At 48.5% G+C, this 71,226-nt stretch overlaps 3 protein-coding genes across 5 annotated transcripts; all 3 read left to right on the top strand.

The window, feature by feature from the left end:
• Positions 1-21,144: 21,144 nt before the first annotated feature.
• Positions 21,145-39,337, top strand: LOC136450302 (glutamate synthase 1 [NADH], chloroplastic-like). Of its 3 annotated transcripts, XM_066450694.1 has the most exons (23): positions 21,145-21,531; positions 22,090-22,448; positions 22,560-22,679; positions 22,771-22,884; positions 22,978-23,130; positions 23,213-23,313; positions 23,578-23,674; positions 24,159-24,268; positions 24,407-24,510; positions 24,622-24,801; positions 24,892-25,235; positions 25,327-25,391; positions 25,476-25,945; positions 26,259-27,128; positions 27,973-28,127; positions 28,248-28,409; positions 28,666-30,195; positions 30,432-30,650; positions 37,129-37,403; positions 37,522-37,827; positions 38,009-38,276; positions 38,428-38,682; positions 38,792-39,337. In XM_066450694.1, the coding sequence occupies exons 2-23, from the start codon at positions 22,113-22,115 to the stop codon at positions 39,047-39,049; spliced, it is 6,492 nt and encodes a 2,163-aa protein (XP_066306791.1). In that variant the 5' UTR covers positions 21,145-21,531; positions 22,090-22,112; the 3' UTR covers positions 39,050-39,337. The 3 variants fall into 3 exon arrangements, with proteins under 3 accessions (XP_066306791.1, XP_066306793.1, XP_066306792.1); XM_066450696.1 differs by lacking the exons at positions 21,145-21,531; positions 22,090-22,448; positions 22,560-22,679; ... (2 more) ...; positions 23,213-23,313; positions 23,578-23,674 and adding an exon at positions 23,726-24,003; XM_066450695.1 differs by lacking the exons at positions 21,145-21,531; positions 22,090-22,448; positions 22,560-22,679; ... (2 more) ...; positions 23,213-23,313; positions 23,578-23,674 and adding an exon at positions 24,016-24,063.
• Positions 39,338-40,360: 1,023 nt separating this feature from the next.
• On the top strand, positions 40,361-41,306 carry LOC136452721 (uncharacterized). The gene has a single exon (XM_066453317.1). It carries the CDS (start codon positions 40,497-40,499, stop codon positions 41,055-41,057), a length of 561 nt encoding a protein of 186 aa, XP_066309414.1. The 5' UTR covers positions 40,361-40,496; the 3' UTR covers positions 41,058-41,306.
• A 1,727-nt stretch (positions 41,307-43,033) lies between these two features.
• LOC136452720 (uncharacterized) lies at positions 43,034-43,942 on the top strand. The gene has a single exon (XM_066453316.1). It carries the CDS (start codon positions 43,130-43,132, stop codon positions 43,640-43,642), a length of 513 nt encoding a protein of 170 aa, XP_066309413.1. The 5' UTR covers positions 43,034-43,129; the 3' UTR covers positions 43,643-43,942.
• Positions 43,943-71,226: the final 27,284 nt, after the last annotated feature.

Here is a 71,226-nt window from a genome sequence, read left to right as displayed (position 1 = left end):
AAGTGGATAGAGGCTAAGCCCATCACCAACATTCGCTCGGAAGAGAAGGTCAAATTCTTCCTCCACATCATCTACCGGTTCGGCGTTCCTAACTGTATCATCACTGACCACGAAACTAACTTCACCGAGAAGAAGTTCCTGGACTTCTGTGATGGATACAACATCATGATCGACTGGGCCATGATCGGACATCCATGTACAAACGGTCAGGTCGAACGAGCTAATGGCATGGACCTCCAAAGACTTAAGCCGCGCATCTTTGACCGACTCAACAAGTATGTCGGGCAATGAGTTGTAGAGGTCCCAGCAATCCTCTAGAGCCTAAAAATGACCCTAAACCAATCCATAGGGTTCACACCCTTCATCCTGGCCTACGAAGCTGAAGTAGTGCTGCCCTCCGACCTCGACCACGGCGCCCCAAGAGTGAAGGCCTTCGATCGCGACCGAGCAGCGGAGGCTCAGCAAGACACAGTCGACCTGCTCAATGAGGCCCATGAGACGACTATCATCCACTCTGCTTGCTACCAGCAGACTCTTCGTGGGTACCATGAGAGGAAAATTAGAGGAAGGATCCTTGAGGTCGGAGACCTCGTGCTTCGAAGGACCTAATCAACCAAGGAGAAACTCAAACTCTCTCCACATTGGCAAGGACCCTATATGGTGACCGAGGTGATCTGACCGGGCGCCTACCGACTGAAGGACGACAATGGCCATGTTCTCACCAACACTTGGAACATCGAACAGTTACAATGTTTTTCCCCTAAAATTCGGTCTTACCGCTTTCTTTCATTCAAAGTTCTCTCCTACAAAGCACTCTAGCCCAAACGCTTTCGGCCTGGGTCGCTCAGGGGCTCCACAGAGGTGCAATACCACCTCTTTTTTACTATCATATAGTAAATACCTTTTTTCCTGAATGAAAGGGTAGTCCGTTCCTTTAATTACCTTACATAACTTTGCTTTAAACATTCTGACTGATCACACCCCACCATGACCTACGGTTATTAGCAGCTGAGCCTCGTGGGCCATGCCCGGGTTCTTAAGGTTGCAGCCTATGGTTCAAACAGGCAGGTGCGAAAACGAAAGAATAAAAAACAAAGCTATGCTAGGGTAAAAATAAGGAACGGATGGGACAAACTTCCTCGAACGAAGTGATTGATCACAAAACAAAAATTGATGTATTCATCAAAACAACTATTCACATGGGGGCTTCCCCATGAACTTATCCTTTTATATGCTAAGTACTTCTACTCTAATTTCTACTGTGGCCACCTAGTGGCATCGGCTGATGGCTCGACCAACGAAGATGAGGGCTGCTCGGTCTCTTACAGGACGATGTTTGGCTCGGTCGGAGGCGGGGCGACGTTCACTTCCAACTCAGGCTCTACTCCATCTATAGGCTGGGCGACGTCCTCCTAGAGCGCGCCTTCAGCCGTGTTCTCACGACGAGCCTCCATCACCCATTGCGCGGAGACTTGCTCTGCCACCATTTGTGCGCATGGCAGCAAGCTCTCCCTGAGTGCATGGATGGTGTCCGGGCTCCAGCCGTCGGTGTACCCACTGCAGATGGTGGCGAAGTCCAGGTCGGGGTGGTGTGTCACCACCGAAGTCAGCACCCCCGAGGTCCTATAGAACATCCCGTCGAAGATAAGTGCCCAAACTTCGTCTAGGACCTCCGCTAGTCGGATGGCGGGTGTGCTGGTGCTCGGCGTCGACCCGAATACCTCCGAGATGACCACCTAAACAACATTACGGATCTGGTCAAGCTCCACCTTGGGAGCACGTCGCTCTTCAAGGAACTTAGCCAGCGCCTCCGCACTTCGACCGATCATTGCCTTGGCCATCTCTAAGTCCTGCTCCAGAAACTAACCCTTTTGCCCAGCTCTAGAAGAAGGATGACAAACTTAGAAGCAAGCTAAAGAAAAAAACCAAGACAATCAAAGGTGGAATAGGTACATACCAAGGCAGGTGTTCTCGAGGATGGAGAGTCCCTCCTCCCGCCGAGTCACTTGCTTGCGCAATCGAGTGTTCGACTCCTCCGTCCCCATCACCTAGCCCCGGAGCGCAAGCACTTCCTGGTCGACCTCCGACCGGGCCTTCTGCTATGACTCCAGGGCCTCCAAGGACTTCTAGATCGCCGCCTCGGTCTTCGCCTGGCAGACCTTGGCCGCGTCAAGTCCCCGCTCAGTGATGGTCGCCCGCTCCATTGCAAGCAGTTCCACCGCCCCATGCCTCCGTTGCCTCAGCCGCCCAGTCTTGAGACTCATGGTGGGTAGACTCCAGCTGGTGCTCAAGCTCGGCGACCCACCATGATGCCGTGGCCTCTCGCTCCATCCGAGTGTGCTGCTGCTGGAGAAAACAGGACTTGCGGCTCGACATCTCCTCTAAGCCCTACAAAGCAAGAGGCCAACGCGCTGAAGCAACTAGTGAGAGACCAAGGAGTCAAGGATGAATGTAGAAAACTTACCTCTATGATGTGGGGTAGGTCAACCGTAACCGCCTGATGGACAACCTTGACCTGCTCCAAGGCCTCCTCAGCTTTACCCTAGTTTGGGAGAGATCAGACTCCATGGCGAGTCCTCTCCCCCCAAGTACATCCTAGAGATGCACCTCCTCCTCATCCCAAAGGATGAACTACACCTTCTTCAGGTCGCCGGGGTAGGGCCACACCAGGTCAGTGGTTGCCCCTAACCCGCTAGAAGGCCTAGCTGACGACCGAACCACTGCCAGCTCCTACGATGGCGAGATGGACGGTGGCTCCACCCTGGTGCCTACCTCGCCGTGGAAGTGGGTTAAGGAGCTATGGAATGCCACATGAGGGCTATGCCGACCCTATCACAAACGATGGACCCGAATTCCACTCGAACGTACCCTTTAGCGAGCTCACCGAGCGCGTCACTCAAGCCATCAAGGCATGCGACTTTAGCTCAGCCCCTCCAGTTATGGAAATCGTGGATGGGGTAACACATGGAACTAGACCAACCTCTACCGAGCCCAATGAGGCTCCGGGGCTCAGGTCGCCTGACACCGACTTGGGAAATCAACCAACCGTGTAGGATAGTCTACGGCCCCAGGAAAGAGTACCAAGATGCTCAGCCTCTAACTGACTCATCAGTCGGTCGTAGGCTCGGGGCTATACCCATGGGTGCGCTCGTGCGCACCCGCTATCAAAACAAAAATTCTCCCGATGGCAAAAATGAAAACCCCCCAGACGATTCTACCCGAATCGCCCGGGAGCTACACCCACGGGTGTGCTCGAGCGCACCTGCCGTTAAGATGAAAAATCCCCCAAACAATTCTGCCCAAATCGCCTAGGGCCTCAGTGGCTCCTGTCAGGTTCATAAACCTAGGGTCCCTCGTAGACTTGCATCCCAGCAAAAGCTCAGCCCAGCAGACGACGTTGCGAATGACATGCAACTCCTGGGCCGGCCCAAAAACCTAACGATAGGCTAGAAGGGCAATCCAGTCTCCGACCGAAAGGCCTAGCCAAAGAAGAACGGTGCTCGCTTCTGATTCTGGCCCGCCTCTTTGACCGGAAGGCCTAGCCAAGGAGGAACGGTGCTCGCTTTCGTCGCTTTCCGACTCTGTCCCGCCTCTCCGACCAAAAGACCTGGCCAAGGAGGAACGATGCTTGCTTCCATCACTTTTCGACTCTAGCCCTCCTCTCTAACCGAAAGGCCTGGTCAAGGAGGACCGACGCTCGCCTCCGACTCCGGCCCACCTCTCCGACTGGAAGGCTTGGCCAAAGAGGACCGACGCTCACCTCCGAATCCGGCCTGCTTCTCTGACTAGAAGGTCTAGTCAAGGAGGACTGGTGCTCGCCTCCGACTCTGACTCACCTCTCTAACCGGAAGGCTTGGCCGAGAAGGGACGACGCTCGCCTCCGACTCTGACTCGCTTCTTCGATCGGGAGTACATCGAACCTATGCTTATAGCTCTTCTCCGACCGGGAGGCCAGAGCCGACTAGGGAACGACCGACCAGGGACGCCCGCTCGGTGAAGACCTAGGAAATAGACAGAGCAAGTAAGGCAGGGCGCTCCAGTTAACTGCAATATCAAGGACCGTACCCTGCACACCTATAGGACAGTATTATCAGGTCATGTCAGAAGGGTACTTTATAACCTTTGAGACATGTCAGAACACCAACAGTGTTGTGGGCGTCGACATTTGACCTATAGTATGGTAGGTACCGACATCGACATTTGCCATACCAGAGAACACGGTGGAACCAACCACATGCATCCAACCATCAATAGTATTGTGGGCGCCGACAAACCGCCTTGTATCCGACGACGTGGGCAACAAGACTAGGTAGCACACACATACTCTTTCTCTCACACTCTCTCTTGTAAAGCCGTCCCCTTTATCTATAAAAGGGGATGCGCTCTCTCCAAAAAGAGGGGATCGATTGACATAGATGATTCAAACGAACAACAGACGTTCGAACACTTAGCGCTCGTCAGAGCTCCCGTTACTCTCAGCCCTTCGGTCCGGAGTCCGACCGGACCTCTGATACCCCCATCTTACTCCCTCTCGTTTGTAACCCCACATAAACTTCGAGCACCTGGGCTCGGGAATAAAGTCACCGACCGACTCAAACTGAACGTAGGACACGTTGTCTGAACCAGTATAACTCCTGTATCATTGAGTGCTAGGGCACATCCAATCACAACTTATGGCAAAACTATAAATATTTACGTGTTGGTCACTTTTCGCACCGACAATTTGTATCTCCAAATAAGTTTATCATGAAAGTATATTTAATGCTTAATGTAATGATACTTATAATTTATTATAAATAATAGTGTACTCCCTCTGTCACGGAGTAGTTGACGTTATATCATTCAAATTTGTCTCAAAATACTTAACTTTCTCGCTTTTCAGTGCATATTTCTCTTTTCCCAATACAACTTTCTTGTTTCCTGATGCATCTTTGTTTCTATCTCTCTCTTCTTTTCATAGGGATACTTTGGCCTTTTAGCTACAACATTAGTATCCGTGCACAACCCCAAAACGTCCACTGTTTTGGGACGAAGAGAATATTATTTATATGTTTGGTCAAATTTTATAAAAATTGACTTCTCGGTAAATGAGATGTGTATTTATTTTAGGACGGAAGAAGTAGATACTATGTAAAAAAATACTTGCCAATCTATCTCAAAGTTTATGGCTCTTTCACTATGCGAAGATAATAAATACTCCTCCCAAATAAGTTGTAATTGTAAAAAATAGTTACCATATTTCATAGTATACAAAAATACTATAAAGTAGAAGATATTTATGATACCAAATCAATCTATCTTTAGTTTAACCAAATACAAAAAAAAATATTTATGTTACCAAATAATTTAGTTAAATGATTCACCATAAACTATATTTCGATAGCGTACCTATTTAAAGTTGTAATTATTACAAACGTAGTCAAATTTAAGAATGGTTTGACTTGATCCAAACCTAAAATTGCATCAATTTTTCGACAAAGGCAGTACGTTTACTAGACATAGAGAGTGGAAAAGGATGCATTGCAGTGGTGTCCATGGTATTTTCTTTCCAATAATAGCTCTGTCATTAGTCAAATTATCTAACAATTTGATTAAGCTTATAAAACAGAGTATCAATATCTATGATACCACATAGGTGTATTAAAAACGAATTTCATAGAAATCTAACAATATCTACTTGGTATTATAGATATTGATATTGTTTCGATAATTTTGGTCAATTTAAGACGGTTTGAGTGGACATGCTAGAATTGTATTCTTTTTGTGGCAGATTAACTACATATGAAGAGTGGGTATTTACCTATTTGGGTTCATCGGCTAATGGGTGAGAGGGCCTAGTGTCTGTGCTTATATATTTTGAGGAAATGCTCCACTCAACATGTGTCGCTTGATCCCATTTGGCCGCGTAGCAAAGGCGACGCGCCGACGCCAAAGGGCTCATGGGCATCTCACGTGCACATCACGGGACGTGACAGGTAGAGAATCTCGTCGCCTGGCAAGCAGCGAGCTGCACCACCACCTGTATTGTATTTGTCCCCTCGAAAAGAATTCTATTTCTCTGCGCGTATATATTGCGAAATTAATATCCACAAAGATAATGTGATAATCACGGATGCTTATATAAGCAGGTAGCCTCTCCCCGTCTACCATCCGTAGGGGCAAGTTCGTCTTCGCCTCTTCCTTGCCAACTTGCACAGGTGCAAATGATTGGTCCCCGGGACACGTCTGGGAATTCAAAGTTTTTTTTTTGAACTTTGGGAATTCAAAGTTGGGTTGGGCCCATTCCGTCAAAGGGTTGTATTATTAGTGCCGGTTCTAAAGCAATCGATGGTGGTAGTTCGACAGTAGTTGCCTATTTGTGGTAGTGCCCACTCTATATTTGAATCTCTTACTTTTTATGAAGCATCATATTCTCTTAACCATCTACTCGTAGTACTAGTACTATATATGGAGCTCATGTAAATTGGAAAGTTTTGCATCACATCGAGTAAATCTGCTGTTCAGCAGTTCAGCACACGATGATGCCATGTGAAAGTTAGCGGCAAATTTGCCTTGGAAACGGTGAAATTTTAGAAATAAGCATGGGAATTGGCAACAAATAAAGCAAGTGGGCACTCATATTAGTAGTAGTAGGCCCTGTTTGGATTCCTTGGCTAAAATTTAGCCCAGAGCTAAAGATTAGCCCTTGAATTGAAAGGGCTAAAGACTAAAAGTTAAAAGAGAGAGGAGAGAGAAAGAGATTAAAGTCACATGTTAACATTTTTAGCACCCTTTAGCTTAGCTTGCAAGGGCTAATGGGCTAATGTAGGGCTAAAGATTAGCCCCTCATTTTAGCCCTTCTGTTTGGATCCTAAAATGTTAAAAGGTGGCTAAAAGGGAATGGTTAACCTTTAGCTCTTGATCCAAACATGGCCGTAGTATAGTGCAGCACCCGACGCTGTGGGCTACAGGACAAGGCCTAGGGTGTGTTTAGTTTGCGAAATTTGGGAATTTGGCTACTGTAGCACTTTCGTTTTTATTTGACAATTAGTGTTCAATCATGGACTAATTAGGCTCAAAACGTTCGTCTCGCGATTTCCAATCAAACAATGCAATTAGTTTTTTTTCGTCTACATTTAATGCTCCATGCACGTATCGCAAGATTTGATGTGATGGCTACTGTAGCATTTTTTGGGAAACTTTTTGGGAACTAAACACAGCCCTAGTGAGAGAATAGACTCCAAGAGAGAGAGTGGGGAGAGGGTGTCAGACAAGCCAGGCGGGCCGCGAGCGTCACATGTGAGCGCACCGCCCGATCGCACCGTAGAAATCGCTTCGCTTCCGTGACCAGCACCAGCAGCCAGCTGCTGCCCAGCTCCACCCACAGGTCACGTCACGCCTATAGATGGCCAACGGGCCGGCCCGGTCCGGCCTGGCACGGGCCCGTGCCAGGCACGGCCCAAAGGGAGCCGAGCCGGCATGGCACGCCGCGCCACACGGGCCGTGTCGAGGAGGGCGTCGTGCCTAGCCAACGGCCCAGACACGGCCTGCTGGGCCATTTTTCGGGCCGAGTCGGTCCGAGAAGCACGACCCATCCAACGTGCCGGGCCAGCCCGAGGCCCACAGAAGGAAGGGTAGAGCAGGAGGCAGCCACGGGAGACGGCGGGCGGCGCACTCGCCTTGGAGGTGGGGCTTCACGGGGAGGCATGGAGGAGGGCCAGGAGCCGGTTGCCGGCGCGCTTGAATCTGGCTGTCGCTGCTTGAATCTGGCTAGGGACGCCGCGCGGGAGGAAGACGGCCGCACACGAGGGAGACGCCGCCGCGCGCGGGAAGAGGCGAGGCCACGAAAGGAAAGTGCGAGCTGCGAGCCTACGATTGTGCGTCTGCGAGGTGAGAAGGGGAGGAGCCGAGGAGAGTGGGGCGACCCGCGACCGAGAGGGCGAGAGTGCGGCGCTGCTGGGAGGGGACTGCGTGCCTACGGCCTTGCGCTGGATGGGCGAGAGAGAGAGTGAGAGGGGAGGAGGAGTTAGGGTTAGCGGCCACCGTTAGCCTAGTGGTGGGATACTGAGATATTAGCAGGACGGGCCGCCACCGAGCCGACCCTTGTGGACCGGGCCATGCCGTGCCGCCTGCCGTGCTTGGGCAGCGGCCCTGTGTATCGGGCCAGGCCCGCTGCTCACCAGGCCGTGCCGTGCTCATGTCGGACTAAAATGCCATGCTTCGTGCTGGACCGTCGTGTCCCGGGCTACATGTACGTTTATAATCACGCTGCAGACAGCGCGACAGGCGCAGCCATTCTTTCCCCCAGTACGTTCATGGTCATGGATGATGGTGGTTGATGGAATGCACCAAGTGTCCATGTATCCGTGCCCAACTGCCTGCCCATGGCCATGAGCCAGGGGGAGCACTCGCAGATGGCATCACGGCAATGCTCAGTGCTGCCATGTTGACCGTGCCACCGTGGGGACCCCCGCCTGACCATTGCATGGGGTCCATGGCTCGAACGTGTTCATCGCTTGCATGGCAGCTTGTCAAATGCCACGGGACCCCTTGACCACGGCCCCAATCAGCACCGTCTCTTGCTTGTACTCAAGAGCCAAAGCAATACTTGACCCGTTGAGTTAGGAGTCCGGGACGGGGCAATCGGACAAATAAAAGGAGGAAACAAAGATGGTGACCGCTGAGAGTTGTATGCATGGCAGTTGGCAGGTGTACAGTACAGCACAGGTAGGGTAGTCTTTTTCCGGGACCAAATTTAAAGCATCGATAGCAATTCATCCTTGTGTAAATTTCACTGTAAAAGGTTCCGCAAAAAGTTGGTTTGTTATCATCTTGTTGCAAAAACTGAGCCCTAATCGTCATCATTTCAAAACCCACGACCCACCCAGTGCACGCATCGGCACATGCTTAACCTGATGGATTTTTGGATCCATAAATGTAGCCGTTATCGAGGTTAGATATTAGATATTTCTAGGGATGTAATAATCCCAACACTAGATTCCACTAAAAGAAATAGAGGTAACAACTTAAATATTGTCACGTTGAGATCCTGTTTGGTGCACACTGGCTACGGCTCCACCCATAGCTTTCGCACAGGAGCCGGAGGAGCTGCACCAAACATTTGTGCGAGGAGGAGCACTTCTGGTGATGAATAGAGGAGCATGAATCATTTTAGGGGGTGTTTGGTTCGAGTTACTAAACTTTAGTAGCTACTAAACGGTTTAGTCACTTTTAGTAACTCTAGAGTTACTATAGATGACTAAAGCTCTTTTAGTAGCTTTTAGTCATAGTGTTTGGTTAAAAAGTTATTAAAGTGACTAAAAGCTACTAAATTTAGTAGCTACTAGGCGAACCAAACAGGCCCTAATTCGTATGAATGCAGAGCTGCATTTGCCACTTTGACTTCGGCTTCATCGAAGAAGCAGTCCCTGGAGCCATACCAAACTCGTTCCGAGTGTAACACCCTGAAATTTTGTCAAGTTTTAAAAATCACTAAAAATTTAAACTTTTAATTTTTCTCTATAAATCAATTAATTAAATGCGTAGGATTATTTTGACACGAATAGAATTCACCAAGTTGCACATGTCATGTGTTGTGTTTTGCTTGTTGAACTTATGATGGTACAATTCCGTGAGGAGTTATTTTTGAATTCAGTTTGAAAAGCATTCAAATAGCTTTGAATGGAATCCTGCGAAAAGAAAAGGAAAGCATTTCATAAATAACCATCTCGGGCTCATTCCTTCCCCTCTTCCCTTCTGGCCCGCGGGCACAGCCCACCTCCTCCCCTCCCCTTCTCCTCTTCCCCGCGTGAGCCGGCGCCCTACCCTCGGCCCAGCAAGGCGCAACGGCAGCCTCTCCCCTCCCCCTTTCCCTCTCCTCACTGACGGGTGGGACCCGGTGGTCAGCTTCGTCCTCTCCAACAAAAATCTCGCGTCACGTCTGCGCTCGCCGTACCGGCCCCGCCATGGCCCGTCCTAGCGCTGAGGAAGACGAACATATAGGGCGCCAGCTGTCCACACCTCCAAGTCGTCCCATCGTCACCTCCTTTTCTCCTCCCCTATGCTCCACAGCTTGTCAACGCCAACCGAGCGTCCGGCACGAGAATCCCGTCGGCGCCATTGACAAGACCTTTCACGCTCTGGCCGCGCAAGGGCATGGAGAATCACCACGGTGTCCAGAGCCTTTCCCCTCGAGCTTTAGCACATGTGTGGAGAAAGAAAATATCCTAGAGAGCGGAGAAAAGATCTCGCCGCCGCCACCGGCCTCACCGGCCTATAAAAGGCCCGGCCGGTGAGCTTCCACCGTCGCAGCCACAACTCCGAGCTCCGCCTAGAGCTGGAACGAGCCATATCCCCCTTATCTCCTCCCTTCCTCTCTCATCCCTAGCTTCATCCCATTTTCCCCAAAATTGGGTGTCGTCGCCGCCGTGGAGTCCGAGCTCCAATTCATCCCTCTATAGCTCAACTCCGACCAGGTTGGGAAGCGGGTGAGCACTCGGACCTTTCCTCTACCTCTTCCATTACTCCTAGCACCCTCCTCTCTGCTGTGACCTGCCGCCGTGAAGCGCCCGCGATGAGCTGCGGCTCAGCGCCAACGCCGCCGCCGCCGCCGGAAAGGAATGGCCGAGCACGTATTCGCCTTCCGCGCACCCGTAACCACACCACATGCACCAGCATACACTCACATGCTTAGCGCGAGGGCAAGCACGTCACCACACAACCGCACTCACCACGGCGAGCCACTACTACCACCGCAAGCACTTGCCGTCACCGAGGAAGCCACCAATCCTCGCGGGATAGCCTTTGGAGCTTCGATGGCTAATCCGCGTCGAGCCTTGAGCAAGCACGTCGCCGGTGAAGCCAATTTTGGTTAGCTCACGCCCCTCCCCTGCCTTCCGCCATGGCACCGGTGATCACTGTTCGAACGTCGTCGCCCTCCGTTCCCCCTTCTTCCTCTATCACGCGGGCCCAGGTCCAAAACAGTGTCCTGTCCGTTTGAGCTGGGAGGCCAAGGATGGCCCACACGTCGGGGACATGTGTCACCGATGCCCTGACCCCACTTGTTAGACACACTAGCTCACGTATACGGTGCAACACATGTGTGAGCCTTGCACATTCCATTCCATCTCCTATGATGTCGATGCAACATATGCATCAACCAATCACCAAATGATATGATCCTCTTTATATCATCACGTGACCTTTTTGGTTCATCGATCTTGACCTCAATTGCTTTTCACTGTTGCCTTCGTCCATCAGTGCCAAGTCTTGCTCAAGCTTCACCGCCACGCGGTCCATTGCTCCAAAGCCTCCAACTTGCCCTTCACGCTTGCAACTGGTCCATCAAGCCAAGTCTTGTCTTGATCTTCTCCACCTTAGTCATATGACTCAATATCATGTCTCATATAAAATGAGCTCCTTCATCACATGTGTGAGCCTTGCAGCAAATCTAAGCCATCTTCACCATCATGGCATGAGTTGCTCACACACATGTACCTGTCGCCTGTGTATTTCACCTAAACATATATTAGTCTACCTAGGTTGTCACTCAATTTCCAAAACCAAACAAGGACCTTTCAATATTGCATACTATGTGGCGTTCTGTGATACTTGTCGATGGGTAAAAACAGAACACCAATGACCGGCAGGACTACTTCGACCACTACATATTCCGACATGGAAATGGGACAAGATCAGTATGGATTTTATAGTAGGGCTACCCAAAATGCAAAATGGAAATGATTCGATATGGGTCATAGTGGACAGATTAACTAAAGTGGCTCACTTCATCCCAGTGAAGGCCAAATATTGAGGGGATAAGCTGGCAAAAATTATATATTGATAATATTCTTCGACTACATGGTGTCCCAAACTGGATTGTGTCGGATCGAGGCACGTAATTTACCGTAAGATTTTGGAAAAGTCTCCATACCGCTTTAGGCACCCGCCTGGACAACAGTTTAGCATACCACCCACAAACAGATGGACAGATATAACGAGTAAATTAGATACTAGAAGATATGTTACAAACATGCGTGCTCACATATGGAAAAGATTGGAAAAAGAGTTTGTCCTTGGCTGATTTTTTCTACAATAATAGCTACTAGGCTAGTCTAAAAATGGCCCCATTTGAAATATTATACGGAAGGAAGTGTCAGACACCGAGTTGGAGAACGAACTTTATTTGGACCAGATATGATCAAAGATGCCAAAGAACAAGTAGCTAAAGTCTGAGAAAATTTAAAGGCCACACAAAGTAGACATAAGAGTTATGCGGATACATGACGAAGGCCGTTGGAATTTTAGCTAGAAGATTTTGTCTACTTAAAGGTATCCCCGATTAGAGGCACTCGAAGGTTTCAAGTCAGAGGAAAATTAGCGCCACGATATATTGGACCGTACAAAATTTTGGAAAGAATTGGAACAGTAGCCTACCGTCTAGAATTGCCCCTAGAAATGTTACACATACACAATGTATTCCACTAATCACAACTAAAACAATGCTTAAGAGTACCTGAAGAGCAAACACCCATGGAAGTAATGCACCTACAGCTCGAATTGCAATACCAAGAGAGACCGATCAAAATTTTGGATATCGCCACTTGGCAAGCAAGAAGGACAGCCGTGAGATTTTGTCGAGTGCAGCGGAGCAACCACACTGAGGCAGAAGCCACATGGGAAAGAGAGGACGATCTAAAAAAGGAATTTCCATACCTATTCGAGGATCAGTTCGAATCTCGAGGACGTGATCCTTTTTAAGGGGTAGGTTTGTAACACCCTGAAAATTTGCCAAGTTTTGAAAATCACTAAAAATTGAACTTTTAATTTTTCTCTATAAATTAATTAATTAACCACGTAGGATTATTTTGACAAGAATAGAATTCACCAAGTTGCACATGTCATGTGTTGTGTTTTGCTTGTTGAACTTATGGTGGTACAATTCCTTGAGGAGTTATTTTTCAATTCAGTTTGAAAAGCATTCAAATAACTTTGAATGGAATTATGGGAAAAGAAAAGGAAAGCATTTCATAAATAACCATCACAGGCTCATTCCTTCCCCTCTTCCCTCCTGGCCCGCGGTCGTGGCCCACCTCCTCCGATAGCCTCTGGAGCCACCAATCGTCGCGGGATAGCCTCTGGAGCTCTAGCGGCTAATCCGCATCGAGCCTCGAGCAAGCACGTCTCCGACGAGGCCAATTCCGGTGAGCTCGCGCCCCTCCCCTACCTTCCACCGCCATGCCGGTGACCACTGTCCGAACGTCGTCGCCCTCCGTCCCCCCTTCTTCCTCTGTCACGCGGTCCGGGTCCGAAATGGTGTCCCGTCCGTTTGAGGAGGGAGGCCAAGGATGGCTCACACGTCAGTGACACATGTCACCGACGCCCTGACCCACCTTGTCAGACACACTAGTTCATGTACACAGTGCACAACACACAGATATTTGCTAAGGCCGCACGGGCAGTGTACACAGAGTGATGGAAAACCACTTTCCTTACATAGAAAGATTCCCAGAAAATTCCTATAAATACTAGAGGCACCCTAGAACCTACCCACACTTTACCATGACTTTTGCATTCATCCAAATATCTCCAAAATTCCATAAATCCCCAAAACCCTATTTTTAACTTCTAAAAATCATATCTCCTCTGTTCTAATTCCATTTTCTGTAAAACCACCATCAAAATTATTCTAAAATCAAGCTCTATTTATTTTACCTAGTACCACCATATGGTTCTATGTTTGCTTTTGTGTTTGCTTTTGTGCTAGCGGTAGTCTTATTTATTAGCAACGACCGATAGAGGAGGGCGAGTATCAGGAAAACGAGGACCCAGACTACGTTGAACCGGAAGGAGAGCACAACAAAGGCAAGTCCTAACTCCCCTTCTCCCACCACCATGTTTCACCTTTTCCATCATGAACCCACTACTTTCCACTTTACCTAATAAATAACTAATAAATCTAATTTATATAATCCGTATTATTATATATAAATATTCATGAGGATGAATAATGTGACTTGATATGAGCTATGTGATATATTGAAACTGTGATATGATATGAGCTCTTGTGATGTATTTATAATATGAGCATTTGTGACATGATATAACTCTTTTATAATATTCTATAGACCATTAATCTAAGGATGAACTTAAGAACTAAACTATGTGAATGTGTATTTAGCAAACCCGTTTTAGACTGGGGGCGAGTGAGGGGTAGTTTATGTGGTATAAACTACCTTGGCAGGATTGCCTAGTGAGGGTTCCTATTGGGAGATACTCGCCTCGATTGCATAAGGACCGGTTCATAGGCCATCTCGCCTAGCCTAATATTTCGTATAGCCACATGTCTATATGGGTAGACTGGATCTCACACCCCGTTAGATAGAAGTATAAATTCTACTAGGAGGCCGGCGTGGCAACAAACTATCAGGAGACGACACAGATGTTGGGTGATCTTCCGTGGTCCGGTCGGCATGGATGCTATGTGGTCTTCCATGTAAAATTGTCGTTGTGCCGTGTGCAAGCATCTATATATATTTATATCTATTGGATGTTGTGTGATCATCTAAGTCGTTATCTATTGGATGATGAGTAACCATCCAAGTCGTTTCCGGTCCCTGAGAAGCTGTGGTAGAATTATATGAAAATCTAAGGTCAAGTCTTTCGGGTACAGGATCTCGTTAGACCTATTTCCACCACTGATCATGGTTGGGAATTGTGCCTATCATGTGGGAAAAAGTGTACGCCCTCTATAGAGTGTATTGAATCTATTCAGATTGCCACGTCTTTGGAATGGACAATCGCTAGGATGAGGTCTCTTATGATTAGTTTATTGTTATGTGTAATGAAACTAGATTAACATGTTGAATTGACTAGTAATAATAAATCCGGGAACTGGCGAGAAGGATAATGCTCTCCCAGGGTCCAAACTCACCTTTATTTTATACTATACCACCTTACCATTTCCACCTCCGCCGTCATAAATCCGCCACCACCAAATAAGCCTTCACCATCCACTTCGCCATACCCCAAGGATTAGGGCTTGCTGAGTACTTTATATACTCACCCGTTGATGACTCACAGATATCGACCCTGAGGAGGACTACAACATCGACGAGGAGGCGGACCACGAGGACTAGGAGCCACGTGAAGATTTATGGATTCGCTAGAAGGAGTCACTAGGACATAGGGTTTCGACCGCACTCAAGCTTGCCTGTGGATTAAAGTATCGCTACGCTGTAGTTTCCACTGTAGTATCTAGCACCCTATTGTAATAAATTGATGCTCCATGGCAGTAGAACCTCGCTAGTTATGTAATGCCTGTGGCTTTGCCATTTGAACCTTGACTATTGTAAGACCATATTTTTTATATCAATAAAGCTCGGTATTTTATATTAAATCTGTGTGCCAATTCTGTTATTTTTGTGCGTATTTGTGCTTGATCCTGGCACAAATACAAGTGCACTTGGACTCTCAAATTGAGGGCCTAACACTGAGTTTCACCTATTAAGAAACATTATTATAGCATGCCAAGTGCTCAAACATACTTGATTTGGCTAGCTAAGCCTATAGGCTACTAATAAAAGCGTAATCTATGTCTCTTATAAAGTAAAACCAAACTACAATATTTCTCTGTAATTCTGTGAAGCCACATCATCTCAAGGCCCCACCAAACCACTAAGGTCAATTATAAATTGCACTCCCACCAAATATCTTGAAGGAATGAAGAGACAGAAATAATTGATGTAAAACCATCAAGGAACCAAGGGGCCATGCAATAGTATTTATCAATCACGGACAGTTTACGACTCCACACAATAAATTATTTTTTATCAGTTAAGTTAATTGCTAATGTACGGAAGATGCCTAAAATATTTTATCTTGCTTGCTTATTGTAAATTGTGGAGGGTTCTAATAGTAATTCTGTTTTACAAAGTACAAACCACCTGATAATCATTTAATATTTCCTCTATAGGATACAATATATGTGCATTGTTTTTCAGTTCTCTAATACTTTTTTCATTCATAAAAAAATGTCTCTAAAAATCCTGCAACAACGCGCGGGAATTGTTCTAGTATTAGCTAAGCGTGTGTACTTATGAGAGGAATTTCTATGCAACCTAGGTTCTAATCCTATCACTAGACTATCAAACTAAGTTAAGAAAATAAAGCACACAAACCTAAGTGCATAGTATAAATGCGGAAGCTAAAAAGTGATAACTCTCGTCGATGACTTTGATATTTTTACTAAGGTATTAAGAAGCTCCTCACTTTTCCCTAGTCCTCATTGGAGCCTCTCGTAAGGAAGCTATCGCAAGGGCCAAGCTTCCGGTCGAGTAACTCCGTGGATAGCTCTCGGATCTTCCCCATGCACAAGTGGGTCTTCGAGATGGACTCTCCTAGACCGTTCAAAATCACTTTGTATTTTAGGACAGAGGGAATACTAAATATCACTCTCAAACACTCAAAATCAACATGTATTCAAGGTATAGCTTGGAAAAAAGTTATAGCATATATAACATTATTAGTAGCCAACCTTGTAGCGAAAATACTACTTATGCGTCAACTTGAAAGTATAGCTGTAATCGTGTATACACTTTCATACTCATGTTTGATAGTACAATTTTTTAGTTTAGCGATTCATAACTCATATCTATATCTTTATCTAAACCTATAGTATATCTATATCTATTTCTAATCTATATCTATATAGGTATCTGTATCTGTATCTGTATCTATATATGTATATGTATCTATTTCTATAATATATATATATATATATATATATATATATATATATATATATATATATATATATATATATATATATATATAGAACTACTATCCTGTAGCTGGCTACAGAATAACTTATTCTGTAGCCACATTAAGTTACGATAATTACTATGTTATTTTATGAGATTATAGTAACTCCTTACTAAGTGGTTTAATATAACGTTATGGTAAATATCCCCATGTGTTATAGTAACCCAACTATCGTAAATATGTATTTATATTATGGTAAATTAGTATATAAAATTATAGTAAATGGAGGTGGCTACAGAATAACTTATTTTGTAGCCGGCTACTGAATAGCCTCTCCCTATATATATATATATATATATATATATATATATATATATATATATATATATATATATATATATGTTATACAAGAAAATCCAACTAGCTTTGTATCTCAACATGCAAGCTTTTCACGTCATCTCCCGCAAAATGTTACATCACCCTCCACTAAGTTTCAATCTCTTCGTATGCACAGTATCTATGTCATCTCCTACTAACTGTAATTACTATTTGCAATCTATTAAAAAAATACAAGGGGCACATATTTCCAAAATGAATTAAAATAAGAAGTATTTTCATGGCCCGCCACTACACCCGCACGATCATGGAGTTTGATCTAAAATGAATTTAAACACATGATATGATCATTAATAAATTTCTAAACCTATCATACCCATATGAGTTAGAGTAGCACGTGTTTAGGCACAACATAGAATTTGATTCTCAAACAAATTAAAATACATGACATGAGCGCTGAATAAATCTTCAAACCACGAGTAGTCTAGGTATAACCACGAGCAACCATGAGCTGAATGTCCTGCTGTCATGGTCAAATTCATATTATTTGTGTGTGTTTATTTTGTGAAGCCACCCCATGCTTTATGAAGTGATGCATCGTCATGAGTTCATCCCATGAATTTTGGTGGAATCAACTCATTCCTCGTGCATATATTAATTATTAGTTTGTAAGGAATGAGGTGATGATAGATCAAACTCATTCCATTTCACAAGTCAAATAAAAAATAAGGAGTGAGAAGAAGATGTATCACCTTATTCTTTAAACCAAACACACCCAATAATGGTCCGTCTGTGGATATATATTTAAAGTTCCCAGGAACTACATATAGCTGTTAGCTCAAACAAGCATTGGCTGGTAGATTAGATGATAATTAATGGTCCATCTTTGGATATATATTTAAAGTTCCCAAAAACTGCATGGCCTCAAACAAGTATTGGCTGATAGTCTGATAGATCAGATGATATAGTACTCCAACAAGCATTGGAGTACAACAAAGTACATTGTTTTCAGAAAAAGGAGAAGGAATAGAAAGGCGATACCATTTATAGCATGTCAACCCATTGCTGAATCTGCTCGTTTACTTTTTACCCTTAGTGACAGGTATGGGCATGCTATTATATGTTCCATCAATTTGAAAATAATATTCACGGTGAGATAGTTGGGTTGACTTCTCTTTCGAGTTTAAAAACCATGCAAATAAGAATAGGTAAAACATGTAGCAAGTTGAACCCCGGGATTGCACAGAGGTGATGTGCTGCCACTTTTTTTTTATAAGAATGTGCCACTTGACTAAACAAGAGCACTGGTAGTGATATGAGTAGTAGTTATAACAATTTTCTCATGAACAGAGCACAACATACATTGATTATACCATGCTTTAGCAAACTTGACACATCAATGGTCAACCCCACACACTCTTATGAGAGTCAATATTGTTTTCTTTTAGTAAAAATGACACACAAAATTAATAACAAAGAAAAAGGCAGCCAACTTTGATTATCCTACTCCTTTTATTCTAAACATAGGGTGTTTAGATACAGATATAAGCTCCAATATGTCAGTTTTTTACATGAATTTTATTGTAAAATGCACCCTTTTGAATAGTGGAATTATGTATTAATTCCTCAATTTCAAATTTAAGTTGTGTTGATTTTTTAGAACATATTTTGTACTGTATATTTAGACATAATATATATATATAAGATGCGTAACAAAAGCTATATATTAAAAAACCAGGGCGACATACAATTTGGATGGTGGGAGTATTAAATTTAGTTTTCATTACAACGGTAACATCCACCTTATGTTGTACATCTATATAGCTTTTATATATTGATGGTTCAAGTTAAAAGTCTTGACTAGATAAAATCCTAAACTATCCGCATTTGGAATAGAAGAGTGTAACTCACAAGCACAATAATTTTTGTTTAACTATGTTTAATGTCTACTATAATCCTTTTTCCAAAGAAATTCTGAATTACACGACTTGAATGCATTCTTGTTGGGTAAAATTGTGATTTTTTAAAAAAAAATCAGCGCACCTAACCTTGGAAAATTTATAATGTTCAGCAAATCATAATACATAAATTGACTATGGCAACTTTAACCAGAACTAAACAGAAGTTCTGGAGCATTATTCAGGACCGAGTTCACTACGTACTATGCTAAGTGTAATTATGATGATGCAAAAGCACAATTGGAGGCTAGCTCAGCTGGAGAACCACACACTCCCATGTGCGCTTAGTATTTTTGGTCAGGTACTCTGTATCTGGGATCTACAGGGCTCACCATGGCGAGGAGGAAGAACACGTGCAGAAGAAGCTCTCCCCAGAAGGCACCTACCTTGCCCGACACGTAGGCCCCGCACAGGCCCCTCGCGGCTTTTTGCATCCGGGTGCATGCTGCCACTCCCTCTGGCTCTGCGCTCACAGGGACGGAGTAGGCCACCAGCGTCGGATAAAAACAAGGTTCCGAATTTTTACACGGGCGTTTAATTAATCCAAATCCATCCAATGTAGAGATAGTGGTAAATAAATAAAATAGCACACAAGATAAGGGCGACAAACAAGGGGCGTGGTGATCTCCAAAGCGGCTGTGGCTCTCCGCATCGACGGCGGCAGGCGGCAGCGGCCGCGGCGCGGGGCCGCGGGGGCCGGATCGCAGCCGTCGGATCTCGGGCCCCACGTGCAACCGGCGGCTGTTGTTTGCTAACTACGCTAGTGGGGGCGCGCGGCGGGGGCTGTGGACAGCACAAGTCCCCGTCGCGTCTGATCTGGCCGTGGGCCCGCACAGCTGCTAATGCAAACAGAAGAGTGCAAAATTGTAACCGTCTTCTGATTTTTATATTTCTGGTCAAAAAGATTCTTTCGAAAGCATCCCTTGGAGATAAGGAATTGGCGAATTGCAGCTCCCGTCCTGTACGTATAAGGTAAAATGCATATAATTAGAGAATGCATGCCGTCCACGTCACAGTCACACGTGGTTTGTGTACTTAAGGTAAAAAAGCGTTGTTGTATCCTCCTTTCCTCAATAGTGCTAGCTAAAAGGTGATAAATTTGGGATCCTCTTATCCCTCTTCCTCCAACTTTTTTTTTCTTCTAAAATGCCTGCTTTTTTTGTTCTCGTGTTCATTGTGAGAGAGGCGACATGTTTTCCCAAATCAAAAGGGACCGCAAGTGGGGGGAATGGTAATGGCATACATAATGTATCTAGGGTTTAGAGGAGAAAAGTCGCGAAATGAAGAGAGCTTGAACTTTACTCAAAACTAAAAAAAATCTAACCATTTGCATGGATATATACACATCTTACACACTGGCATTGAGATTCCATTTTCCTGAAGTGGCTATTTCATGTATGATTCATTTGTATGAGTTCTAGCAACCAAATGATAGGCAAAGAAATTAGTTGGATATATAAATATGATTGGCAAAACAATTCGCTCAGCAAGAAGATCATTCATTAAATAAGTTATTAAAATTGTATGTCCGATTATGTCAAAGTAAGGGCGTGTTTGGTTCCTCGCCACAGGATGCCACGCCAAAGCTTAGATGGCGTCACAGAAAAAGTTACGTGTTTGGTCAGTGAAATAACTACATCAACCATAGATTTTCGCAGTTGACTTTGAGTGTGGTGGCCAAAATCGGTGCCTCACCTTAGGCGGTTTCGCTGGCTGTGGCGTGTTTTGACCGTCAACCAAGCACACCCTCGATATGTTCCTCAAAAAAGATATCTCAAATAAATGCCATATGTTTACATACAGAGTATGATTTGCTAACAAATTTCCTTTTTTATACACCAAAAAGCACCATATGGGCAAGGGTACAACGGGCCGGGCCCACTACCATGAATTCTGATTCTGGCGGGGACCCATACGAAATATGGCAGAGATACCATCACCTAACACCAGCAACAAAAAAACACACATAAATAAAATAACAAATAAATAAAGAAAAACAAAAAGGGTAGTACATTTTTTTTTTGAGATTAGGGTAGTACAAAATTTGTGAGAATAACAGGGGCGAAAATATAGGCAGTGGGTTGCGCGCGTGGTTACGCGACGCGAGACGAGGAGACCGGGGCTGGTAGGTTGGCAGGCAGGCGCGGCGAGGGCGAGCTCACCACCACCACCCTCCCTCCCTCTATAAATGCAGGGGCGCCGAATGCTCCCCAACGCCCTATACTAACCCGGAGGAGAGGTCAAGGAAGGCGAGCGACGCTCGGGAGGAAGGGCACCCCACGACGGAGGCGGCGTCCCGCTCCCACCAACCCACGACACCGATCCCCTCCCCGCCGCGCCGCCGCCGGGGACGAGCGTGGGGTGTGCAGCCAAAATCTAAGACACACCGATCCCCGGGCGTGGAGTCGCGAAGGTAGCGGCGGAGAAAAGGTCGGAGCCACAACGCGGTCGTGAGCCCGCAGCCACCGGTTCCGTCAGGCTAGACGGAGAGAGAGAGGTATCCGCTCCCTGCACCCCTGCTTGCCAGGACCCGCGAGACGCTAAAAAAAGCCGACGGGATTGCAACTTGGCGGTTTGGTTCGGCTGTAGCGTGCGTGCGTGGTTGGTGGCATGCGCGGCCGTCTCGTTGTTTTAATTTATTTCGATACGTTGATGTTTGATTCTGCGTCCGTGCGCTCCTTCGTGAATCTGCCGTGTCGCGGCGGCGGCAGAGGAATCTGCGCCGCCGTGCGGGGGGTTAGTAGATCTGTTCATCCCTGCGTGTGTTTCCGCCGCTGAGGCGTTTGTTTCGTAAATTCTTTTTTGGGAGTGCCCTGTTACACTGCAGAGTGGGGCGCACGATCTTTTTCTGGATGTTTATGGTGTTGACATGTGGGCGTAGGGAAGGGGACAGCTTTGAGCTTTCTGCTAGTTTTTCCGGTGCTTTTTTTTAATACGTTTTTTCCCGGATTTCTGGCTCCTATTTTTTTTTGCCCGCATGGCATACTAGATCGATGAATCGCTCGCTAAGCGAACACCATCTGATGCTCGTCGTCGTTTGATTGTTGCATGGCAGGTAGTGAGGCTTGCTGCTGAGCCATGTCGACGGCGCAAGGGACAGCGTTGAAATCGGCGCCGATGGGCGCAGGTCGTCGGGCCCGGCGCGGCCGCTCCGTGGCGGCGCCGTACCGTTCGGGCTGGCAAGCCTACGGTGGCGTTTCCCTCGAGGGCAGCGGGTCCCTCGGCGGCGTGCAGCGCACCGAGGAGCGCGTCGCTCCGCGGGCGCCCCGCGCGGCGGCACGCGACGCCGAGGTGGTGAGGCCGCTCTCGAAGCTCCCGAACAGCAGCATTGGGCTCTACAATCCCTCGTTCGAGCGCGACGCGTGCGGCGTTGGGTTTGTCGCTGAGCTTTCTGGCGATTACAAACGCGAGACTGTGAGTTTCATCGATTCCTTCAAAGAGGCGATGCCACATGTATTGTAGTTACACTATTTTGATTTACCACGTTCGGGATGCCAATTTTCCTCTCCTTTTTATTTACCCCAGGTTAATGATGCTATTGAGATGCTTGAGAGAATGGCGCACCGTGGTGCCTGCGGCTGCGAGAAGAACACCGGAGATGGTGCCGGCATCATGGTCGCTCTACCACATGACTTCTTCAAAGAGGTGAGTTTCTTTGCAACAAAAAGAAATAGAAGAAAGCGAAACTGTTCTTTTCGACAGTTAATTCAACGCTTTTGCTTTGGTGTTCCTGCAGGTCGCAAAGGATGCTGGGTTTGAGCTACCGCCACCAGGCGAGTATGCTGTTGGAATGTTTTTTATGCCAACCGATGAAAAGCGTCGTGAGAAGGGCAAAGCTGAGTTTAAGAAGGTTGGTGTAACACTGTTAATAAATTTGATAGCCTATGAGCAATGCAGGATTTGCTTGTTTTCGTTTCTCTGATTAATGATCTTGTCCTTGCAGGTCGCGGAATCACTGGGACATGTAGTACTTGGGTGGCGTCCGGTTCCGACTGACAACTCAGACCTGGGTGAATCTGCACTCGAGACTGAGCCAGTCATTGAGCAGGTTTTCGTTACCAAGAGTTCAAGATCAGAGGCTGAGTTTGAGCAACAGGTAATTTCATACCATTAGATGTAATTGCACATCAGCACATGTGATGGATTTGGCTTTAACATTTTTTCATGAATTGTCGTAGCTATATATCCTTAGGAGACTCTCAATCATCTCCGTCCGAGCTGCTCTGAACATTAAGCGTGGAGGAGAGAGGGATTTCTACATGTGCTCTCTGTCTTCAAGGTGCTTCCCTTTTCTCACTTGAATTTTTTTTGTTTATGCTTTGATTTCATTAGGTTTCATGGCTGAAGCGGATCAGGGAGTCCCTACTAAGCACAGTTTTTGGAATGGAATTTTGGAAAGAATTTTGAATTTCTATAGGGGGACAACAAAATATTGCCTTCCATTTGCCCTTAACAATTGTAAATATGTAGCCAAATGACATTTTGGTTGCCTTATGTTTGTATGAATAATTCTTATTTGAACATGTATTTCTTTATATTACAGGACTATTGTTTACAAGGGCCAGCTTAAACCATGCCAGCTTAAGGGGTACTACTATGCAGACCTAGGTCATGAAAACTTCATGAGTTATATGGCTCTGGTAAATGCAAAACTTTGACACTCTTACACAAAATTTGTCATGATCATAGTCTCGGCAGATGGCAACCTATAGCAAGGCTGTTGTAAGAAGATACGCTTCCATGCAGGCATCAAACTTTGAACTGTCTTACCATCAATGCTCTACTCATATGCTATTTCAGTCCTGGTTCTTGATGCCTTAAAGTGAAGTATTAGAAATCTCTATTAGTTGATACCCGATAACCATGTTGCAGAGTCCAGCTGCAGTTCTGCTATGGCCGACTGCTATGCCCGACTCATCAGGATGTGACCTCCGATTAGGTGGTGGGAAGGAAATGTGTTTGGTTTGAGGTAGCTTAGGGCTCCCAACTGTTTTGCATGAAATTCTGTGCAACTGACGCTTTCTTTTTGGTAGTGCTAGTGCTTCATTCTGATGTTCTATTCAGCAACTTAAAGCTGCAAACTATGGCTGTAACATGATTTCTAAAATCCATATGTTAAAACAGGTTCACTCAAGGTTCTCCACAAACACCTTTCCCAGCTGGGACCGGGCGCAACCAATGCGTGTTTTAGGTCATAATGGAGAGATCAATACCCTTAGAGGAAACAAGAATTGGTAATCTCGCTAAACCTTTTTACATCTGCTGTAACAATAGTTTCATAGTTTGGTGTGAACACAGTCATCTCCATATTCTTATGCCGTTTGGATTTTATGGCCCTTAGCTTGTCTTTAAGTAATCTGGATTTATAACAGGATGACAGCACGTGAGGGTCTCTTAGAGGCTGAGAAGCTTGGATTATCAAAGGAGCAGCTCTCAAGAATTCTGCCAATTGTTGATGCTACCTCTTCTGATTCTGGTATGAGCACATAATGTTTCAGTGTTGTGTGATGCACAGTTACACCTGGCAAATGAAAAATACTTATCTATCTTTTGGAAACTTATTACGTGGAAAAAATGTTAACTGTAGGCGCATTCGATAATGTTCTTGAGCTTCTTGTCCGAGGTGGGCGAAGCCTGCCAGAAGCTGTGATGATGATGATCCCTGAGGCATGGCAGAATGATGGAAACATGGATCCTGAGAAGAAAGCTCTCTACGAGTTCGCGTCAGCACTTATGGAGCCTTGGGATGGACCTGCTCTAATATCTTGTAAATATATTCTATTTCACTTTCCTTGTCTGATCATTCTTCTTACTGGTCACTCGATCTACTCAATCCTAACTTGTCTTTCACCTACAGTTACTGATGGCCGTTACCTTGGAGCTACCCTGGACCGTAACGGTTTGAGGCCTGGTCGGTTTTATGTAACGCACAGTGGGCGTGTGATCATGGGTAGTGAGGTCGGTGTTGTTGATGTTCCTCCTGAAGACGTGCTGAGAAAAGGCAGGCTGAACCCTGGAATGATGCTATTGGTTGATTTTGAGAATCACACTGTAGTGGATGATGAAGCTCTGAAAACACAATACTCTAAAGCTCACCCGTATGGGGAATGGCTTAAGAGACAAAAGATATGCCTCAAGGATATTGTAGAATCAGTGCCAGAAACCGATAGAGTTGCTCCAAGCATTTCTAGCTCACTTCCAGTAAGTCCTTCACCATGCACCAACATTACTACTGACAACTTGGGCAAAACCTAAGTAATTTAGTAGTTATGACTCTTACAATTTGGTGCAGCAAAAGAATGAGAACAAGGATGGTGTTGGTATCAATGGGATTTTGACCCCACTGAAGGCCTTTGGGTAAGCAAGGAAGTTTTGCTCATAGTTAACTGATGTACCTGTTGGCGTTTCAAGTTTTGCTGATAGTTAACTGATGTACACCAGGTACACGGTGGAAGCCCTGGACATGTTGCTACTGCCAATGGTTAAGGATGGAGTGGAAGCTCTTGGTTCCATGGGAAATGATACACCACTTGCGGTGATGTCAAACAGGGAAAAATTAACTTTTGAGTACTTCAAGCAGATGTTTGCACAAGTTACAAATCCTCCGATTGACCCTATTAGAGAGAAGATTGTTACATCTATGGAGTGTATGATTGGCCCAGAAGGTGACTTGTTGGAAACAACTGAAAAACAATGCAACCGCCTTGCACTTAAAGGTCCCTTGGTTTCTATTGATGAAATGGAGGCTATTAAAAAGATGAATTATCGAGGTTGGCGAAGCAAAGTGCTCGACATAACTTATCCAAAAAAGTCTGGAAGGAAGGGCTTGGAAGAAACTCTGGATAGAATTTGTGCGGAAGCTCGTGAAGCCATACGCAAGGGCTACACTATTTTGGTTCTCTCAGATAGAGGTTAGAAATTTAATTACAGTAGTCTATTTTTGTTCTGTATCTTATATATGATTATACCGATCACCCACCAGTTAATTAAACTTCCCCACAGATGAGTTAAATGCATTCTACAAATTTGTTATAGCTTACAAACATCTTCAAGCATTCTATTTGTTGCTCTTTTCATTTGCACAATGTGCCTTAACTTGCTCATTCCTTTTCGTTTAGCTTGAGATTAGCTCCTACATTACACAATTCAATTCCTATGACAGTCCATCAAAGTTTCACGCCATGGAGATCTGACTTTATTTATTTGCCTGAAATTGTTATGCAGGATTTTCCTCAGATTGTGTTGCTGCCAGTTCTCTCTTAGCAGTGGGAGCAGTGCATCAGCACCTTGTTGCAAATCTTGAGAGGACACGCATAGGATTGTTGGTTGAGTCAGCTGAACCTCGTGAAGTGCACCATTTCTGCACCCTGGTTGGATTTGGTGCTGATGCTATCTGCCCTTATTTGGCTATTGAAGCAATTTGGTGCTTGCAGAAGGATGGAAAGATTCCTCCTAATGGTGATGGACAACCCTACTCAAAGGAAGAGCTGGTGAGGAAGTATTTCTATGCTTCTAACTATGGAATGATGAAAGTTCTTGCGAAGATGGGAATATCCACCCTTGCATCCTACAAAGGTGCGCAGATTTTTGAAGCTCTTGGTCTTTCTTCCGAAGTGATTGCCAAGTGCTTTGAAGGCACACCTAGCAGAATTGAGGGTGCAACATTTGAAATGCTTGCACGAGATGCTCTCCGTCTTCATGAATTAGCTTTCCCATCAAGAACCCCTCCAGCTGGCAGTGCAGATGCAAAGGCCCTTCCGAACCCAGGGGATTACCACTGGAGGAAAAATGGTGAAATTCATCTCAATGACCCACTTGCAATGGGAAAATTACAAGAAGCAGCTAGAGTCAACAGCCGGGCAGCATACAAAGAATATTCGAAGCGAATTCAGGAGCTCAACAAGGCGTGCAATCTACGTGGTATGCTGAAATTTAAAGATATTTCTGACAAGATATCTTTGGATGAGGTTGAACCTGCAAGTGAGATAGTGAAACGCTTTTGTACTGGAGCAATGAGTTATGGTTCTATTTCATTGGAAGCACATACTGCCCTTGCTATTGCCATGAACAAACTTGGAGGAAAATCTAATACAGGTATGTTCTCATCCATATGTAGCATTTCTCTGTAATAAATGCGGAGGATATTTTTTTTGGGCACACTAGCTCCATGAAAACCATCTGAATAAAAGTAGGATGTATGGACCATTCTGTAGTTTTTGTAAGAGTGATGTGCTGTTCTTTTCCTGAAACATGAAGGGCATGCTGCCTATCATTTATTATGTGAGCCTGTCCTCTGCACTCAACATTTTAGAAACAATCGTGTCTAAAACTATAGTTAAGTTGTTGCTATCAAAGGGCGTACCCAGTGCAGAGAGCTCCCGCTCTGTACGGGGTCTGGGGAAGGGTGTCAGTGGCAAGCCTTACCCTCGCCTGTGCAATGCGAGGAGACCGCGACTCGAACCTGTGACCTCAAATTAAACTAAATTATTCATTGCATATCTGCTCTTTCTAGATAAACTTATCCCATGCCTTCTGGTAACCTTTCCATCTTGTTGATTTTGAATACTAGCTTTTGAAAACATTTCATACTGATTTGTTTGTTATAATTTACTGCAAGATAAGTTTTTTTTGCCTTACTTTTGTAATTTTAAAACGGTAGTACAAAACTGCTGAGGACATCTGCTCTAAATTTCTGGGGTTAAATAGAAGTACTGGAATAGTCATTTTTTCCTCCTACAGCCTGCTGCATGCAATGTTCCTTTTTTATTATAAACCCCTTTAATTTGTTGTCTCATATTGTAGTTCAGGAACATGAGTAGTATTTTTTTACCACAACAGCATGGGAGGCCCCTACTTCTAGATCTTAATATTAAATATACTTATTCCCAAGTCTAAGACCTATGTGACCAAATGCACTTTCTTTAATATATCTGTGAAGGTGAGGGAGGGGAACAGCCCTCTCGGATGGAACCACTTCCTGATGGCTCAATGAACCCAAGACGAAGTGCGATCAAGCAAGTTGCTAGTGGACGGTTTGGAGTTTCCAGCTATTACCTGACTAATGCAGATGAGCTGCAGATAAAAATGGCTCAGGTACTTTGTCAACATTATGCACTATGCAGCCATTACAAATGATTACATCCTGTTGAAAGAACATGGGTCTTCCATATTTCATTTTGGATTTACTGTATTTTTTACCTTAAATTTCTGTAGGGTGCCAAGCCTGGTGAAGGTGGTGAGCTTCCAGGCCACAAGGTTATTGGTGACATTGCTGTCACAAGACATTCCACAGCTGGTGTAGGACTGATCAGTCCACCTCCGCATCATGATATTTATTCGATTGAGGATCTTGCACAGCTTATACATGATCTTAAGGTATAAATTGTTAATAGAGTAATGCTGTTTTCTATACCACAAGGTCCATGGCTCATTGATTGTTGCTGTTGGCTCAATTTTTTTTAATACTCCCTGTCTTATCAACTTCTGAAGTCCTCTTATTGCTCTTAATATTCGTGGATCACTTGCTGTGAGGGCTACTCTTGCTACTTTTTACTGGTGAACTTGCATGCATGTTTGTGAATCTCCAACTTGCAAATGCTGTTCAATGATAGTGATATTCTTGCCTGTGCAGAATTCAAATCCTGGAGCCCGTATCAGTGTCAAACTAGTTTCTGAGGCTGGTGTGGGGGTTGTTGCTAGTGGTGTTGTAAAAGGACATGCAGATCATGTTCTTATTTCTGGCCATGATGGAGGCACAGGGGCTTCAAGATGGACAGGTATCAAGAATGCGGGACTTCCATGGGAACTTGGGTTGGCTGAGACGCATCAAACTCTAGTAGCAAATGGGCTTCGTGGTCGAGCTGTTCTGCAAACAGATGGACAGTTGAAGACTGGTAGAGATGTTGCTGTTGCTTGCTTGCTTGGTGCAGAGGAATTTGGTTTCAGCACTGCCCCACTGATCACACTTGGCTGTATTATGATGCGAAAATGCCACATGAACACTTGTCCTGTTGGTATAGCTACTCAAGACCCAGTGCTTCGAGAAAAGTTTGCTGGAGAACCAGAGCATGTCATTAACTTTTTCTTCATGCTTGCTGAGGAGCTAAGAGAAATCATGGCAAACCTTGGGTTCCGCACCATTACTGAAATGGTTGGACGTTCTGATATGCTTGAGGTTGATCCAGAAGTAGTGAAGAGCAATGAGAAACTTGAGAACATTGATCTCTCACTAATCTTGAAACCAGCTTCAGAGATTCGTCCAGGTGTTGCTCAGTACTGTGTTGAGAAGCAAGACCACGGCCTAGACATGGCATTAGATAACAAACTAATAGATTTGTCAAGAACTGCTATTGAAAAGCAAGTCCGTGTCTTCATTGAGACTCCAATCCAGAACACGAACCGAGCAGTTGGAACTATGCTCAGTCATGAAGTCACAAAACGTTATCACATGAATGGATTGCCTGCTGGTACAATTCATGTGAAGTTTACTGGAAGTGCTGGTCAAAGTTTTGGTGCTTTTCTTTGTCCTGGAATCACTCTTGAACTGGAAGGAGACAGCAATGATTATGTTGGTAAGGGCTTATCTGGTGGTAAAATTGTTGTGTACCCACCAAGGAACAGTTCTTTTATTCCAGAGGACAATATTGTCATTGGTAATGTGGCTCTATATGGTGCTACCAAGGGAGAGGCATATTTCAATGGTATGGCAGCAGAAAGGTTTTGTGTTCGCAACTCAGGTGCTCAAGCAGTGGTTGAAGGAATTGGAGATCATGGATGTGAGTACATGACTGGAGGCACTGTGGTTATCCTTGGAAAAACAGGGCGGAACTTTGCTGCTGGCATGAGTGGAGGCATTGCCTATGTTTATGATGTTGATGGGAAATTCAGTGCTCGCTGCAACAATGAGTTAGTTGACCTATATCATGTGGAGGAAGAGGATGACATCATCACATTGAAAATGATGATTGAGCAACATCGTCACAACACTCAGAGTGTTTTGGCTAGAGACATACTCTCCGATTTTGATAATCTTCTTCCAAAATTTGTAAAAGTATATCCAAGGGATTATAAGAGGGTTTTAGAAAACATGAAGGTGGAAAAGGCTGTTGCTAAGCATGCAAAGGAGCCTAAGATGGCAAATGGAATTTCTGTGACAACTAAGGTGAGATGCATTTTCAAGTGGCAACTCTGTTTCATTTTTCATATCACGGATTCCTACTTAGCTATTGTAAACTATTAATTCATCATACCTAAACATTTCTAGTTTATTTATGATTTCATATTCATTCAATAGAGAATTAAATCCTTGCACAAATGTTTATTCATGAGAACAGCTAATGATTAAATTCCAATTCTTGGAAGCTCTCATTGACTACTTGTATCAACTTTCATGTACAGAAAGTACAACCTGATCAGTCAGCAAGCCGACCAACACGTGTTGCCAATGCCAAAAAGTATCGAGGTTTTATTACATATGATCGAGAGAGTATTTCATACAGAGATCCAAAAGAGCGTGTTAAAGATTGGAAGGAAGTTGCAATTGAATCAACACCTGGTCCACTATTAAATACACAATCTGCTCGTTGCATGGACTGTGGCACTCCTTTCTGTCATCAGGTGATATTTCTATTTTTTCTGTTTATTATTTTATATACTCCCGCCATTCTGAAATATAAGGAATCCTAGGGATTTTAGGACAAATTATGGGGTAATGCATATGGCGCACGTAACCCTCCCCCTCCCTTAACAATAGATAGACTTTGTGCTTACCATATTTTGAGCTTGGTTGTAGACACTAATGGCAGGTACGGATGTGATTGAGACTTTGGGGGATTTAATTCACCTAGAATACCTTATAATTTAGGACAAAATTTGAATGCTTCAATACCTTAAGGGAGCATATATGTTAATTCTCTTTCCATCATCGTTAAGATGGATACATTTTCTGTATTCAGATTCAGTTGCTGAATTGAAGTTGTTGTTTCTCTACAGTATACTTCTGTAATGCAACTTGATTGGTCCTTTTCTTATCTACTACTGAATACTGTGTTAGTCGCTGAATTCTCACTCTTGGTAGTAGGAGAATTCTTACTCTCATCGAGAGAGGATGACACTAGGAGTTGGGGCAATTTTCTTGTCTATTTCTCACACAAGCTCACACAAATGCCATGCCAACCCAAGGGGTTGGGTTACATATTTATAGGCTGCTAGCCAGCCAAGCATATGCCAAGATGCTAGTCTAAGATGCTAGTCTAAGATGCTAATATGCTGTCCTAGCTAAGATGCTGTCCTCTAGTCTAAGATGCTGTCCTCTAAGATGTTGTCCTCTAGTCTAAGATGCTGTCCTAAAAACAGAAAAACAGCCACAAGGACCATGACCATGTGAGCATCATAGCCCCACAAAGACCAGCCACACATGAGACTTATCCATCATTCTCCCCCTAAGTCTTGTGCGTCGTCTTGTGGGAGAGTTGAACCATCCCGGTCCTGGAGCAGAGCTCAAGGAACTTGATCCTCCCAAGGGGCTTGGTGAGCAGGTCCGCAAGCTGGTCCTTGGTGTTGATGTAGCTCGCCTTGATGCTCCCTTCCTCCAAACAGCTTCGGATGAAGTGGTACCTCACCCGGATGTGCTTGCTGCGTTCGTGGAACACGGGGTTCTTTGCCAGGGCCAGAGCGGACTTGCTGTCCACCCTGAGCTCCACCGCTCTAGTGTCTCTGCCGAGGAGATCACCAAGCAGTCGAGCGAGCCAGAGCGCCTGAGTCGAAGCGGTGGAGGCCGCTATGTACTCGGCCTCGCAGCTGGACAGGGCCACCACCTGCTGCTTGACCGACTGCCAGCTAACGAGGCACTTGCCGAGGAAGAAGAGGATCCCGCTCGTGCTCTTGCTGGTGTCGATGTCGCCGGCGTGGTCGCTGTCGCTGTACCCGACGAAGTGTGCCGCCCCAGGGCACCTCGGGTAGTAGAGGCCGTGGTCGAGAGTCCCCGCAACATAGCGGATGATCCTCTTCACAGCCTGCTGGTGCTCCGTCGTCGGTCGCTGCATGAACCGACTAACGTAGCCGACGGAGAATGCCAAGTCCGGCCGTGTGTGGGCGAGGTAGCGAAGGCTCCCCACAAGACGCCGGTACTGCGTAGCGTCCACCTCCTCCGTCGTGCTGTCGCGGCTCAGCTTCAGCCTCTCCTCCATCGGAGTGAGAGCTGGGTTGCAGTCGGTGAGCCCAGCTAGCTCAACGACGCGCTTGGCGTAGGCGGTCTGTCGAAGCGTGATCCCAGAGTCATCCTGGTGTACCTCGATTCCCAGGTAGAAGGAGAGAGGCCCCAGGTCACTCATCTGGAAGGTGGCCTTCATCTCTTCCTTGAATGCCGCCACCTCCGCATCCTTGGTGCCGGTGATCACCAAGTCGTCGACGTAGACACCCACCAACAGGGCATTACCTCCATTGCCCCGTCGGTAGATGGCCGCCTCGTGCGGGCTTTGCTCAAAGCCCATCCCCTTTAGCGTGGAATCCAGCTTGGCATTCCACGCCCTCGGTGCCTGCCGCAAGCCATAGAGGGCCTTGCGCAGGCGGAGCACCTTGCCCTCCTTGCCGGGGATCGCAAATCCCGGCGGCTGGTGCACGTAGACCTCCTCCTTCAAGTCGCCGTTAAGGAATGCCGACTTGACGTCCATGTGATGAACACGCCAGCCCTCCTGGGCAGCTAGCGCAAGGAGGAGTCGCACGGACTCCATCCGTGCCACGGGAGCAAAGGCGTCGTCGAAGTCGACCCCCTCCTGCTGCACGAAACCTCGTGCCACCAAGCGAGCCTTGTGCTTGACGATGGCACCGGCTTCATCCCTCTTCAGCTTGTACACCCACTTAAGGGTGATCGCGCGATGACCACGAGGAAGATCAGCAAGCTCCCAGGTGCGGTTCTTCTCAACCGCATCCATCTCCAACTGCATCGCGGCGCGCCATGCCGCGTGTCTCTCGGCCTCTGCGAACGACCGAGGCTCGCCGTCGTCACACGCAAGGTGCAACTGCGCCTCCAGGTCCTCCAGGTCATGAGGCACCAGTCCCGGCACCAACTGGTCGCCGAGAAGGTTCTCCATCGTACGGTACCGCAACGGCTCGCCGTCGTGGTACGCGTCGATGCGCTCCTCGTCGTGAGAGAGCGGAGTAGCGAGCTCAACCGGGCTATGCTCGACACGAGCTGGTGTTGGAGTAGACGTGCCCGGAGAGGTGCCTGTCGGTGCTGGAGTGCGTGGCGTTGCCGGCTGTGGTGGAGCCGGCGAAGAACTCATCGCAGCCGAGGTCCTGGCTGGAGAGCGTGGAGCTGTCGGAGTAGCAGGCGCCGGGGTCGGTGGAGGCTCGGGGACTGGGGTAGACGCGCTCACCGAAGAAGAGCTGCCTACTCCCCCAGCTCCCTCGAAGTGGACGTACTCGACAGTGAAGTCGTCGTAAGTCGGAGCCGAGCCATCGTCCACCGCCTTGTCCCACGCCCATCCTCGCCCTTCGTCGAACACAACGTCGCGCGCCGTGCGCACACGCTGTGTCTTCGGGTCGAGGATGCGGTAGGCCTTCGAGCCCTCCGCGTAGCCGATGAACACTCCCGGAGTGCTCCTGTCGTCGAGCTTGCTGATGTGGCCAAGCTCCTTGGCGAACGCGAGGCAGCCGAAGACCCGCAAGTGGGAGACCGCCGGCTTGCGCCCATGCCAAGCCTCGTACGGCGTCCTGCCGTCGAGCGCCTTGGTAGGCGAGCGGTTGAGGATGTAGACGGCCGTCACCACCGCCTCTCCCCAGAAGACAGCCGGCATCCCCCTCTGCTTGAGGAGGGCCCGAGCCATCCCCACAACCGTCTGGTTGCGCCGCTCGACGACGCCTTTCTGCTGCGGGCTGTACGGCGCGGAGTAGTGGCGCTGAATGCCCTCGTCAGCGCAGTACGACGCGAATTCAGCCGCCGTGAATTCGCCGCCGTTGTCGGTGCGCAGCACGCGCAGCTTGCGGCCGCACTCCGCCTCCGCAGAAGCCTGCGCGCGTCTGATGGCGTCCGCAGCCTCTCCCTTGCTGCCGAGGACCATCACCCACATGTAGCGGGAGAGGTCGTCGACGAGCAGCAGGAAGTAGCGTCGTCCTCCCGGTGTGGCCGGTGTCACCGGGCCACACAAGTCCCCGTGCACGAGCTCGAGCCTCTCCTTGGCTCGAAAGCTCGCCTGCTGGGGAAAGGGGAGTCGCCTCTGCTTCGTCAACACGCAGACGTCGCAGAGCTGCTCCACATGGTCGAGGCACGGCAGGCCTCGCACCATCTCCGTGGCACTGAGCCGCTTCAGGGCCTCAAAGTGAAGGTGCCCGAAACGCTCGTGCCACTGCCACGCCTCGTCGTCCCGACGAGCAGCGAGACAGAGGGGTTGTGCCACCTGCACGTTAAGGACGTAGAGTCGATTTGCGCTTTTGGATACCTTGGCAAGAAGGCGACGACGACGATCCCAAATCCTCATGACTCCGTCCTCAACCACCACGCGCGAACCGTTCTCATCAAGCTGTCCCAAGCTGATGATGGAGTTCCTCAACGCGGGGATGTAGTAGACTCCGGTGAGCAGCCTGTGCTCACCAGACACGGCGGTGAAGATGATGGAGCCGACGCCCTTGATCTCCACGCCGGAGGCATCCCCAAACTTGACGGAGCCTCGGACGCTAGAGTCAAGCTCGGTGAAGAACTCCCGTCGACCGGTCATGTGATGGGTGGCGCCGGTGTCGAGGCACCACCCGTCAGTCTTGTCGTTGCCGGAGCTGTCGCCGAGGAGGGCGTGTGCTTTTGGCTCGTCAAGGTGGAGGAGAGCCGCTGCGGCCGGTGCCGCTGGAGGTAGCTCGATGCTGGCATGTGCCATGAACAGAGCCGGCTCCTCCTCCTCCGCCTGTGCGACGTGGGCCTGGCCGCGTCGTGGCTGTCGACAGTCCTTGGCCCAATGGCCAAGCTGGCCGCAGTTGCGGCAGGCGTCGTCTCGTGCCGGCTTGTGCCTGCCGGCGGCGCCGCCCTGGGCGCCTCCGCGGGCATCACCCTCGGCACGTCCTCGCGCCCCGGCCTGGGCGTCTCTGCGCGCCTTGCGTGGCTTGCCACGCTTGCGGCCGCCTGTCGCGGAAGAAGGCTCCCCCTTCCTCCGGTCACCCTGGCTGGCAAGCCACTGCTCCCGAGTAAGAAGGAGCTTCCCGCCAGTGGTGATGGACCCTGAGAGGGACTGTGGCTCATCACTATCGACGACCTTGAGGCGACCTATCGCCTCCTCGATCGACATCGTGGAGAGATCCAGCAGCGACTCGATCGAGCGAGCCATCTGCTTGTACTTCTCGGGGACGCAGCGGAAGAGCTTTTCGACAGCTCTCTCCTCGCCGTAGGTGTCGTCGCCGAACTGCACCATCTTCTGCAACAGAGTGTTGAGACGGAGAGCAAAGTCATCAACGTCCTCACCTGGCTTGAAAGCCAGGTTCTCCCACTCCTTGCGAAGTGCCTGCAGTGTGGACTTGCGGGCGCGGTCGCTGCCGATGCGTGCCGCAGCGATGGCGTCCCAAGCCTCCTTGGCAGTCCGCTTGCTGGTAAGCGAGAACTGCATCTCGGGCGGGACTGCAGCGATGAGAGCATCCAGCGCCCGTCGATCTAGGTCGTAGTCGCCGTCGCCGTACCGGACTGCCTCCCACATGTGCCGCACCTGGAGCTTTACCCTCATCACCGCAGCCCACTCGACGTAGTTGGTCTTGGTGAGGGTAGGCCACCCACCGCCGGGACCGACGTCCCTGACAACAGCCTGGAGCCCGTGGTAACCACGGTACCGATCCGGGGAGAGAGAGCCACGCTGCCTGTGAAGGCCGCGCTCTCCATCGACCCGTCGGTACCGATCCGGGGAGAGAGAGCCACGCTGCCTGTGAAGGCCGCGCTCTCCATCGACCCGTCCGCCACCGTTGCCGTGCGCGCCTCCTCCAGGAGCGCCGCCGCCGTGCGCGTCTCCTCCAGGAGCGCCACCGGCGCGTCCGCGCCTGTCTGGGCTGCCGCCGCGCTCGTGGGCGTGCGCGGCTGCCCCAGGAGCGCCACCGCCGTGCGCGCCTCCTCCAGGAGCGCCGCCAGCGCGTCCGCGCCTGTCTGGGCTGCCGCCACGCTCGTGGACGTGCGCGGCTGTCCACTGCGCCGCCCGCGCTCGCGCTGCCTCCCTCTCTAGCAGCTCGAGGTCCGCGTCGGCGGTGTCGTCAGCGGAAATGGAGCTGCCGATGCTGCCGCGCAGAGCCTCGACCTCCGCCGCCGCCGCACGCGCTGCATTCGCCGCCGCCGCTGCTTCCGCCTCCGCTCTGGCTGCTGCCAGCTCCGCCGCTGCTAGCCTCGACGCCCTTGCCGCCGCCGCAGCGGTCTCTGCCGCCGCTCGCTCGCGTTCCTCTGCCGCGGCAAGTTCGGCCTCCTGCCGACGCCGCGTGCTCGAGGCGACCGAGCGCTGAGACTGCCCTGTGGACATGACGCGCTACCGGGGGGCTGCTGCGTGGGGAGAGGGCTGCTTCAGACGAGCTGGGAGAGTAGTGAACAGGAGCGGCCGGAGGAGCTGCTGCTGCCAACAGCTGGGGCTGTTGTGGGGCTGGGAGAGAAGATGAGCAAGAGATGCTCAGGCTACAGGATAACCTGGCTCTGATACCACTTGTTAGTCGCTGAATTCTCACTCTTGGTAGTAGGAGAATTCTTACTCTCATCGAGAGAGGATGACACTAGGAGTTGGGGCAATTTTCTTGTCTATTTCTCACACAAGCTCACACAAATGCCATGCCAACCCAAGGGGTTGGGTTACATATTTATAGGCTGCTAGCCAGCCAAGCATATGCCAAGATGCTAGTCTAAGATGCTAGTCTAAGATGCTAATATGCTGTCCTAGCTAAGATGCTGTCCTCTAGTCTAAGATGCTGTCCTCTAAGATGCTGTCCTCTAGTCTAAGATGCTGTCCTAAAAACAGAAAAACAGCCACAAGGACCATGACTATGTGAGCATCATAGCCCCACAAAGACCAGCCACACATGAGACTTATCCATCATACTGATGATATGATTTTGGAACTCTTTTTGTAACATTTTTGTTTTACTTTCACAGGAAAGTTCAGGTGCTGGTTGTCCTCTTGGAAATAAGATCCCAGAATTCAATGAATTAGTTCACCAGAACAGATGGCGTGAAGCATTGGATCGATTACTTGAGACAAACAACTTCCCTGAATTTACTGGACGAGTTTGCCCTGCTCCTTGTGAGGGGTCATGTGTTCTTGGGATCATTGAGAATCCGGTGTCTATCAAAAGTATAGAATGTGCAATCATAGACAAAGGTTTCGAAGAGGGATGGATGGTTCCACGACCTCCACTTCAAAGAACAGGGTATTTACTTTTAAGTTTTTAAATTATTCATTTATTTTTCTCTGCGTTTGCAGTTTAATTTCACTACTAAGGTAGTATCTCAGTTATGCTCATTAACAATGAAATGTTCCTATTACAGAAGGAAGGTGGCCATTGTTGGCAGTGGACCAGCTGGTTTGGCTGCTGCAGATCAACTAAATAAAATGGGCCATTTTGTAACTGTGTTCGAACGTGCAGACCGAATTGGAGGTTTAATGATGTATGGTGTGCCAAACATGAAGACAGACAAGATTGGCATTGTCCAGCGCCGTGTTAATTTAATGGCTGAAGAGGGTGTCACATTTGTGGTGAATGCCAATGTTGGTAGTGATCCTTTGTACTCTATTGAACGTCTACGGTCTGAGAATGATGCAGTTATTTTGGCTTGTGGAGCAACAAAACCAAGGTAACAACAAACTAAAGGCACCCAGATAAAATTTTGATTTACACTAGCTCCTAAATATATCCATGTATTTGTTTGTAAGATACAGATGGTATATCATTCAATAACTGCAACAAAATAGCATGATGTGACATATACTTCAATAGTTGTGCTGTATTTTGACCTATGAGCATATCCTTAACAGAGACCTCACCATCCCTGGACGTGAGCTATCTGGAGTTCATTTTGCAATGGAATTTCTCCATGCAAATACCAAAAGTTTACTCGACAGCAACCTGGAGGATGGTAAATATATATCCGCCCGTGGAAAAAAGGTGGTGGTTATCGGTGGAGGTGATACAGGCACAGATTGCATTGGCACATCTATTAGGCATGGTTGCACCAGCCTTGTAAATCTTGAACTCCTGTCAAAACCACCAAGCAATAGAGCTGCTGACAACCCATGGCCCCAGGTGACACTATCTTTCGCCCTTGCAGTCATTTATCACGTTTTTTAGAGTACTGTATTTATCCTTAGGTTGCTGAGTGCACGAATATATCGTTGCTTGTGCATCTTTTCCAGCTTGGGTGTTCTTATTTGCTTATTTCTCCTTTTGCTTTTAGTGGCCAAGAATTTTCCGTGTTGACTATGGGCATCAAGAAGCTGCTACCAAGTTTGGGAAGGATCCAAGAACTTATGAAGTTTTGACAAAGCGTTTTATTGGCAATGAAAATGGCAAGGTGAAGGCCCTTGAGGTAGTGCGTGTGAAGTGGGAGAAAGTAGATGGAAGATTTCAACTCAAGGAGATCGAAGGATCAGAAGAGATTATTGAGGCTGATCTCGTCCTCCTAGCTATGGGATTCTTGGGTCCTGAAGCGGTTAGTACCCCTCAAGGCTATTCGTTCTAGTGCCCAATTACCTTTGTTCTAGTGCCTAAAGTACCATTTATGAAAAATGCTGTCAATTAACAGTCTTTTCTTCCTGCAGACTATCTCTGAGAAACTGGGTTTGGAGAAGGACAACAGATCAAACTTCAAAGCGCAGTTTGGAGACTTTGCGACCAGTGTTGATGGTGTGTTTGCAGCCGGGGACTGTAGACGTGGACAATCACTGGTGGTTTGGGCTATCACGGAGGGGCGGCAGGCTGCTGCAGCGGTAGACAATTACTTATCAAGGTATGATCAGAATGCTGCAGGCGACATCACTCCCTCCGGGGCAGGGCTCGTTCAGCCGGTTGCGGCATAAAAGCATAAACTGAAGCATGTTTCAGGTTCTCGTCAGTATATCCTGTGATTCCTCACAGCAAATACTGTTCTTGTAGTTGTCTAAGAAACAGATACATCCGGGCTCATTAAGGAAAGAAAGCCCTTCTATATTTTGACGATAGATAATTCAGTTGAAAGTTTTGGTGGCTATTGTTTCTTTTTCTTCGCCAGTTATTATGTTTTGCATGTCTGCATGTGGTTTTGTAGTCCAAATAATGTGCAGTTTTCCCATTGTTAAATATTAAATAGATGTAAATTTGTTGGGTAATATGGCGATTATTTTCTCTTTGTATGCAAGCACACCTGAGCCACCAGTCTGCAAATTTGCCGAGAGTTTACATCTTTCGAGTCTGTGAAGGTCAATTGCTATATGAGGCCGAGTCTCGTTCTCGGTCGACTTGTACGAACACACCTTTGTTGGTGGTGTTTGGATTTGGATAGTTTAGCTCGTCACGCCCGCGGCTTCGTGATTGAGTTAACCCACCATGCCTGACCAGCTGCTCTGAAACTGTCAGGACGATTGAAAATCCAGAAAAATGACAACAGGTTGGACCATTGAATATTTGAAAAATAACCATTGAACAAAATAGGCAATTGAAGTCTTGCGTGAACGAAACAAAAATATGACTTAACAGAACGGAGTAAACCAACGACAGTGGACCTGTGGTACTAGCTCACGACGACCTGTCAACGCAAAGCCTAGCACAGATCCCTTCACACGGGAGTCGCCCCCCAGGCCCCCACGGTCGATCAGTTCAGTTGCAAACAGATTTTCCGATACGCTCCGCGCACCAGCTTCTAGGAAACTGAAAACGCTCCTTTTTTCCAGAATAGGGACCCCACCCCACCTATCGCACAACAAAACACCACGTCACACACCCAGAATCCTGACCAACGCAACGCTTCCGTTCCCGGGCGGGCACGGGGCAGTGGCACCACGGCACTGGTCACCATCACCCGTCGTCAAAGCTCGACTCTAACCGAATCGAGGCGAACCGCGTGAATTCCGCCCCGTCGTCCACGGTCTCGAGCCACAGCCTGCGCTCCGGCCAGGTAACTCTGATTTCGACCAACAGCGTGGCACTCTCACCGCGGCCACACAACCGCAGGTCCACCCTCCAAAAGACGACGACGGAAGAAGAGAAGCCCTCAGTTCAGAGTTCAGTCCCCGTGGACCGCGAGGAGCCCGCCCAGGTCTATACGGCGAGTTGCGCACGTCCTTTTTACCCAGGTTGAATGAGTCCTCCCCCCCCCCTTCGCGCACTATTTATTAACCGGCCGGGCCAGCACCCGAGCTCACCACCAGTCCTGCTGTCCAGTGTCCACCACCGCCAGGCGCCAGCAGCACCCTTTGCCTCCGCCTCGTCTCACTCCGTAACAACCACCAATCACTTGGCCAGTCAGTCCCGCTGCACGCACGCGCAGACATGGGCAACACCGTGGCGCCGCGCATGTGCCGCAAGGAGGCCGCCGGCACGGCCGCCGTGACGACGACCAGGGGGAGGCGGCGTCCCAAGAGCTTCGTCCCCGAGGTGCCGGCGGCGGGTCCGGATGCCGCGCCGCCGAGGCGCTTAGCCGTCACGCCGCGCAAGCATCAGCGGGACGACGACGTCGAGCTCGAGCAGCAGCAGCAGGAGGACGACACGACGCGGGCGGGGCCGGGGCGTTCGCGTGCCCGTGCCCGTGCTCGTGCTCCTGCGGGGGGAGTCTCGTCGTGGGCAGGCGACGTCGGGTCTGACGACGCCGCCGCCGTCGGCAAGCAGGCCTCGGCCGCCGCCGCGGTCGTGACGGTGAAGATCGTGTTGAAGAGGAAGGACGCGGAGGCGCTGGTGGCGAGGCTGAACGCGCAGAGCGCGCGGGAGCGCAAGGCCAGGATGGCCGAGCTCAAGGGCGAGTTCCGTGCCGGCGACTGCGGCGTCGGGGGTGCAAGCCCGACGCCGTGCCGGGACGCATGGAAGCCCAGCCTCGCTCCGATAAAGGAGAACTAGCTTGAAGGAGAGCATGAACATCCCAGTGGTGCGAGTTCTGTGAGACTGAAAGTGACACGACTAGTCTGGGAACCGGAGATTGCTTAGAAGTAGTAGTAGTAATTAACTTGTTAGCTTAGTGTCCTTTTGTTGTCTCAGTTAAGGAGGTATGGCTGGTTGGTCACCCGGCCATGTGCTACACGAGCTCTGCAAAGAGGTGGCTTCAAACCAGCACATCTATATATATGTTTTCATGGATCATTACAACAACGATCGGGCTGGACTTTGATTTCCAATTAGAACGGAGAGCATCATGCACCAGGCAAGGGCTCCTTTTCCTTCACGACACCCAAGCCGGGAACGGGAACTGCACCGCGGGCATGGACAGTTCAGCGATCGATCAGGCTCAGGCCATCTGGCGGTTCTGGCTTCATTACCATTGCCAATGGGTCGTACTGTCCGCTTCAGACGTTAACTACTATTTGATAGATGCTCTGTTTTCTCGTTCATGAATTCACATGTTGTATTTCTTTCTCTGGTTCTAAATGTACTTGCTAAGTATTTTGTACTCAGCCTTGTATTTATTTGTTTTTTAGGTACCAAATGATCATGACATGCATAAGGCTGTCCAATGGGAGACCTATCGTGGAACCCAAATCCAAAATATGTAACACAGTACCTATAGCTTCCAACAGAGTACCTATATGGAAGACATTTTTGGTGTCAGGAGAGACATAACCTAAATCTGAGTATGCTCTCTCCTAGAGACCCATTTGCAGGCAGGGTTGTTTTTTGGGTCTTGTTGTTGGAGAAGAACAAAAATATGTATTGAACCATTTACCTGTAGCGCTACACAAATGACGAATGGATCTTGTATTTTGGGTTGTGGTCGTTGGAGACCGTGTAAGACCGTGTAGTAGCACCTTCATGAGCACAAACTCTTAAAAAAAATTATATGCTTAATTTCTTATTCAAAATTTTACGACTGTAATAGTTTAATAGGTGGCTATGCCGTGTAGGTGCGAGCGACGTGGTAGAGGCTGCGTATCCGCGCAGGCGGGCGGTGGGGAGGAGGCGGGGGTGACGACTGGCACAGACAACACGTTGGCCGAGCCGCCAATGGCTGGACAGAGCGGGATGGTAGGCAACGGAAGGGAAAAAATTGAGAGAAGAAGCGAGTTGGATGAGAGGATGGAGTGGTTCTTGTAGCTAACAATGATTGATGGTGTCAAATCCACATCCCATTTAGTTCAATCACCCCAACCAAACAAAAAAAATAAACATGGACCATCCTCCTTAACCGAATATGGAATATAAGACCATTCGATCATAAAAATCAAGGATAGAAACATCTCATCTCAAAACATCCCAAAACAAACTCATACTTTAATTATGTTGTAGTACGTGAATTATTGGGCATTTAGGGTACGGTTGTTTCTGAGAACCTTGGCACAATCGTTGCCATAAGCCCATGACCAAACAATTGGCAAAGGTATTTAACCTCGCTTAACTTAATGTAGCAACATATGGCAAGATATAGTCACCAACCAAATCCGCCGCACTAACTTTGGCTCCAAAAGACGTGCTGGATCTCATTGTTTCGAAAATAATAATAACAAATATGAGTGGCTAGATTCATTGGCAGTATGCAGTTATTCGTTAGTGCCTTGATGAGCCACTTTGACGCCGTCACAGTCTATATAGACCGGTTCAAAGCTGCGATATATTTTATTATTATTAGGCATTAGAGACGGTTTACACAGCCACTTATCGTAGACGTCGAGACTGAGATTGATGCCTGAACCTGCCTGATAGGGTCTCAATCAAACAGGACTTTAGTTCCCGCGCTTCCGTTCAGGCCCACGAGAACGAGAAAACTTATCCGTGCCGCGCTGCGCTGTGCACACGTCCCTTTTACCCTGTCTGAACAAGTCCTCCGCTTCGTGACGCTACAAATAGTTAAGGCACGAGCGCGGCAGCGTTTAAAGGGCCGAAGAACCATATCCGAGTTCCAAACACCACCATCTCGTGTCGTGTCACTCCTTAGTAACCACTCACTTGGCCAGTTCCGCTCCACGCACGCACGCACAGACATGGGCAACACCGTGCCGCCGCGCGCGTCCCGCGAGGCCACCGGCACCGGCCGGAGGGACGCCGGGACCGGGCGCAAGCGCTCCGAGAACGTCGTCACCGAGGTGGTGCCTCCTGCCACGCCGAGCCGCCGCGTGGTGGCCACGGCGCGCAAGCAGGGGCGGGACGACGACGACGACGACGACGCTGAGGAGGAGGAAACGACGCGTGCGGGGCGTCCTCGTGCGAGAAGATCTCTGCGGGAGGGTGGCGCGGCCCCGGCCCCGGCCGGCAAGGTGTTGTTGACGGTGAAGATCGTGATGAGGAGGAAGGACGCGGAGGCGCTGGTGGCGAGGCTGAAAGCGCGGAGCGCGCGGGAGCGCAAGGCCAGGATGGCCGAGCTCAAAGGCGAGCTACGGGCCGGGAGCTGCGGTGGCGGCGGCGCGAGCCGGGACGCGCGGAGGCCCATGCTCCCGACGATAAAGGAGAACAGGTTTGAGAGCATCACACACTGTTGTGACACCACTAGCTTTTGAGTGCTGGAGTTTGCTTAGTAGTTTCTCTATTAAATTAGACGTGAGCAACTTTTTAGCTAGCTAAGTTTCCTAAGCCAGTGGCCGTTTCAGGTGAGGAGTGTATGATGCGTTGCCGTTGCTCACCCGGCGGCCATGCCTGTACATATATAGGATAGGAGTATTGTGGAAAGAGGTGTCAACTAGCTTGATCAGTTTTATATATAGTTCTCTTCAGTATATATATTGAGATCCTCGTATATATACCTGGTGGTTCACTAGCTACCAAAATGATTACATGGGAGCATGGTTTGTTTCGTTCGAGTTTCTAGTCTCGACAGAAGAAGCAGTGCAGCTCAGCTTCTCAGTTCATGAGCACTTCGTCTCTATCGCCTCAGCGCTATCGCTTCATCTTCAAGCTTCTTAGTTTTCTCTTTTCTGAACGGGAAGCCAAACCTGCCACGCAGCCACGGCGGCGAATGCATGCATCAGCAGCGAGCATTTGCATTGGCTGCGGCACTGCTCGGACCTTACCCTTTCACACGGGTTACCTCGAGCAGAAAGCAACGGGACGGTCAGGTGGTACAACGGTTACTGTCACGTACGTCAGGAGCTAGTAGATGAGATAACTGGTAGAAACAGTCGACCTGCCCAGTGGCCCGCCGTTTTCACGCTCCCGGTAACAAAAACAAACGGTACCGCGGACGCGTCCTCATCCATCTACGGCGTCACGTTCGGGCACTGCCTCAGCCCATCTGTTAGCCTCGTTCGTTTGAACTTATCGGCCGTACCGTTTCAGTAAAATAACAGTATTTTTTTTCTCACGATAAATTAATATCAGCATCAACATCAGCCATTTTTCTAGCCAGCCAAACAGCTACTAACTTTCTTCGTCTCTGATCTACCTTTTCATTTCATTCTCAAGACGGCTGTCAAGGTGAGATGTTTGATTAGCAAGCGTCTAAGGGTCAGTTTACTCGAGCTTCTGCTTTTCACAAGCCACCTTCATTCTGTGGGCCGATTGCCTCTTTTTTATTTAAATAGATTGAACATACGTATATAACTATACCTCTGGGATTAGCATTCTATGTACGTAAGCCAACAAAAGTTCAATCGTACCTGTGTTTGGCTTCTAATACTACAATACAACCTTTAGCTTTCTTAAACAGGCTACATATTACGGTGTTACCTGAGCCTGTCTATCCATGGTGTAAGCTTACAATAATTACCACGGCCAAATTGATGGAGGTTAAAAAATAACAGCAGTGATTACTAGCCGGCGCTCTACACATGTAGGGGCGCCCGTTCCCAGCACGTAATCCAGTCTGTGACCCTTTTCCTTTTCTTTTTTGGATAATCCACTTTGTCGGCCTGTTTTCGGAACTGTGAACGGCAGGAGCAGGAGCAACGTTGAAGCCACTAATGTGGCCGTCACCACAATTCTGACCGGTTCAAAAGTTTTATCGTGATCAATTAAGAGGGCAACGCGACCTTATCCTTGAGACCTTGACCGTTTCAGACAAGGTAGAACAGAGAGTGACAACTGACAGCGAAATAGTAAAAGTGAAACGTGGAGATTCCTGACGTCCACGCCGCAATAGTAACCGGACCTTACAGAATTTGTAGCACTAGATCCGTTTGTCACAGCTCCAGTCAATATCTAGCTACTGTAAAGATAAAAAAATATGTGTTTAATACACATAAAAAATGATACCAAATATATAGACGATTTTAGTTGTCTTAAGTCAAACTTCTCTAACTTTGCACCAAAAAGATACACTATTAAGACATATTTCCTTGTGGAGTTAATGAAACTAATTTGATGTTGCGTATGTTGTTGCAAAAAGATAGAGGCTAGAAGGGGAATAGGATGTATCAAGTGATCAAACTTTTGGACATGTTAAATGAAGTCAAGGTGATCTTGAAGGGTGTGACTAAGAATGTCGAAAAAAAATGACAGCAACCATGGCACATGAGGCCACCATTCGAGAGAAGGTGATGAATGTGGATCCCAACACAAAGTTAAGACAAAACAAGATTGGGTTTACTTGAACCAAACAAATCAAAGTTGTTGTTATGATTGTGAAAATACCAGAGCAAATGAGCATGCTTTAACTACTTGACATGTTCGACAGCTGAACTAAGTAGCGCCTCCGTGAATCGATCGGTCCAAACTTAGCTTGACCAAATTAAGAGGACAACGTGACCCTTATATCCAATGTAAGACCCTTTTTCAAACAAGTTTGAGAAAATAGAGCGAAACTGGAGATTTCCATTGTCGGATATGTTTGGATCACCTTGGATTATGGTAACTACTAAAAACAATCTCTAACTAATATAAACACTCTAATTATGAGATATAGATTATAAAAATCCAACCAGCGGATGGTAGTAATCTATAATCCACCTCCAGCTTACTAATAGGAGATTATAGTCCAAGCAATAATCCAACACCTAAAATCCAAGGTTCCAAACAAATTAGATTATTATAATCCACAATCTAGATTACTATATATATGATCATAATTCACAATCCATATTATAATAATCCAAAGTGGTCCAAACACTGCTAATCCGAGTGAATCTTTTTCTTTCATTTTTAAGATGTAATTCAGTTAGCCTGTAGTGGCTCCACTGCTAATTTCTAAGCCCTGTTCTATGAGACACCATACAAGAGCTTAGTGTGCATTGCACTCAAGCATATATGCCTCTTCAGAACAGAACACTTGTTATATTCTTCAAGGCAGTTCTAAAATCCTACCTAAATCATGGACAATCTGAATTGCTAACCAATCCTAGGGGTCAACAGGTGCAATTGTTTATACCAGGCAACGGAATGGCAAACTTCATTCATTTTCCCTCACCCCCTTTTTTTAAGGAAAAGTTTAAGGCATCACAGATCCTAGTCCAAACTTAGGCCTTCCAAGTAACGCTTAACATATACGTACATACAGACATCTCATTAATTGTCAATGCCAAGCCAAGGGAAGCCCTTCACCACAACAGATTTCCATATATTGCCAAAGAAAAACTTAAGCATTGCACCTTTAGTACTTGTTTATATGTTGCTACAGCTTCTCACTTCGCCCCAGTAGTGGCCTTTGCGAGCAGCTTCTTTGGTAACTTATCCAATGGAGTTGTCTTCAGAAGGAAGAGTCGAGCAGCTCGCTCCTGTAAAGTTCCACCACATTTTAATCCGCGAGATTGCAGCTCTATTTTTAGCTTCTCCAGACCAAGCACCTAGAAGGCATCAACAAAACCGAAGAGGTTAGCAATGTGAGAAACAGCATTGAGATCAGGACATCAAAAAGCATTTTGATATATACTTTGAGTTCATACAGAGAAGGAAAACAATGATCGAACAAAAACCCAGACCCTTATTTGTCTTAATTATTTAATAAAAGCAAGAAAAAAAATCAAACAAAAACCCAGACCCTTCTGTGAGTTCATATGGAAAAAGGAAGGAACAGAATTCCAGTGAACTGTGCTAAAGGAACAGGAATCCAGTGAATTGTGCTCAAACAGCCAAGTAGGATATGGACATGTTACCACAATACAAGTCAAAGAGATTTACAAGTGGTCTAAAGAAAACAGAATGAAGCATGACCACTGACACAGTGTGCTGATAGTGTGCATTTGAATGAGCATTATCATTGTTGCACACTACACTTCGCATGTACGGAACTATGGACCTCTCATAAGCTGATTGCCCATTAATTTCCAAGCCAATCCCATATGTCACTTCAAATGAATATCAAAATGGAACAGAATTGGCAGAAAGAGACAACTAAGTGTTCGTCAGAGTATTGGACTATTGGAGAGCTAATGATATCTACTACAATAAGCTGACTCCACATTAATTTCCAGAGGCCATCGCATTTGTCACTTCAAATGAATATTAAACTGGAACATAATTGGCAAAAATTAATGACAAGTGCTCGACAGAGTATTTGAGGGCCAATGATATCTACATAAGGTGATTACCCATTAATTTCCAAGGCAGTCCCATTTGCCATTTCATATATGAATATAAGCAGGAACAGAAATAGCAGAATTTGACAGTTCGGTTTTGACATTATTTTTTACCATTAGATCTCGCTGGATGAATGGCTCTCATTTTTTTTCCAAACACTGTAAAATTTCTCGAACTGATAATCCGAGGATTGAAGATTTTGCTCCTCTTCTGGATAGAGTGGAAAGAAAGTTGTCTGCTTGCTCAACCCTCCTTTCTTATTCAGGCAGGGTTGAGTATATCAATTCTGTGCTCACTCCCACGGCCACATATGCTATGTGCACCATCAAGCTCCATAAAGGCGTGATTCATAGTGTGGACAGGATTAGAAAGCAATGTCTATGGAGGGGAAACTCAGAAAAAAAGAGGGGTGGAAACTTGGTTGCCTGGCCTCTAGCCCAGAGGCCAAAAAACAAAGGTGGCCTTGGTATCAAAAATTAGTGTTTGCAGAATGATGCTTTGCTTCTAAAGCAACTTCATAAGTTCTATTCCAAAGTTGATATCGCTTGGGTGCAGCAAGTATGGTTTAAGCATTACAGCAACAGAGTGCCTCATATTCAAAGAGAAGTCGGCTCCTTCTGGTGGAAGGATATCTTCAGACTGAAGGATCTCTATGGTTTCATCACTACCTGTCAGCTTGGGGATGGGTCCTCGGTTTTATTTTGGAAGGATAATTGGGCAGGTGAATGCCTTGATGAATTACTGCCTAACATTGCTCATTTTGCTAAATACCCTGACATGTCTGTAAAAGAAGCAAGTGAAGCCAGCAGTCTTGATGAACTTTTTGACATTCCCATCTCTGAAGCTGCTGCCGTAGAGCTTGATGATTTGAGTGTTAATCCAAGAATTTGTGCTGACAGGTGAACCTGACCAAAGAATCTTCTGTTGGGGCAATGTCATGTACACCGCCGCTAAGCTATACAAGCTGGCCTTCCTCAATGTTCAGACACCGGCTGCCTTTCGTTTGGTTTGGAAATCCAAGGTGACTCCCAGAGTCAAGTTCTTTGCCTGGCTAATTCTGCTGGATAGATTAAATACGAAGAGTATGCTTGCAAGAAGAAATTTTAATGTCCAGCCTGATTGTTTTTGTGTGCTTTGTGATGATGGTGTCGAAGAGACCATTGATCATCTTTTCTTTGAGTGTCATTTTGCTAAGAAATGCTGGGACAAGCTTGGGATAGCTTGGGTGAATGATGATGACATCCACAGAAGGATTGACTGTAGCAGACAGCTGGCCGGTATTCCTTTCTTCATGGAGATCTTCCTTATTGCTGCATGGGAGCTCTGGAAGATCAGAAACAGATTTGTATTTGATGGTGTTCAAGCTCACTTCAACAGATCAAACTTCAAGGAGGAAGCTGCTCTCCAGTCCCACCGTATAAGTGACTCAGATAGAGTTCTAGTTAGTCTTTGGCTAGATGCTTTGTAATTTTGATCTCCCTTAGCTCTGTTCCCTGTTTTAGCCCCTGTACAGCTCTGTAGCTTTTTTCAGACCCCAGACTGCTGAAACATGGACATGTTTTATCCCTCTAAAATTAATAATCTTATAAAGAGACTGGGATGAATAGACCCCCAAGGTAGTAAACTGCCAAATCATCTCATCCTCCTCATCAAGTAAATGGATGGTGTCCACCAGTTCTACAATCTCTAGCCAGGATTAATATAAGTCCTCAGACATGTTCCTTCTAAAGGTACATTTCAAGAACTCCCCATCCCAAAGATCAGCTATAGTTTTACCCTTCTCATTCACAATTTGTAGATGGGCCAAAATTGGATAGCTAAACTTGATGACCCTAGCCAATTATCCTCCCAAAGCCTAACTTTTCTACCATTACCTACTTTCCACTTGTAACCCATCCTAGCAGCCTGAGAGGCCCACATAAACCCTTTAAAAAATTCTGATGCACCTACAGGGCTAGATAAAAGGACATTTGGACATTTAGTATCATATTTGAAATCTAAAAGCTCTTTCCAGAGCTTCTCCCTATCACTATTGTACCTTTTCAACCAAGAAGCTAGAAGGCTAATATTAAGATCCCTTAAATTTGGGATACCTAAACCCCCATACTCTTTACACATGGCTACAACTTCCCAATTTGCTAAATTGTATCTATGCCTTTCCACTGAGTCATTCCAGAGATAATTGGTCATCTGAGTGCTAATCAACTTAATGGCCCATTTTGGAAACTTGATAAAGGAGAGAAGATATACTGGAATACTTGCTACGCAAGACTTAATGAGCATAGCCCTAGCTGCTAATGACAGGAGCTTCCCTCCCCAGCCTGCAATTTTCTTCAAACCCGTATCTACAAGGGGTTGGATATCTTCTCTAGTCAAAATATCATAATCAAAATATCTAAAAAAAATATCAATACAAAACCTGCTGCTGCAGCTCCAACCTCGGTCTTTGTCTCCCTATTGGGTGCGCCTTCGACTGTTGTCCCACTCCCCTTGATGCGCAGCCGCTTGCGTCTCCGCCCCTCCGGCTCCCATGCCGGGGTGGGCTCAGGTCTGGACGGCCCTCTGCACCACACCCTTGTCCCGGGCGTCGTAGTCCCCTTGGTGACTCCGCCCCAGGATGGGACTCCCTCACTTTCGGAGGCCACAGCCGCCTTTCTCGGCAGGCTCGCCCGGCGTACGAAGCGAAGCTGCAAGTCTCAGAAGAAGGCTATGCGTGCTCTGGACATCCTCGGCAAAGGCGAAGGTATCAACCAGCAGGCTCAAGATGACTACGCGAAGCTGTTCAGGCATCCTCTGTCTGATTCTCATCTTCAGGTGTTGGCTACTCTACTCAATTGGTCCATGCCTGATGTCTTTGGCCAAGGGGATGATGGTGAACCGTTGGGTTAACCATCTGCTGTGGGGTTGGTCGATCTTAAAACCTGTTGTCTAATGGATCCTGCAAAGATTTTAATTTGGAACGTTACGGGTTTAAATTCTACTTCCAGACAAGACTCGGTACGCTCTATTGTCACGCGCATATGCAGGCACATGGAAAATTTTAGACATGGAGAAAGTCTTATGCAGGCATATGCAATCTCGATGCTAGCACATCTTTGTAGTTATATGAAATAATAAAATTCAATAAAATCTGTGATGTCCATATAGCAGGAATGACAAATGCACAGGGTTTGGTCATTTAGTGGACAACGGGCCCTTAAATTTTTTTGCCAATATATGTACATGTCTTCGAAAGCGAAAATTCTGATGGAACTGCCAATACAACATGACCGATAAAAAGCTGTAAACCAAGTCTGTAGTATGCAGTGTGTTGTAGTTAACTGGGAAGCTGCTCTTTTTTTTGCACATCCTGGAGAATTGGAGAAGTTGCTTTGGTTGCCATCTTGTTACTGAACCCTGGGACTTGACGGGTTGGAATACAAAGCTGCTAGTTTTTTTATAGCAACGATGATTGAAGCTGGAAGCTATAAAATGATACTGCAAGTTCTATGTATCCAATTATTATATCAGAAAAAGTTCTATGTATGCAAACTCATATATCTAGAAACGGAAGCAGTGAAAGAAACCTCTGAAAACAGAGCAGAAATTAAGGAAGTATGCACCATGCCCATTCATTATTATATATTGAAGACGGATTAAGAGAGAAGCTAGAAAGCTATGAGTAACTGAGTACTTGTCAAGAGCGTCGTGCCCTAGGGTAGCTGGCCCTCGACTACGGAGTTCGTAGTCTCCTGCCGTTGTCGTCTAGGGCTGAGGTTTTTCCCCTCGACCGGCTAGGCTTGGTTGGAGGAGAGCGAGAGAGAGATTAGATGAATAATAACTTGCTTATCCTCCAATGATGGATTACAAGGACACTTATAGGCTATAGCCTTGACAAACTCTAACAAATCATTCCTAAATTATAGGATCTCTTTCCTTTATTCTAGCTATTACCTAAACCGACCCCTGGCTGGCTCCTGCCAAGGTGACCGTGGCGGCGCTGCTGCACGCCTGGCATCCCGGGCCCTTCTATTCCTGGCATATGTGCGTCCCCACATGACATCTCTCCCCCCCCTCGAGGAGCAGCTCGTCCTCGAGCTGGAAGGCCGGATATTTGGCGACGAACGGCTCCACGTCTTCCCATGTAGCCGAGGCAGGCGACTCCCCCTTCCACTGCACAAGGACCTGGCGCACACGTCGTGCCAGGCGCGACCGGACGACGCGTTCTGGCTCTGGAGCGGCAGCACCATGGTGAATGGGCGGCAAAGGCGGTGGGGCATCCGGCGGCTGTCCGTTGAACTTCCTGAGGAGGCCGATGTGGAAGACATCACGGAGACGGGCTCCCGAAGGAAGAGCCAGGCGGACGACAACCTCATTGATGAGCGCCGTGACGCGGTAGGGACCGTAGTACCGAGGCTTGAGCTTACCGGTGACCACCTGGGGTAGTGACGCAGCCGCGCGCTGGCGTAGGCGGAGCAGAACCCAGTCGCCGACCTGATACGACACGTTGCGGTGCGTCTTGTCGTAGTGCTTCTTCTGTAGCGCCTGAGCCTGTTCAAGGCGATAACGAATATCCGCCAGGAACTCCTCGCGCTCCTCCATGCTCTTGGCGACGGCGGCCACGCGCGTGTCCCCCGGTTCATAAGACCGGATGGATGGTGGGCCACGGCCGTAGACAACGCGGAACGGTGTGTCCCACAGCGACGTCTGGTAAGCGGTGTTGAAGACGAACTCCGCCCACGGAAGCCATCGCAGCCACTGGCGCGGTCGATCCCTAGTAAGGCAGCGCATGTACATGATGATGACACGGTTGGCGGCCTCCGACTGCCCATCCGACTAGGGGTGGAAGGCGGTTGTCATGTGTAGCTTGGTGCCCGTCAGACGCATGAGCTCGCGCCAGAACGTTAAGGTGAAGACCGGATCACGGTCAGACACCATGGACTGGGGAACGCCGTGTAGACGGACGATGTCGGTGAAGAATGCTTGTGCGACGGACTCGGCGGAGTACGAATGCGCCAAGGGAATGAAGTGGCAGTACTTGTTGAATCTATCCACCACCGTTAGGATGACCGACTTGCCCCGAACACGAGGCAGAGCTTCGACGAAGTCAAGGGCGATGTCCGTCCAGACCCCCTGCGGCATAGGCAGTGGCAGGAGGAGCCCAGCTGGATGCAAGTGCTCCGACTTGTACCTCTGACAAGTGGCGCACGCACGCACAAAATCCTGCACGAGCTACTTCATGTCAGGAAAATGAAAGTCGCGGCGCAGTCTGTGCAACGTGCGCTGGACTCCTTCATGTCCATCCTCATGGACAGCGGCCACGATCTCCTGAACAAGGGGGACGCCGGGGGAATGTACAGGCGCCCAGCGAACTGCACCATGTTGTCGACGATCGTCCACGGTGCCCTACGGGAGCCCACGCGCACTTCGTCCTGGATAGCGACGAGGGCCGGGTCGGTGAGCTGTGCCTGGTGGAGACATGTGATGAAGTCGAAGCGAGGTGCCGATAGGGCCAGTATGGACCCTTCGTCCTCTGGGTCGTGGCGCGAGAGAGCGTCGGCCACCGCGTTCGCCGTCCCGGGCTTGTACTCGACAGAGAAGTCAAAACCCAAAAGCTTCCCCACCCAGTGGTGTTGGGGGATGGTCGCGAGCCGCTGATCGAGCAAGTACTTGAGGCTGTAATGGTCCATCTTGACGAGGAAGCAGCGGCCCCACAGGTACGGACGCCAGTGTCGGACGACATGGACGAGGCCGATGAGCTCCCGCTCGTAAGCGGCAAGGGCGCGATGGCGGGGCGCGACGGGGCGGCTGAAGAACGCCACCGGGTGGCAGTCTTGAACGAGCACTGCGCCAAACCCGTGCGACGAGGCATCGCACTCGACGACGAACGTCTTGGCGAAGTCCGGCATGGCGAGGACCGGACCCATGGTGACCGCGGTCTTGAGCGCTTCGAACGCCGCGACCGCCTCCTCATTCCAGGAGAAACCATCCTTTTTGAGGAGGGCTGTGAGTGGCGCAGCGTGCCATAGTTGTGGACAAATTTACGGTAGTACCCCGCCAAGCTGAGGAAGCCCCACACCGCCTGCGCCGAGCGAGGTACTGGCCAGTCATGAATGGCCTGCACCTTGGTTGGGTCCATGGCAACTCCTGCCTCCGAGATGACATGGCCGAGGTACGCGATAGAGGCGACGCTGAAGGCGCACTTGGCGCGCTTGACAAAGAGCTGGTGGTGCCAAAGCTCGGAGAAGACTACGTAGAGGTGCCAAAGATGATCCGCCCATGTGTTGCTATAGATTAGAATATCATAAAAAAAACTAGTACGAAGCGACATAGGAACGGCCGGAGGACATCGTTCATGAGGGCTTGGAATGTCGCCGGGGCGTTGCACAGCCCAAACGGCATCACCAAGAACTCGTAGAGGCCATCATGGGTACGGAACGCCGTCTTGTGAACATCTTCCGGCCGCATCCGTACCTGATGATACCGCGACCGCAAGTCCAGCTTGGAGAAGAATCGCGCGCCGTGTAGCTCGTCGAGGAGTTCGTCAACGACGGGGATGGGGAACGCATCCTTGATGGTTAGTGCGTTCAGGGCCCAATAGTCGACGCAGAATCGCCATGAGCCGTCCGGTTTCTTGATGAGGATGACCGGCGATGAGAACACCGAGTCGCTACGGCGGACGATGCCCTGCTCGATCATTGCGGCACACTGCCGCTCTAGTTCATCCTTGTGGGCCGCCGGGTACCGATACGGGCGGACTGCCACTGGCGGCGCGCCCGGCTTAAGGACAATGCCATGGTCGCGGGCGCGCTTGGGGGGGCAGTCCTGTGGGCTCGGCGAAGACATCCCCGAAGGAAGCCAGCAGCTCATCGAGGAGGGACCCGCTGGTGAAGGGTCGAGATGGCGGACTAGAGGGGGGGTGAATAGTCTTTTCTAAAATTAATCGCTTTGGCTAACCGAAACAAGTGTGGAATTATAACTATCGGTCTAGCAAGACTACACCCCTCTATCTATGTTCTCTAGCACCTTGCAAAGATAACAATTATGCAACAAAGGTGCCGGGCTAGTTAGAGCTCTCTTAACCAATGCTAGGAGCAAGGTCACACAAACCTATGCCTCTAGTACTTTTAAGCAACAAGGGAGCTCCTACACATGCTAGTAAGCAAAAGTACAAAGCTAACGATGCTCACTAGCAATGCTCAATAACAAGGCAACCAATGCCTAATTAGAGAGTGCAAATACTTAGCTACACAAACTAAGCAATGTGACTAACAAGGTTACTAAAACCAAATTAGCCACGCAAGGGAGCTACTTCTATGCTACACAAGCAAGAAGGTAATTAGCAAGCTACACAAGCTATCTAATTACAAGAGCAACTACACAAGCTTAATATGTATAAAGTAATTGCAAGCTTGTGTAATAGGGATGCAAACCAACGGGAAGAACAAGGTTGACACGATGATTTTTCTCCCGAGGTTCACGTATTTGCCAACACGCTAGTCCCCGTTGTGTCGACCGCTCACTTGGTGGTTCGGCGGCTAATTAGCATCACCCGCTAAGCCCGCATGTTGGGCGCTGCAAGAACCTACCCCTTGAGTGAGGGTAGCTCAATGACATGCTTTACTAAAGTTTCTCTTCGCGACTCCCGCGGGGCGAGCACAAGTGCCCCTCACAAGCACTTCTCCAGAGCACCGCACAAGCTTCTTGCGGGCTTCAACGGAGACCACCACCAAGCCGTCTAGGAGGTGGCAACCTTCAAGAGTAACAAGCACCACCGGCTTGCAACTCGATCACCTAGTGCCACTCGATGCAACCTCACGATGTAATCACACTAGAATCGCTCACTCACACAATCGAATGATCACTATCAAGTATGTGTGAGATGGAGGGCTCCCAAGCACTCTCAAGCTTGGACACAAAGTCCCCCAAGGTGCTCCACACTAGCCATGGCTGAAGGCCGCTTCTATTTATAGCCCCAAGGGCTAAACTAGCCGTTACCCCTTCACTGGGCAACGGTCAGGCCGACCGGACGCTCCGGTCGTGTTGACCGGACGCTGGACCTCAGCGTCCGGTCGCTCGCAGACGACCACGTGTCCCAGTTCCAATGGTCACTTGACTTGACCGGACACAGCAGCTTTCAACTGACCGAACGCTGAACCCCCAGCGCCCGGTCGTTTCCAGTAAGGTACCGACCTCGACCGAACGCGTCCGGTCACACTTGATCGGATGCAGCTAGCGTTCGGTCACACTCCAGCTTCTGCGTCATCGTACGTTAGCCTGACCGGACACAGCCTGCCAGCGTCCGGTGCATTCAGATCCAGCGTCTGGTCAGTTGACCGACGCCAGCATCTTCGCGATCAACTCGTTTTCACTTCCAAACTCATCTCACCCCTGCAAACACCACCTCCTTTGTAAATCTGCCAACACCACCAAGTGTACACCACAATGTGTATGTGTGTTAGCATTTTCACAATCATTTCCCAAAGGATGTTAGCCACTCAACTTGCCACGCCACTTGATCCTAGCGACAATGCAAAGTTAGATCACTCGAGTGGCACTACATGACCGATATGCAAACAAGTTTGCCCCTCTTGATAGTACGACCATCTATCCTAAAACCCGGTCATAAACTTCTCTACACACCTATGACCGGTGAAATGAAATGCCCTAGGTTATACCTTTGCCTTGCGCATTCCATTCCATCTCCTTCAATTGTCGATGCAACACATGCACCAACACGATCAACAATGATATGATCCACTTCATATCATCATGTGATCATATTGGTTCATCAATCTTGACTTCACTTGCTCTTCACCGTTGCCATCGTCCATCGACGCCAAGTCTTGCTCAAGCTTCACCACCACACGGTCCATCACTCCAAAGCCTTTGACTTGCCCTTCATGCTTACAACCGGTCCATCAAGCCAAGTCTTGTCTTGATCTTCTCCACCTTGATCACATGACTCAATGTCATATCTCATGTGCAATGAACTCCTTCATCATCACATATGTGAGCTTTGCAACATCTCCAAGCCATTTTCACTTTCATGGCATATGTTGCTCACACACATGTACCTGTGGACTAATCACCTGTGTATCTCACATAAACACAATTAGTCCACCTAAGTTGTCACTCAATTACCAAAACCAAACAAGGACCTTTCAGCTGGCCATCGTGGCACAGATCCTCGGCGCAGTGGGCGTTGACCCCCTTCCAACAGAAGTCACGGCCATGGCACGTGAAGGACATGGTGCGCTCGGTGAAGTCCCAGACGATCGGTCCTAGGGTGGCCATCCACTGAGTTTCAAGGACCAGATCGTACCCTGCAAGGGGCATGACAAAGAGATCGACGTGGAAGTCCATGCTGTCAATGGTGACAGGCGTGTTCCGGATCACGCCTGGACAGGCGACCTTCTCGCCATTGGCCACTGTCGTCGTGAGGCGCGGTCGGGACTGGACAGGCAGCCCAGTGCACAATGCTGCTGCCTCAACGATGAAGTTATGGGTAAAGCCACTGTCGAGGAGCGCGATGAGGGTGGTGGCGCCCAGTGACACGCGGATCTGCATTGTGTCGTAGATCGGCACACCGGCGACCGTGTGTAGGGAGAAGACCGGTGTCTCTGTGTCCGGACCCTCAGCCACCGCAGCGTCGTCGGTGTCAGTGATTTCAACGCCGTCGATGTAGAAGATCCGTCTGCAAACGCGGTTATGCCCACATGTGTACTTCTCGTTGTAGTTGTAGCAGAGGCCTAGCCAGGGCGTTGTTCTTGTTTGGCGGTGGACAGACGCTTGATCGGCCGGCCCTCCATGGTGATAGTGTTCGGGGTAGGCGGATTGGCCCTCGACGGTGCGGGGAGCACCAAGCGCTGCAGAGGCGTGGCCAGCAGGCCCCTTGGTGCTGCGCGTGGGGCTGGTGTCGCGTACTTCTCCTATAACTCCAGCTTGCGGACGAGGCTCATAGCACCGGCGAGGGTGTGTGGATTGTGGACCTCGACATCAAAGCTGAGCGGTGGCTGAAGGCCCTCGGTGAAGAGCTGGATGCATTGTTCCTCGTCGAGGCGGCCAGCCCAGGGGAGGAGCGCTTGGAAGCGGTCCTGGTAGTCCGCGACGGTGCCGGTGCGCTTGCATGAGGCCAACTCGTGGAGGGGGTTGGAGCGTAGCGGTGGCCCATAGCGGAGATGGAGAAGGTCCTTGAAGCGGCGCCACGAGGGGATGCCCTCGTCTTCTTGGACCTAGATGTACCACATCTGGGTGCCCTCTTCCAGGTTGTAGGAAGCCATCCACACCTTCTCTTCCTCCATGATCCGCTGGTGGTGGATGTTAGTCGCTAAATTCTCACTCTTGGTAGTAGGAGAATTCTTACTCTCATCGAGAGAGGATGACACTAGGAGTTGGGGCAATTTTCTTGTCTATTTCTCACATAAACTCACACAAATGCCATACCAACCTGAGGGGTTGGGGTTACATATTTATAGGCTGCTAGCCAGCCAAGCATATGCCAAGATGCTAGTCTAAGATGCTAGTCTAAGATTCTAATATGTTGTCCTCTAGTCTAAGATGCTGTCCTCTAGTCTAAGATGCTGTCCTAAAAACAGAAAACAGCCACAAGGACCATGTGAGCAGCATAGCCCCACAAAGACTAGCCACACATGAGACTTATCCATCATTCTCCCCCTAAGTCTTGTGCGTTGTCTTGTGGGAGAGTTGAACTATCCCGGTCCTAGAGCAAAGCTCAAGGAACTTGATCCTCCCAAGGGGCTTGGTGAGCAGGTCCGCAAGCTGGTCCTTGGTGTTGATGTAGCTCGCCTTGATGCTCCCTTCCTCCAAATAGTCTCGGATGAAGTGGTACCTCACCCGAATGTGCTTGCTGCGTTCATGGAACACGGGGTTCTTTGCCAGGGCCAGAGCGGACTTGCTGTCCACCCTGAGCTCCACCGGTCTAGTGTCTCTGCCGAGGAGATCACCAAGCAGTCGAGTGAGCCAGAGCACCAGAGTCGAAGCGGTGGAGGCTGCTATGTACTCAGCCTCGTAGCTAGATAGGGCCACCACCTGCTGCTTGACCGACTGCCAGCTAACGAGGCACTTGTCGAGGAAGAAGAGGATCCTGCTCGTGCTCTTGCTGGTGTCGATGTCACCGGCGTGGTCGCTGTCGCTGTACCCGATGAAGTGTGCCGCCCCAGGGCACCTCGGGTAGTAGAGGCCATGGTCGAGAGTCCCCGCAACGTAGCAGATGACCCTCTTCATAGCTTGCTGGTGCTCCGTCGTTGGTCGCTGCATGAACCGACTAACATAGCTGACGAAGAATGCCAAGTCCGGCCATGTGTGGGCGAGGTAGCGAAGGCTCCCCACAAGACGCCGGTACTACATAGCGTCCACCTCCTCCGTCGTGCTGTCACGGCTCAGCTTTAGCCTCTCCTCCATCGAAGTGAGAGCTGGGTTGCAGTCGGTGAGCCCAGCTAGCTCAATGACGCGCTTGGCATAGGCGGTCTGTCGAAGCGTGATCCCAGAGTCATCCTGGTGCACCTTGATTCCTAGGTAGAAGGAGAGAGGCCCCAGGTCACTCATCTAGAAGGTGGCCTTCATCTCTTCCTTGAATGCCGCCACCTCCGCATCCTTGGTGCCGGTGATCACCAAGTCATCAACGTAGACACCCACTAGCAGGACATTTCCTCCATTGCCCCATCGGTAGATGGCTGCCTTGTGTGGGCTTTGCTCGAAGCCCATCCCCTTTAGCGTTGAATCCAGCTTGGCATTCCACGCCCTCGGTGCCTGCCGTAAGCCATAGAGGGCCTTGCGCAGGCGGAGCACCTTGCCCTCCTTGCCGGGGATCACAAATCCCGGTGGCTGGTGCACTTAGACCTCCTCCTTCAAGTCACTGTTAAGGAACACCAACTTGACATCCATGTGATGAACACGCTAGCCCTCCTAGGCAGCTAGCGCAAGGAGGAGTCGCACGGACTCCATCTGTGCCACGAGAGCAAAGGCGTCGTCGAAGTCGACCCCCTCCTGCTGCACGAAACCTCGTGCCACCAAGCGAGCCTTGTGCTTGACGATGGCACCGGCTTCATCCCTCTTTAGCTTGTACACCCACTTAAGGGTGATCGCGCAATGACCACGAGGAAGGTCAGCAAGCTCCCAGGTGTGGTTCTTCTCAACCGCATCCATCTCCAACTGCATCGCGGTGCGCCATGCCACGTGTCTCTTGGCCTCTGCAAATGACCGAGGCTCACCGTCGTCACATGCAAGGTGAAACTGTGCCACCAGGTCATGAGGCACTAGTCCCAGCACTGGCTGGTCACCGAGAAGGTTCTCCATCGTACGGTACTGCAACGGCTCACTGTCGTGGTACGCATCAACGCGCTCCTCGTCGTGAGAGAGCGGAGTAGCGAGCTCAACCGGGCCGTGCTCGACACGAGCTGGTGGTGGAGTAGATGTGCCCGGAGTGGTGCCTGTCGGTGCTGGAGTGCGTGGCGTTGCCGGCTGTGGAGCCGATGAAGAACTCATCGCAGCCAAGGTCCTGGCTAGAGAGCGTGGTGCTGTCGGAGTAGTAGGCACCGGGGTCGGTGGAGGCTCGGGGACTGGGGTAGATGCGCTCACCGAAGAAGAGCCGCCTACTCCCCCAGCTCCCTCGAAGTGGACGTACTCAACAGAGAAGTCATCATACGTTGGAGCCGAGCCATTGTCCACTGCCTTGTCCCACGCCCATCCTCGCCCTTCGTCGAACACAATGTCGCACGCCGTGCGCACATGCTGTGTCTTCGGGTCAAGGATGCGGTAGGCCTTCGAGCCCTCCGCGTAGCCGATGAACACTCCCGGAGTGCTCCTGTCATCAAGCTTGCTGATGTGGCCAAGCTCCTTGGCGAACACGAGGCAGCCAAAGACCCGCAAGTGGGAGACCACCGGCTTGCGCCCATGCCAAGCCTCGTATGGCGTCCTGCCATCGAGCGCCTTGGTAGGCGAGCGGTTGAGGATGTAGACAGCCATCACCACTGCCTCTCCCTAGAAGACAGCCGGCATCCTCCTCTGCTTGAGGAGGGCTCGAGCCATCCCCACAACCGTCTGGTTGCATCGCTCGACGACACCGTTCTGCTGCGGGCTGTACGGCATGGAGTAGTGGCGCTGAATGCCCTCGTCAGCGCAGTACGACGCGAATTCAGCCGCCGTGAATTCACCATCGTTGTCGGTGCGTAGCACGCGCAGCTTGCGGCCGCACTCCACCTCCACAGCAGCCTACGTGCGCCTGATGGCATCCGTAGCCTCTCCCTTGCTGCCGAGGACCATCACCCACATGTAGCGGGAGAGGTCGTCGACGAGCAGCAGGAAGTAGCGTCGTCCTCCCAGTGTGGCTGGTGTCACCGGGCCACACAAGTCCCCATGCACAAGCTCGAGCCTCTCCTTGGCTCAAAAGCTACCCCGCTGTGGAAAGGGGAGTCGCCTCTGCTTCATCAACACGCAGATGTCGCAAAGCTGCTCCACATGGTCGAGGCACGGCAGGCCTCGCACCATCTCTGTGGCACTGAGCCGCTTCAGGGCCGCAAAGTGAAGGTGCCCAAAATGCTCGTGCCACTGCCACGCCTTGTTGTCCCAATGAGCAGCGAGACAGAGGGGTTGTGCCACCTACACGTTAAGGACATAGAGTCGATTTGCGCTTCTGGATACCTTGGCAAGAAGGCGACGACGATGATCCCAAATCCTCACGACTCCGTCCTCAACCACCACGCGCGAACCGTTCTCATCCAGCTGTCCCAAGCTGATGATGTAGTTCTTCAATGCGGGGATGTAGTAGACTCCAGTGAGCAGCCTGTGCTCACCAGACACAGTGGTGAAGATGACAGAGCCGACGCCCTTGATCTCCACGCCGGAGGCATCCCTAAACTTGACGGAGCCTCGGACGCTAGAGTCAAGCTCGATGAAGAACTCCTGTTGACCAGTCATGTGATGGGTGGCGCTGGTGTCGAGGCACCACCCGTTAGTCTTGTCGTTGCCGGAGCTATCGCCGAGGAGGGCGTGTGCTTTTGGCTCGTCGAGGTGGAGGAGAGCTGCTGCGGCCGGTGCCGCTGGAGGTAGCTCAATGCTTGCATGTGCCATGAACAGAGCTGGCTCCTCTTCCTCTGCCTGTGCGACGTGGGCCTGGCCGCGTCGTGGCTGTCGGTAGTCCTTGGCCCAATGGCCAAGCTGGTTGTAGTTGCGGCAGGCGTCGTCCCGTGCCGGCTTGTGCCTGCCGGCGGCGCCGCCCTGGGCGCCTCTGCGGGCATCACCCTCGGCACATCCTCGCGCCCTGGCCTGGGCGTCTCTACGCGCCTTGCGTGGCTTGCCACGCTTGCGGCCGCCTGTCATGGAAGAAGGCTCCCCCTTCTTCCGATCACCTTGGCTGGCAAGCCACTGCTCCCGAGTGAGAAGGAGCTTCCCGCCAGTGGTGATGGGCCCCGAGAGAGACTGTGGCTCATCGCTGTCGATGACCTTGAGGCGACCTATCACCTCCTCGATCGACATCGTGGAGAGATCTAGTAGGGACTCGATCGAGCGAGCCATCTGCTTGTACTTCTCGGGGACACAGCGTAAGAGCTTTTCGATAGCTCTCTCCTCGCCGTAGGTGTCGTCGCCGAACTGCACCATCTTCTGCAACAGAGTGTTGAGACGAAGAGCAAAGTCATCAACGTCCTCACCTGGCTTGAAGGCCAGGTTCTCCCACTCCTTGTGAAGTGCCTGCAGTGTGGACTTGCGGGCACGGTCGCTACCGATGCGTGCCGCAGCGATGGCGTCACAAGCCTCCTTGGCAGTCCGCTTGCTGGTAAGTGAGAATTGCATCTCAGGCAGGACTACAGCGATGAGAGCATCCAGTGCCCGTCGATCTAGGTCAGTCAACATCGCCGTACCGGACTGCCTCCCACATGTGCCGCACCTGGAGCTTTACCCTCATCACCGTAGCCCACTCGACGTAGTTGGTCTTGGTGAGGGTAGGCCACCCACCACCGGGGCCGATGTCCCTGACAACAGCCTGGAACCCATGGTAACCACGGTACCGATCCAGGGAGAGAGCCACGCTGCCTGTGAAGGCTGCGATCTCCATCAACCCATCCGCCACCATTGTCGTGCGTGCCTCCTCAAGGAGCACCACTGTCGTGCACGCCTCCTCCAGGAGCGCCGCCAGCGCATCCGCGCCTGTCTGGGCTGCCGCCACGCTCGTGGACGTGCGCGGCTGCCCCAGGAGCGCCACCACCGTGCGCGCCTCTAGGAGCGCCACTAGCGCGTCCGCGCCTGTCTGGGCTGATGCCACGCTCGTGGGCGTGCGTGGCTACCCACCGCCCATGCTACCTCTCTCTCTAGCAGCTCGAGGTCCGCGTTGGCACTGTCATCAGCACAAATAGAGCTGCTAACGCTGTCGTGCAGAAACTCGACCTCCGCTGCCGCCGCACGCGTTGCATCCACCGCCGCCGCTGCTTCCGCCTCTGCTCTGGCTGCTGCCAGCCCCGCCGCTGCCAGCCTCGACGCCCTTGCCACCACCGCTCACTCGTGTTCCTCTGCTGCGGCAAGTTTGGCCTCCTACCGATGCCGCATGCTCGAGGTGACTGAGCACTGAGACTGCCCTACGGATATGACGCGCTACCGGGGGGCTGCTGCGTGGGGAGAGGGCTGCTTCAGACGAGCTAGGAGAGGAGTGAACAGGAGTGGCCGGAGGAGCTGCTGCTGCCAACAGCTGGGGCTGTTGTGGGGCTGGGAGAGAAGATGAGTAAGAGATGCTCTAGCTACAGGATAATACGGCTCTGATACCAGTTGTTAGTCGATGAATTCTCACTCTTGGTAGTAGGAGAATTCTTACTCTCATCGAGAGAGGATGACACTAGGAGTTGGGGCAATTTTCTTGTCTATTTCTCACACAAACTCACACAAATGCCATACCAACCTGAGGGGTTGGGGTTACATATTTATAGGCTGCTAGTCAGCTAAGCATATGCCAAGATGCTAGTCTAAGATGCTAGTCTAAGATGCTAATATGCTGTCCTCTAGTCTAAGATGCTGTCCTCTAAGATGCTGTCCTAAAAACAGAAAATAGCCACAAGGACCATGTGAGCAGCATAGCCCCACAAAGACCAGCCACACATGAGACTTATCCATCAGTTGAAGTAGGACTCGCACCTATTGATGAAGATCAGTGTATCGGACTTGCCATCATAGCGTGGAAAGTCAAGCTTTTGGAACCGCGGTGGCCGATCCTGATGATGTTCGCCAGTCCCATTCTTGGAAGATGACGACCACGAGGAACGCTCCTCGCTCAGGCGCTGGATCGCCCAGGAATTGGCGTCGACGGAGGTCTGGAGCGACTTCAGGGTGGCGGCTAACGCGTCCAGGGTGGCCTAAAGGGCGGCGTTGGGCTGTTCACCCATGACGTCGGCTGGAGGTGGAGCTAGATGGCCGGAATCAGCGTGAAGTGGCGGCGGTGGCGAGACAAAGGACGGCGCGGCGGCTGGGGGTGGGATTGGTGGGGTGGAGCATGTAGGCGAGGATCGCCGGGATCGTGATACCAGGTTGTCAAGAGCGTCGTGCCCTAGGGTAGCTGGCCCTCGACTACGGAGTTCGTAGTCTCCTGCCGTTGTCGTCTAGGGCTAAGGTTTTTCCCCTCGGCCGGCTAGGCTTGGTTGGAGGAGAGCGAGAGAGAGATTAGATGAATAATAACTTGCTTATCCTCCAGTGATGGATTACAAGGACACTTATAGGCTATAGCCTTGACAAACTCTAACAAATCATTCCTAAATTATAGGATCTCTTTCCTTTATTCTAGCTATTACCTAAATCGACCCCTGGCTGGCTCCTGCCTAGGTGACCGCGGCGGCGCTGCTGCCCTAGCGCGCTGCTGCACGCCTGGCATCCCGGGCCCTTCTATTCCTAGCATATGTGCGTCCCCACATGACAGTACTGCAGCAATCGCTCATGGCCGGGTTTTTTTAGGAATAACAACTGGCGCTGCAAGCTGTGAAATGAACATTGCAAGTTCTGTATATGTGAACTCATATATCTAGAAATGAAAGCGGTGAAGCAAACCTCCAAAAATAGAGCAGTAACTAAGTAACTACACACTGCAAATTTAAAAGTTTGTCTCTCTAGCAAGAGGTCAGAATTGTAGAAGTATAATCTATTATCAAGTTGTCGAGGTTTCATATAGCTTCAATCCAATTATGTGAACTTGAGAGGCAGACATACTAAACAACATTAGAATCTATGAAATATTTTGGCATAAAATTCGGCAGGTGAGACCATTGAATACCACAGGAACCGTTCAACAAAAGGAATTCATGTAACAGATATGACATTGTCGTATCTGACAAATGCAGCACCTTGCGCTATGTAGCGATCCTTGGTATCCACCTTTGAACCTACAATTTCACCAGACATGATTAGAAGATTAAATGACATCCTTGGAATCTTGGAAAAATAATATGTTAGTAGTTAGCAATTTAGCATACGGGAAATGTAGAACACAAGCAATGGCACATTAATAGGAAATAACAGATAGGTATTGCATGCATTTATATTGGTGTAACATCTGTGCAGTTGGGATTTGTCCATGCTGAGAACTAAGGACCTATGATGCATATCCAGCCATTGACCATTATGCTGAAATGCAAACCAGATAGTAACATGGAAAAAATAGGAAGCTGCGTTCATGTTCATATACCTTGGTGTAGTCAATTTTTTCATCATCATTAGAGCACTATTAAACTGAATTTGAAATCTGTACCATCGTACTGAGCACAAATTGAAGTATGAAGTGAACCAAGTAGCAAAGTCACTGGAAAAGAGGTGGCGGGGTCTTGCCAATTTTCCTATTGGCTACATTAGAACAAAATTTTATAATCACTTTCATGGAGAAGTATTAGATGGGAGAAAATCTGGGATGTCCTCCTTCGCATCCAATTGGAGAGTTCAGGCTCCGGAGATGCGATAGTGTATAAGCATAGTTGAGCCGATTAAGCACCTTTATAAGAAAGGTTATGGAACATAGATCAGCAAATTTTTCACTAAATTGAGTCAGATGTTGTGCCTTAAAAATTAGCTGGAGGGAACATATAAAATAGAAGGTACATTAATTATGTAATCTGACATAAAATAGAAGGTTGTACAGATTATGTTAGAACCCATGGACGTGTCTAATCTTCATCATGAACAATAATCATCTGACATGATTGGTGTTAAAATTTGCATACCTGTGTGGGGCTGGAGGGGATCAACCCCATTTTCTCAGCAATACCCAACTTCTTTATGTCATAGTCATAAGAGGTCTTGAGCCTTGGAACCTGCAAATGAACTTAGCTTCCAGATAAGTGAAGTCAAGCGAATATTTCGAACACATTGAATAAAAAACAGAATAAAGGTATATAAAAATCTCAAAGGAAAAAAGAGTCAACTAAATCTTTTTTTTACAACGTCCATGATCAACCAATAAGCTTCACTCTCTGCAAGCTACACACATAGAAAAATTGCTTAGGGGAAAGGAAAATTCCATGTTACACTGAATAGCCAAAAAAACAATGAAAAAAGGCAGAGCTGATTTTACTCTCGAAATCCTGTGTGTACCACTGTAAAGAATCATATAGCATTACCTCAAAAAAATTAATCTGAGCATCAACATCAACTGACAGATTTTTTGAAAGCCAGAGAACTCCTCTCCTAAATTCTGAGAGTTTACCCAAGACAATTAACTGCATGAGGTAAACAGAGAGACATCACATACCGATTTTATGAATAGAAGTGTCATAAAGAAAATACGAAAGTTTACATTTTGGAGAACAAAAGACAATATAAATGTGAGCGCACTAAAAAACTGGAAAGAATATAGCTTCACAAAGTGTACCTTGATAATGACTCAACCCTTGTTTTTAGGCGTTGCCTAGGCGTCGCCTAGTCGTCGCCTAGGCGACAAGGCGTGCTATGGGCGTTGGGCGTTGGGGTCGCCATGACCTCCGACGGTATGGCATCCGCCTCACTCGATTAGGCGTTGACTAGGCGAGGAATGGCGTCTGCCTGACGCCTAGAGCCTTATTCCAGACGCCAGATGCGAACTCGCGGGGGAAAAGCGTCAAAATCACCGCAGCCCCACGGGAATCGACCGCGCGTCCGTGCCAAAAGCAAAAAGGCAGGAATTGACCCGGCATATACTGCTCTTCGCGCGCGAAATCTCCCTCTCGAGGCTTTTACTGTGACTGCAGGTGAGGGAGAGGAAGAGAGAAGGGGGCGAGCGAGGGGAGAGGAAGAGAGAAGGGGGTGGGCGGACATCAAGCTCCGCTTGGCTGCTCCTCTGCTCGAGTCCACCGGCCAGTCGCCCTGCCGCGGAGCCGCCCCTGCATCTCCGCATCTTGGAAGCGACGGCGGCTCTGCATCTCCGCGCACGTCTGGGATGAAGTCCACCTGCTCGAGTCCTTGTTACTGCCGGCCATCCGCACGTGTCATAGTCACCCGTCTGCACCTGCCTGCTTCAAGTCTCCGCCGTCGCTCGTCCTCACTTGCCCGTCTGCCGAGTAAGTGTGTTTGCCGCCTCTGTTCTGGTCCCCTAAATCTCCCAGCCCCCTGCCGCCTCCTCTGTTCTGGTCCCCTGAATCTCCCAGCCCCGTGCCGCCTCCTCTGTTCTGGTCCATGTACTCTACTCTGAATATCGCTGCTTTTTTTATATTAATATTGGCCTGTTACATACTCACATACGGAGGAGACTAATGCCTGCTTTCTTGGGTTGTTATTTTCTTAGACCTTTATAAACAACACAGTGCACAAGGATCTTTCTTTGATTAGTATATCTGCTTGGTGCTTTCTTTAATCTTTACACTTAGAAGGTTCTTCCTTTGATTAGTATGATAATTACTGATTAGTAGTGCTCTCTTAGCCATACAGTATTGTGCTGGGCTCAAGAATTGGGAACAAAGTTGTATGTGCTGCACTAGTATCTAAAATTCTAGCTTACACAACGTCTTCATGGCGCCTAAATTGTGCGTATGGCGTCGCCTAGGCGTCCGCCACAAACGCCTAGGCGTTGTGAAGGGGGTAGGGCGCTGTGCCTCGCCACAACGCCTCAAAAACCATGGACTCAACCAGCGCCAACGCACAATCACTGCAAATGACATGAGCCTATGGCAAGGACTCTCGTCATGAATCTATATTGAGTCAAACATCTATTTTTGGTTGCATCTAATGCTGCCCAGCCAGCTTAGGTGTACAAAGAAGCAGTTTTTTCTTGTAAAATACAGGCAGTAAGACGCAGGCCTAAATTGATAAGGTGATCACTTTGCTAAAAGGCACCATAGGCAGTAAGGCAGAAGCCTATATCACTAAGCTGATCGCTTTTTAGAAGCTATTATTAGGAAGCAAAAGAAACCATGAGGCACTGCACTGCTGCTGCAACTTATATACAGCCAAACGGTATAGCAACTAATATTAGCTTAGTGGTACTCCAAAAAAAATATAGAGATAATTTTTGATGGTGCTACAATGGAATCTGGTGAGGTGATCTACCACTTCTCTTTTCATAAAATCACAATGAAAACTACCAATTATTGAAACAAGCTATAAAGGAGGTAAGGGCTGAAGCAATAGCTATTAGGTGAAAGCAAAATACACCATGAAGCGCTGCATTGCTGCTACAACTTATATAGAAGCAAATGACATAGTAAGTATCAATAAATGGGAATCCAAAATTTGTACCTACATCAATAAGAAGCCTCGGAAATATTTATGTAATAGTTTTAGTGAAGCATAAGCGAGGGGAAGGGCGGGCCTGGTGCAAGCGGTAGAGTCTTACCGCCTGTGACCGGAAGGTCCCGGGTTCAAGTCGCGGTCTCCTCGCATTGCACAAGCGAGGGTAAGGCTTGCCACTGACACCCTTCCCCAGACCCGCACAGAGCGGGAGCTCTCTGCACTGTGTACACCCCTTTTAGTTTTAGTGAAGCACAAACCACACTGTAAACCATCCAATACTAACTTCTTTGCCAAGATGGGAACAAACGGGAAGGAAACATCGCAATATAGTTTGAAAATTTAGCCGAACACTTCAATGTCACATTCATGAATCACAGTTATCGATTGCAACAGTAACTGTGGACGACTACCCATGGTTCTGATCAGGTGTAAGATCTATTTTAGCTGGAAGTTGTATCTAAAATGACTGCAAAGAAAATCTCCATATAGGTTTCCCTAGGATTCTACCACCACTTAGGTAGGATCACTATTTTTATTACATGATACTATTAATGTTGTGTAATAGAAGACATGAATACTTTCCTGTTATTATAGAAAGGTGGGTGACAAATAATTTACTGATTCATCCTACGACTCCAGCAGAAGGGCGGGCCTGGTGCAAGCGGTAGAGTCTTACCGCCTGTGACCGGAAGGTCCCGAGTTCGAGTCGCGGTCTCCTCACATTGCACAGGCGAGGGTAAGGCTTGATACTAACACCCTTCCCTAGACCCCGCACAGAGCGGGAGCTCTCTGCACTGGGTACGCCATCCTACGACTCCAGCAGACTAATTCGAAGAAGTCCACAATCAAATAGTAGTAATATATACTTTACCTATTTCATATTTAAGGACACCATGTGTTGCTGTCTTTGTTTTCATCTTATCGAAAAGCTCATACGTGTCCAAAAACATATAGATCCTTGTTGTGGACCTTTGAACATCATGAACCTATGTTCCCATCACATGTTTGAGAACAACAGAGATTTTCATCAGTTGTACAGATGTCACTTGATAGCATGACATAATTGTATGGCCCGTCAAGAAAACAATAGAGGTTCAGATCCAGAGAATGAGAGATAGAACTTACCTATGCAGCACATGGTCCACATATGAACACAAAAGAAGTTCAGACCGATAAGAAATTCATGTTCTTTTATAATAAGATAAGCGAGAACGATTGGAACACCACAATTATCAGCAAAGAAATTCTGAACACATATGAAGCTGAAACAAGAGGCAACAATATTATTAATAAAACAAATACAACGCGTTTGTGCTAATTGATATACTGCAGAAACACTACAGAAGCTAATTCCATATTTCATTACAGCCAAGACAACCTGCTAATGCGTGGTTAACATGAGCAGACTTTATTTCTGTACCAATTTTAGTCAATTGGCTACCTAGAAATGGCTGTAGCAAAAGGAGGGAAGGTAGTCTAACGACAGATTGTGACGAAATTATTGTTGCGGCATGCAGGTGCAGGGCATCATCCACATAGCCCTACCCCTACACAAACGGCCGCATCCCCTTCCCATTTTATTACCCTATCGAAACATATATATTATGTAGCAAGATAAAAGAGGGCAATTGGTCTACAGCAGTATATGGTTGTACTGAAAGCAGAGAACAAAAGCTATAGTAATCTACTGCAAACAACTCTTAATAGCCAAAAGAACTACGGTTGTTCCCAAATTCATGCCTAGCAAGGAGAAAAGCAACTACGATTGTTTATCTAGCATGATTTCTCATGTACCCAAATGAGGAGTGATGGATATGTCCAATTTGATAGATTGGAACCATGACACCTATTTTTTGATTTAGCATGTTGCACAGTAGGATAAACTAACACGCAAGAAATGACCTTGTAATTAAGTAGTGATGCAGCGTTGCTTGTTGAGAATCCTCCGATGGAAAGTGTTTCCCATCTGTGCACCTACAGAATGTAGTGCAAAAGATTAATGGCTCACAAAATAAAACATGGAAATTAGAATAGGACATTCTTATTATGATGGTTCCATGAACTGACCTCCTATGTCCTCAGACAGTGATGATGCACTCATCGACAGAGACATAACTGCTGAGAAAGGTCCCCAAGACAAGGCAAGAATTTATTTCAGCAGGTTAAGAACTATGAATTATACAGTTTGAAAAACTTACTTTAGCAAGGTTGTGAAGTTTATCAGGTTTGTGAGACTGCACAGACCAAGATCGAAAAAGAATGGATTTAGTGAGGTTTCCAAAAAATTGTGATAACACTAACCTGTATTTCAAGTTCGGGCTAATACCACCCCTGGGCAGTACAGAATCAGGTAGTGCATCTCTCCTATTCTCCTCAGATGGACGCGATGCTCTCTTCCTCTATCTCAAAGCCATCTTCTCTGATGCCATGGCTCCCATCCCTCTTTAAATATGTGAAACCACAGAGGCATCAAATTTAAGTGGCAAAGCACAAAATTAAAGGAAACTGTAATGTAAATTTTTTCAGAATACATCACATGGCCTAAAACTCTGAAGCATTTGCTATTGGTCTGTCTCAAAGCTACCTCCTCTCATGCCATGGCTCCATCCCTCTCTAAATATGTGAAACCATAGAGGCATCAAGTTTAAGTGGTAAAGCGCAAAATAAAAGGAAACTGTAATGTAAAATATATTCAGAATACATCACAAGGTCTAAAACTCTGAAGTAGCAACTGATCAAATGGACAAAATTGTTTAACCCATACGCCATTGCGGGTGGTAAGATCATAAAAATCAACTCATGTGGTGCTTTAGTTTTTTTAGAATTTGCATACATGACATATGATGAATGTTAGGCCACAGGCAGATTAAGCATCTGTGACAAGTGACTATATCATTATGGTGTGATGAATTTCACTGCTTGTCACATATGTTTTTAATCAAACTACAAATCCAACAAAATCAGCGGTTAT

The sequence above is a fragment of the Miscanthus floridulus genome, chromosome 5, assembly GCF_019320115.1.
Source record: "Miscanthus floridulus cultivar M001 chromosome 5, ASM1932011v1, whole genome shotgun sequence".
Lineage (NCBI taxonomy): Eukaryota > Viridiplantae > Streptophyta > Magnoliopsida > Poales > Poaceae > Miscanthus > Miscanthus floridulus.
This window is presented reverse-complemented; position numbering and strand designations above follow the sequence as displayed.

Coding starts and splice junctions, on each gene's coding strand:
- LOC136450302 (XM_066450694.1), top strand. CDS start 22,113: ATGTCGACGGCGCAAGGGACAGCGTTGAAATCGGCGCCGATGGGCGCA. Junction 23,314..23,577: donor ATGTGCTCTCTGTCTTCAAG/GTGCTTCCCTTT, acceptor TTTATATTACAG/GACTATTGTTTACAAGGGCC. Junction 27,129..27,972: donor TGGAGGAAAATCTAATACAG/GTATGTTCTCAT, acceptor ATATCTGTGAAG/GTGAGGGAGGGGAACAGCCC.
- LOC136452721 (XM_066453317.1), top strand. CDS start 40,497: ATGGGCAACACCGTGGCGCCGCGCATGTGCCGCAAGGAGGCCGCCGGC.
- LOC136452720 (XM_066453316.1), top strand. CDS start 43,130: ATGGGCAACACCGTGCCGCCGCGCGCGTCCCGCGAGGCCACCGGCACC.